The sequence below is a fragment of the Meriones unguiculatus genome, chromosome 6 (assembly GCF_030254825.1).
Source record: "Meriones unguiculatus strain TT.TT164.6M chromosome 6, Bangor_MerUng_6.1, whole genome shotgun sequence".
Lineage (NCBI taxonomy): Eukaryota > Metazoa > Chordata > Mammalia > Rodentia > Muridae > Meriones > Meriones unguiculatus.
In genome coordinates this window covers 8,096,707-8,168,795 of record NC_083354.1, presented here as the reverse complement: position 1 = coordinate 8,168,795, position 72,089 = coordinate 8,096,707, and the positions used below count along the sequence as shown (strand labels likewise).

The following is a 72,089-nucleotide window of genomic DNA, read 5'->3' as shown; positions in this document are numbered from 1 at the left end:
TATTTATTTTAATGGAACATTAAATTTAATATGTCTTCTGACAGCAGCAGAGAATTTAGTGCTTTGCGTTTAAGACAATAAGAAAAACTCATGAGTAATAAAATGTTAATTGTTTGATAAAATGAAGCAAGCAAATTAATCTGGATTTTTGGGCCAATTATATAAAGACTATCGCCTATAAATCTTTGTTTTAAGGAATTATGTTTCTAGCCTTAATATGAATGAAATCCTTTAAATGGAAATCTAAAGATGGGAACTGTTTCATTAGGAAAAGCTTGGCCCTGAGCAAAGTGAAGGAGGGGACTCTCACAATTGTCATACATTAATTATTGTTTTGCATCTTTATTTTTCAGTCTAGATGAAGATGAAATTGAAAAACATCTGCAGTTTACACTTGAGATCTATGTTTTAAAAATTATTTCATAAATGTTTACTCATTGTACAAAGTGGTATTTTTCAGAAAGGCATTGCTATACAAGCCCATCAGATACTTTTATCTCATCCACTCAACTATCCATTTCTGTTTCTACTCTTCAGTCCCACAGCTTTTCTTAATTTCACTTTTCTTCTTTTTACCTGTCAGTTGTAGACAAATTAAAAAAAACAAAACAAAAAAACAGAATAAAAACCAAGGCTTACTTTTACATCGAAATTCAAAAGTTCCTAAAAAGTAACAAAATTATATTTTATATATCAAGTAAATCTCATATTCTTGCTAAACTCAATCACTAAAATTCATACAAGAACTTATTTTAATAAAAATTAAATAGTGGAAGAATGATCTAAGCAGACAGTCATTGAATTACAAACCCCATATCTACCAAGAGAGGTGTCAAGACATTTACTTATAAAATTCATAATCTTATACAAGCTGGAAAAATACAGTTTAGGGAGCTGTGACATTTATCTCACCAAGTGCTGAATAAAAACGATGCTGTCTTGTTTTAAACAATGGCATTTTCTTTAGATAGAAACACAAAAATGCCCTCAGGAGAAATAGTGAAAGCTAATGGTAATGTCAAAATATAATGCCCTTTCACTTAAAGAACTGAGACACATCTGTTCGTTCATTTTTTAAAGAATATAGTCAGAACTTATCTTTTCCATTCTATAATTCCTTCCCTGTAAAGAAACTGCTACATATTGGCATGTCATACCTGCTACTCAAGTGGCTTAAACGGGGTAAAATTTAAGACACATGCTCCTTGGTGCCTGATAGGATAAGTGGTGATAATCAAGTTAGTAGGTGGGAAGGCAGAATTAACACCAGACATTGTTCTACATAAGAATTCCAATATTCTAGTAAAAGCAACTTTATTTGAATACATAGCTAATAGGTTGTTAGTGCTGTTGCCTGTGGCTTATCCTAAAGTTAGAGTTTGATGCCTAGAAAATAATTTAGGCTGAAAGCCTGCCAAAGCTATGGACCATTTCTTTCCTATGGCAAAAAAATAAAATAAAAATATTATTCTATGAATGCACAAGTGTATGTGTACCCATGTTGGATGTTTAATTTGTATCCATGGCTTCTGGGAAATATACTTTTTATTTCAAAGATTCTAGCCTGCATCTTGCTGCTGCATTACATGGATGTAACTGTATTTTGTTATTATTCTCCCATACAGTACATCCTGACTGTAGTTTCTGCCCTCCTTTCCATTCCTGCCAACCTCCCACAGTCCCCTCTTTCTCTGTTTTCCTTCGAAAGAAATAAAACCTCCCAGGGGTATCAACTGAACATGGTAGAACAAATTACAATAGAACTAGGCAAAATTAAAAATGTAAACAATATAAATATATACATAGCCCTGAGTCTTCATATATGAGACAATAAATATCTTAGCATTCATAATTTGACATAATTCTGAAGTTTTAAATTCCCTATTTTAACAATCTCTTTAGAGATTTTGAAAATGGGACTATTCAGAATTGAGAAAAAAATTTCTTCATTGGTTATTTTGTTTGGTTTTTCTCAGGTATGTTTACACAAAGGGATTTTACAGAAAGGGAGTAATGTTGATTGTTTGCTGGTCTCATCAGCTTCAATCATGTTAGTAGCTTCCTATTAAGGAGATCATGAAATCCAGTTGTAAAACATACTTGTAAAATCATATCACTGTGATGGAAGCTTTGGTTTCTTTGTAAACTCAGTTACGTTATGTAAATATGTTTTTGTTTTAATCCCAAGTTTGGGGTTTTAGTTGGTTTTCAGCGTGTCCACAGCTGTTAACTGTTTTGTGCAGGTCATAGCTTTTGAAACCTGGTAACGACTTTCCACTGGCTGCACAGAGAGAGACATGGTGTAGAGCTCTGAGGATATAAATCTGAGAGCCGAGAAAAAGGTGTGGCATGTGGTGTTGGTGTGTGGCATGTAGCAGTTTGGAAAGACCCGAGAGACTGACAGAATGGCAGTTTGGAGTAGACAGTCCTAGTGAAATGCTTCGGGGAGCAGCGCCTTGGAGGACACTGCTGGCTGTGTTTGCTCTTAACAGAGACTGGTATAGCTGTAAAAGAATCCACTGACCCTAAACAGCCAGGAGAAGTAAAGCAGTCTGTGCCCCCTCTCCCCACTAACCTTCCCTCTCTCCTACTTAGAGTTGGGGGTTGATGGAAGGGAGCACTACATGTCACTCATGTAGTGTGTGTGTGTGTGTGTGTGTGTGTGTGTGTGTGCGCGTGTGGTGAAAGTATTCTTACGGGACCCATCTGTAGCCATGGGATGACTCTTCAAGGCGTCATGACACTTGATGAAGCATGACTTTTTCATATGGGTTAAAATGATTGGCTGTGGCACTCTCTATAAGCTCGGGTCTTGATTTTATTCCTCTTCTCTGACATTTCTGTCACTTTTTGTTTGTTTTTCTTTCTGTGTAGCCTTGACTGTCCTGAAACTTGCTCTGTAGACCAGGCTGGCCTCAAAGTCACCGGGATCCACCTGCCTCTGCCTTGAGTGCTGGGATTACAGGTGTGTGCCACCTTGCCTTGCCCTGGCACTTTCACTAGACCATCTATTTCCTCTTCTAGTCTCAAGTCAGTCTTTTTTTTTATGCATTTGCTTTCTTTTGAATTCCACACATGTGGGAAGTAGAAACTATAATGACATGTATATAGTCTCTGTCTTTCTTGCCTACCTATAGAGACTATCTTCTAGTTTCTTCCATTCTGCTGTAAATGACAACATTTCATCTTCTTTATAGGTGGATAATACTCTTCTGATTATGCATATAAATAGCACTCCATTTCATCTGTGTGTATAGCTTGGATGATTCATTATCGTCACTGTCATTGACTGCATTGCAATAATTGTGGGCATTCAGATAGTTTCTCATTTCTTTAGGTTCAGAGGTGAGATAACTAGATAACAAAATGGCTCAAAATATTTTTTGTTTGTTTTGAGAGGAAACTCCATACTGTTTTCCATAATAACTATGCTAATTTATATTTCCAACAAATGTATATGGACTTCTTTTCTCACCATTCTTTGTAGCATTTAATGTTCATTGGTTTTGTGGTAGAAGCCATTATAAACCAGGAAAGATGCTATGTCAGTGCAATTTTTATTTGCATTTTTCTCATGATTTTTGGCATGTAGAAATTTAAAATAGTTATTGTTCATTTACATTTTTAAGAAATGTTTTTTCAGATTTTTTACGTTTTTAACTAGATTATTTGTATTTTTGTTTTTGATCATTTTGTTGTCTTCTTCTTATACACTTTCTATCTTAACAACTGTTCTGTAAAATTATTCCGCCTCATTTTATGTATCAATCAGTTAACTGCTATCATTTTTATGGTTAAACATATAAAAGGAAAACAAGTTATGTAGTGAAACATTAACAGCAGATTCTAATTGCTTTGCAAAGTCAAAGAGTAGAAAGAAAATAGCCTTGGTATTTATTATAGAAATTTCAAGCACTCATTACTGTACTTAGTATGATGAATTCTGTATTAGGTTAGACCTAGAAAGAAGTAGGATGTTCCCTTAAACTTATATTAGCTATAATGGTCAAATGATGACATATTTTTTAAAATATGAACTAAATATTTTCCTGCAATTACTTCTCATCCCATGGCTTTATTTCCTCAATGTAGTATACATTAGAATTCACAAATCTAGAGAAGATGTTCCATTTAGACTCCCCAGGCCCATTATTTTGATGTTAGGAAGGTTTTTCTTTTTGGGTGGTTTTGAATTAGCAATTATACAACCAAGGATAATGATTGCTATTTAATCTTAGGGGCCATCATTATGAAATTAACAATCTGTTCCTCTGCTTTGCTGTTGAACACTTTGCTTCACTTCCTGAGGGAAAAAATAAAATCACAGTGTGTCCAGTACTTTCTTGTCTTCCACATTCTATTTTCTTTTTTCATGACAAAGAGTAAGTGATTTGGCTTAATCTAACTCCATTTTGACTTTCTGGTAATTAAACATTTGTTACAGAACTAAGAATGTTTTTAGTGTGCTTTCATTATGTCTGATATTCTTCATGAGACTCTGGAAACCTGAACTCTATGATATGACTATTGTAGGATACACGAAAATAACATTAAGTAGATTATGTTGTTTTTGCAGATGGTGTTTCTTTTGACCTTATTTTATTAAGTAAAACTGGGCTCTAAATTTTTCTTTGCAGAAGAATGATGGAAACAGGCAAGCTAACAGTGCAGGTAAGGTAAAATAATTCAAATATTTACATTGGTAGTGTAGGTAACTATTGTTCTTAATGACACCAAAAGAGAAATACAAGGTATATCAAAGTTAGTACATCACATTTTCTGACTTGTCCTAAGAAACATAATGAAAATCTCCAAAACAATTTGCTACCCCAAAGGCCATAACTTAAAAATAACTCAAAATTGTTATCTAGAAGTGTTACTAGGACAGTACAGATACTGTGAAATAAGAATGGAAAATATTTTATTTTACTAGAGAATCATGGATCAAACTCTGTCAAAATGGAATTCTTATTTTCGACTTCAGGACAAATACATCCTAGAGACAATCTTTTCAGCTCCCAGATCACATAATCTCAGTACCAAGAAAAGTGCCTCTTTCTTGGAATAACCAACTTTGGAAAATTTTATCTCATTTAAATAAACACCAAGGATTTTTAAAGTTTTTGCTTCATTCATTTAAAACCACATATAAATGAGCTTGGTTTTTTTACATCTTATAATGTTTATACATCTATATTAAAACCTCACACTGTACTCACAAATAGATACAATTATTATTTGCCAATTAAATTTAAAAGTAATAAATCAGAGACTGTCTTTTCTCTCCTAACTAGGGAATGTATACACATGGAGACTGATGTTTCTATGGGCTACATCTGAGCAGGGGATTTAGGTTCTGTCTATGCATTGTTTTTGGTTGATGCATCAGTCTCTGCAGGCCACCCTGGACCCAGATTATTTTGGCTTTGTTAGTCTTGTGGAGCTCCTGTCATCTCTTGGTTCTTCTATATCCCCTTTCTTCCATAGGACTCCTTGAGCTCTGTCTAAATTTTGACTGTGAGTCTCTGCATCTGTCTGATCCCCTGCTGGGTGGATTTTTTTAGAGGACATCTGTGGTAGGCTTCCATTTGTTCCCTCTCTTCTACTGCTTCTGGTGTCTACCCTGTTTTTCCTTCTAAATGAGAGTGAAGCATCTTCCTTAGGGTCCTCCTTGTTGTTTAGCTTCTTTAGGTCTGTTGATTTTAGCATGTTTGTCCTATATTACATGGCTAATATCTACTTTTTTCTACTGCTTGAATGATTTTAATTTATTATTATTTTATATTAATTACAGATTATTTACTTTGTATCCCAGCTGTAGCTCCCTTCCTCATTCCCATACTATCCCACCCTCCTTCCCTCATCTCCTTCCTGCCCCTTTCTAAGTCCACTGATGAGGGAGGTCCTCCTCCCCTTCCCTCTGATCCTAGCTTATCAGGTCTCTTCACGACTGGCTACAATGCCCTCTTCGGTGGCCTAGCAAGACTGCTCCTCCCTCTGGTGTGGGAGGGAGGTCAATGAGCCAGCCATTGAGTTCATGTCTGAGACGGTCCTTGTTCCCCTAACTGGGGAACCCACTTGAATACTGAGCTGTGATGGGCTATATCTGGACAGGGGTTCTAGGTTATTTCCATTCATAGATAAAGAAGAAAGAGGACCGGGGTAAGATGATCAATCCTCACTTAGAAAGACAAATAGGATGGACATTGGGAATAGGAGAAAACAAGTAACAGGACAGGAGCCTACCACAGAGGGCCCCTGCAAGACTATACTTAGCAGTGTGTCAAAACAGATGCTGCGACTCATAACCAAACCTTGGGCAGAGCGCAGGGAATGATATGAAAGAAGGAGGAGTTAGTATGACCTGGAGAGGACAGGAGATCCACAAGGACCAATTATATCTGGGCTCAGGGGTCTTTTCTGAGACTGTTTCTCCAACCAAGCTAATATCCACTTTAAAGAGAGTGCACACCTATTGTGTCTTTCTGCTTCTGCATTACCTCTCTCAGGATGATCTTTTCTAGTTCCAAAAATTCCATTATTTGCTTGTGTTCTAGTTGAGTAGTATTCCATTGTGTAAATGTACCACATTTTCTGTATACATTCTTTAGTTTAGGGACATCTAGATTGTTTCCAGATTGTGACTATTACAAATAAAGGTGTTATGAACATAGTTGAGCAAATGTCTTTGTTGTATGGTTGAGCATCTTTGGATATATGCCCAGTCTTGAGGAAGCACTATTCCCAGTTTTCTGAGAAAGTGCCAGAATGTTTTCCAAAGTGGTTGTAAAGTTTTACATTCCCACCAGCAATAGAGGCGGTTTCCCCTTCTTCACATCTTCTCCAGCACATGTCGTCACTTAAGTTGCCTGCTCCTTGATAACTTATCCCTGGTGGGGCAACCTAGCCAGCCCACAAAGGAAGAGGATCCAGTCAGTCTTTATTGGACCTGCTAGGCTAGGATCAGACTGTAAAGAAGGAGAACTTACCCTATCAGTGGACTAGGGTATGAAAAAGGAGGGAGGATGGGATCTAGAGGAGATGAGGGAGGGGGTACAACCAGATACAAAGTAAATAAATTGTATAATAATAATAATAATAATAATAATAATAATGATAAAGAAAAATAAGTCTCTCAAAAGAGACTTTGGAGTTTAAGAAATGTAGTGTAGAAGACTATGGAAACTTGAAGTTGACTAAATGAAATTTTCACTATGATATGGTCATGAGTCTGTGGTGGCAAGGTAGTGGAATATGATCATTTGAATAAAAAATCTTGCTCACAGGTTCATGTAATTGCTCAGGGATATTGCAGAGAGGTGCATTTTTGCTAGAGGAAGTATGTCATTGGAATGGGCTTTGAGAATTCATAACCCTGTGCTTCCAGTGCATACTCTGCTGGGTGTATAGACATGGACATGATTTCTAAGCTTACTGGTCCGGATACCAGGACTGCCACTTGCTGCCATACTTCCATGCTATGACAAACTTTTCTCCCACTTGAACCATAAGCCAAACTAAACTCTTCCATACGTCTCTTTTGTTCATGGTGTTCTATCACAGCAATAGAATAGCAACCGAGAGAACCTTTTAAAAGAATAAATATTGTCGTGTGTGAAACTGGATACCATTATGCTGAGTGAAATAAGCCAGATATGGAACAGCAAACAATACGACTTTATTTACATATTTAATCTAAGAAACTCTAACTTACAGTGGCAGAAAACAAAATTATTAATGAGAGGAGCTCGAGAGAGGATAAAGTTGGGGAAATTTTTGATCAAAGGTCACAAAACTTAAATTATAGGAGAAAAAGGATTTCAAAAGATTTGTAATACAGACATATGTAACATGATGTCTGTCTTTTACCACAGTATGGTGTGTACATGGCAGTGCTAAGTAGCATAGTTAAATTATCTTGATAGAGAAAATGTCAGTTAATAGTCATTCTATTTCTGTTGATTTATCCACCCTCCTCTGATATAAGCATTAAAATATGTTGCATGCTATGAATATATATATATATATATATATATATATATATATATATATATATATATAATTAACTAAGGGTTGGTTAAAACTTATTTACTTATAAAAAGGTAAAAAGGTCAACTGTCAAAATCTTAATCCCCTCCTCTGAGAAATCAAGAAATCCTGAGATTTTAAGAGCCAGAAAGGATGGAGAACACAGGAGAACAAGGCCCTCTGAATCAACTAAGCATGGTACCTAGGAGCTCACAGAGACTGGAGCAGCAAGCACAGGTCCTGCACAGGTCTGCATGAGTTCCTCCATGTATGTATCACAGCTTTTAGCTTAGTGTGGGACTCCTAATTTTGGGAACAAGTGGGCCTCTGACTTTTGTGCCTGCTGTTAGAACTCTGCAAATGTATTGTGATCCAGAAAAAGAAAGAAAGAATTCCCAAAAGACAAAATAATATAGCAAAAACGATGTATCCAGAGAGGATGATGACAGAATTTTAAGTCCACCCAAAGGAAATCCTCTTATCCATTACTAGTTCCCTTAGCTTTGTTTGAATTGTTTTCTAAGACTGCTAGGGTCAAAAGACACAGCTTAATCCTTGCTCATCCCTAAAATTTAGATCCTGTACATAAAGTCTTATCAGTACTAGCGGCACCCTCTTTGAAAAGGTCCATGAGGAATTAGTACTCTTTGCTAAGGTATTGGGTAACAAAGTGTAACCTCCCTTGAGAAAAATATAACTAGAAACTAATCCCTGTGGGGATCTGTAATCAAACCCAAGCCCTCCTATTAAACTTTGAGGTCATCGAAACAAAGCCAAAGGATTTGAAACATTCAGAGAGGAAAGTCTAGTTAAATACAGGGAAAAAAAATACCCAACATTTAGATGCATGAAAATTTTGGATTAAAATTTTCAATGTGTGACATGAAAACAAATGTTAAAATGGAACAATATAGTTATTAAGCAGGGGATAGAGGGATTTTCAGACTACCCCAAACTGCAATGGCTTGCTACTATTCGCTTCTCACCAAAAGGTATTTAAAGGCATACTGTAGAAAGTGAGGCAACCAGCTCATGATCAAAGGAAGTTCAGTAGAATATTTGATAAAAATGAATATATTTCAGGCTAGCCATATGACTCATGGGGTAAAGGAGCTTGCCCCCAAGACCATTGTTATAAATTGAATCCTCGAGACTCTAGTGATGGAAGGAGACAACTGACTCTTGTAAATGGTCCCCTCATGTGCATGCACAGGCCATGCATACATACTCCTTGGAATAGAAAACAAGTGTAACAAAATAATCTAAGTATAACAAAAAGACTTAACCGTCGATCATTACTGAATCTCAGAAGATACTGTCTGCAAGCCAAAAAGTAAACATGACTGTAAAATAAAATAAAAAGTAAAAACCTGAGAAATATTGGGTTGCAGAGAGGTAAAATAAAAAAAAAATTCTCAATCAAATGAAATGAGTGAGTATATACCGTGCTTGTCTTTCTCCTTCTGGGATACTTCACTCATAATGATCTTTTCTAGATCCCACCATTTGTCTGCAAATTTCATGATTTCCTCCTTTTTGATTTCAGAGTAGTATTCCATTGTGTAAAAATACCACAATTTCTGTATCCATTCCTCTATTGATGGACATCTGGATTGTTTCCAGGTTCTGGCTATTACAAATAAAGCTGCTATAAACATAGTTGAGCAAGTATCCCTTTTGCATACTTGAGCAAAGTTTGGGTATATACCTAGCAGTGGTTTAGCTGGGTAAGATATGATAAACATAATGAAATCTATACACTTAAAAAAGATAATCAAGAGAGCAGACATGGGGTAAGATGATCAATCCTCGTTTAGAAAGATAGATGGGATGTGCATTGAACGTATGACAGGAGTCTATTGAAGTCATCTGAAAGACTCTAACTAGCGGTGTTTTCAAAGCAGATACAAATACTCATAACCAAACCTTCAGCAGAGTACAGGGAATCATATGAAAGAAGGGGAGTTAGTATGATGGGGAAAGGATAGAAGCTCCACAAGGACCAAATATATCTGGGCACAGGGTCTTTGCTGAGACTGACATTCAACCAAGGACCATGTATGGATATAACCTAGAACCTCTGCTCGGATGTAGCCCGTGGTAGCTCAGTAACCAATTGGTTTCCCATAGTAAGGGGAACAAGGACTATTTCTAACAGGAACTCAATGGCTGGCTCTTTGAGCCACTCAATGGGGGGTGTTCCTCCCCACCCCCCAAGGGAGGAGCAGTCCTGTTAGGCCACAGAAGAGGACTTTGTAGCCAGTCCTGAAGATACCTGATAAAACAGGATCAGATGAATGGGGAGGAGGTCCCCCCCATCAGTGGACTTGGAAAGGGGCACGGTGGAGATAAGAGAGGGAGGGTGGGATTGGGAGGAAATGAGGGAGCGGGAGCGGGATACAGAGTTTATAAAATGTAACTGATAAGAAAAAAATAATAAAAAGAATGATCAGGAGGGGACAGGAGCCCCACAAGAAGACTAATAAAGTCAAAAAAGCTGGGCCCAGTGGGGACTGCAGGGACTAATGCATCAACCAAAGACCAGGCAGATGGAAGACATAGACTCCCTGCTCAGATGTAGCCCATAGACATCTCAGTCCCTATGTGGTCTCCCTAGTAAGGGAAGAAGAGGCAGTCTCTGACATGAACTCAGTTGCCTGATTCTTGATCACTTCTCCCTGGTGGGGTGACCTAGCCAGCCCACAGAGGAAGAGGATCCAGACAGTCCTGATGGGACCTGATACGATAGGATTAGATAGTAGGGAGGAGGACTTGTCCTATCAGTGGACTAGGGGAGGTGGATAGAGGAAGAAGATGGAAGGAGGGTTGGACAAGGAGGAGATGAGGGAGGAGGCTACAGCTGGGGTACAAAGTGAATAAATAAATTGTAAAAAAAAATATATTGTGAAAGATAAAAGACACTGCAAAATACATATTTTTAAACTATCAAAAACAAAACAAAACAAAACAAAAAACAAATGTAATGAGTGTAAAACAGGAAGACAAGGTGTGTCAACCCCACACTGCAATAGCATGGCTCCTGTGGCTTCTGCTCTCATTGATAATTACGTGTCCTGTACCCTTGGGCTTGGTCTTATAACTTGCTGTGAAAATATCATGTTAGTATAGAGGTTTTCTGGTCCAGGGAAGTTCCAGGAAGCTCCCTTTCCCTTCACTGTGAGACTGGCAGAGGATGCTTCTGAGATCTGTAAGAAAGTGACATGGATACCAGTAGCATCTATAGTGAACTTAAAGGGTGGGTGAAATTGTGATAATTTTTATAATGAAGTATTTCTATAAACATAACCAAACATATCTTCATGAACACTTTTTAAATGGTCATCATAAAATATGTGGCTAACAGAAGTGAGATTGGGTAAGTCACTTCACCTCTCTGAATTTTAATTTCTGTTTTTATATTTTTTAAATGTTGTGCTATAGACAAGAACATCTTCTAAAAACTTCAGGCAAAAAGGAAATCAGGAAATGCTGAAGAATTATCACAGAAGAAAACAAACTGAATGGACTGCAGCAGTCATAGTGAAGTGGGAAGAAGATGAAGCTGGGAATATTTACTCTTTCTTTTATATATTAATTTTTCAGAGTTTTAGAAATTGTTTTTACAAGATCAGTCAGAAGTCCAGTCACAAAATTCAATGAAATAGGTGTCAGTGAAAGAGCAAAAGCACAGGAGAGGGAAGTTGCAGAGGAAGAGTATTAAGAGAGAAGAAAGGGGACATAGGGGAAAGAGAGAAAGGCTGGAAGAAACAGATGAGAGATCTAGACACTGCTTTGAAGTTGACATTGTAATGATCTGGAGTCCAAATGGGTAGTATCTACTTAAAAGAAGTTCAAATGCAGCAGGCATGGGTGGCATGCTGTCTTTGAGAGGTGTTACATGAAAGAACAAACATGGCTGTTTCACAAAAAGAGCAAGCAGCCACTGGAAACATTCTGAATGCATACGAGTATACAAGCATATCAGAGTCTGTGCTAAGATCATGACCACTTCAATATACACGGAGGGGTGCCCATTACAAAAGAGACTCTCTTTTGTCACTTTTTCCTAAGAAACCTATAGTCTTACAGGAAGAATTACGACATAACTATACCATTGTTGTAATGATACTTTCATTCATGTTCAACCTTAAAAATATGGCTGCTGCCTTGAGACAACAAAACAGAACAATGGGCATTTATAAATGGACTTATGAGTTCTAAACAGACCATAAAACATTAGAGGATGACACAGAGAATGTATCTGTTGATTAATGGGATTTTCCCTTAGTTATTTCCATGACCTGAGTCATCCAAATGCACCCCTGACTAGGTCATACCTTTCACATATACTGATCTAAATGACAAATTGAATGCCATTGTCTTCTTTCCTTTTTTATTTTATTATTACTTTTTTTATCAGTTACATTTTATTAACTCTGTATCCCAGCTCTATCCCGCTCCCTCATTCCCTCCTAGTCCCTCCCTCCCTCCCTCCCTCATCTCCACCGTGCCCCTTTCCAAGTCCACTGATAGGGAGGACCTCCTCCCCATTCATCTGATTCTGTTTTATCAGGTATCTTCAGGACTGGCTGCAAAGCCCTCCTCTGTGGCCTAACAGGACTGCTCCTCCCTTCGGGGGTGGAGAGACCAAAGAGCCAGTCATTGAGTTCCTGTTAGAAATAGTCCTTGTTCCCCTCACTTTGGTACAACCACTCTGGAAAGCTATCTGGCGCTTTCTAAGACAATTAGGAATAGTGCTTCCTCAAGACCCAGCTATACCACTGCTAGGTATATACCCAAAGTTTGTTCAAGTACACAAAAGGGATACTTGCTCAACCCTGTTTATAGCAGCTTTATTTGTAATAGCCAGAACCTGGAAACAACCCAGATGTCCATCAACGGAGGAATGGGTACAGAAATTGTGGTATTTTTATACAATGGAATACTACTCAGCAATCAAAAAGGAGGAAGTCTTCTATCCTTTATCCAATCGTATTTTAACTCAAATACAGCTTCAGAGGAATAGTCTAACTGTAGTTGCTTACTTATTAATTCTTCCTAAATCAATTCTACTTGTGTGGGTCTTTGAGAAGAATTTCTCCATGTTCAATGGACAAATACTTTCATAGGCTTACATTTGAGATAGTTCTCTAATGTGAATATTGATCAAAGCCCTTTAAAAGTCATGGGGAGTCTCCCAGGTCTTAAGTATTGATAATAAATTTCTATGATGATTGGCAGGAGGAAAAAAGAGAAAGTCAACATTGTAAAGATAGTATGGCTTAAGGGGAAGTCTTGGTGTGACAACTGAAATAGTTCTGTAACTATAACTCATATGTTTATAAGTAGAGTCATATGGCTGGGTACAATGCTGTAAAATATGAGGAACTGACAGCAAGCAAGTCCGGGGCATTCTCCTTCCTTCTGTCTTCAGATCTCACCAGTCCCCCACTACTTAAATCCAACTATATGACAGACGGAATAGATTTCAGCTGGTATTTTCAGTAGCTGGGCGTCAGGGAAAACACGAGAGGTAAATGAACATATGAAAGAGGTTTATGCATGACATCAGAAGCATGGTAGTGGTTACTTATTATGATTGGTCCCAATTTTAAGTGAGAATGTGTGGGTTAACGTCCTCTGTAAACCATGACAGATGCAGCGAACACAGACGTGATTCCCGTACATGCAACCAGCATCCATATGCTTCTCATCCAAAGTCATCAGAAGTCATTTGCAGGACCTGTCCTTCTCTTTTCCATAGGCTGTTTTGCTTCCTTTCTCCATTTTTTCTTCTTCAAAGCTCAACCATGTTCGTAGCAGCTTTATTAATAATAGCCAGAACCTGGAAACAACACAGATGATTCTCAACGGAGGAATAGATACGGAAATGTGGTACACTTACACAATGGAATACTACTCAGCAATTAATAACAAGGAAATCATGAAATTTGCAGGCAAATGGTGGGAGCTAGAAAAGATCATCCGGAGTGAGGCATCCAAAAAGCAGAAAGACACACATGGTATATACTCATTTCTAAGTGGATACTAGACCTATTATATATATGTACACCTAAAGAAGCTAAGCAAGAAGGAGGTCCCTGGATAAGATGATCAATCCTCACTCAGAAAGACATGGGATGGACATTAGGAGCAGGAGAAAACAGAAAACAGGACAGGAGTCTACCACAGAGGGCCCCTGAAAGACTCTACCCAGCAGTGTATCAAAGCAGATGCTGAGAATCTAACCAAACTTTGGGCAGAGTGCAGGGAATCCATATGAAAGAAGGGGGAAACAGTGGGACTTGGAGAGGACAGGAGCTCCACAAGGAGAGCAACAGAACCAAAATATCTGGGCACAGGACACTTTTCTGAGACTGATACTCCAACCAAGACTATTCATGTATATAACCTAGAATCCCTCTTCAGATGTAGCCCATGGCAGCTCAGTATCCAAGCAGGCTCCCTAGTAAGGGGAATAGGGAATGTCTCTGACATGAGCTCAGTGGTAGGCTCTTTGACACCCCCCCCTCACCTGAGGAGGGAGCAGCTTTGCCAGGCCACAGAGGAAGACAATTCAGCCAGTCCTGATGAGACCTGATAAGCTAGGGTTAGATGGAAGGGGAGGAGGACCTCCCCTATCAGTGAATTTGAAGAGAGGAATGGGAGGAAATGAGGGAGAGAGGGTGGGATTGGGAGGGAATGAAGGAGAGGGTTACAGCTGGAATACAAAGTGAATAAACTGTAATTAATATGAAAATAAAACTTTAATTAAAAAAAGATTTTTTAAACACATTTTCACTGGGCAAAAATATTTAATGTGAGAAGAATAAAAGTTGGCCCTATCTCATCCATGAAACAACCTTAGGTATAAATAAATAGTAAACAACCACAAAATATGTATCATTCTCTGGGAGCTATACTCACATCCTTTGCAAGAATGGTGTGCATTCCTAAACAAGGAGCAATCTCCTCAGCTCCTAGATCTCTGACCTATGGATTTGGGTGCTGCACTCACGTTACAGAATCCAGTTAAAATGTTTGAGGCTGAAGGTGCAAATTCCCCATTTAACAGTGGTTTAAACAGTTATGTCAGATAATAAATTCAAGAGCAGGTTATTCCAGGACTTGCTCAATAGCCCAGTGAAGTCATTAGAGATCCAAATGTTTTCTGTCTTCCTGCTTTGCCATTTGTGTGAATGACAGCTCCCCTGTGTTCACAGATGGCAACAGAAACTTTCAGGGAAGTAAACAATTTTCTCCTTTCTTTCTATTAAAAAAAAGTATAATATTCTATACACTCTCTGTTAATTTTTTTCCTTAGGTTTCATTGGCCAAAACTAGGGATCAGTTAATTACCCCTATTCTGCTATGGTAAGGGGACTGAGGTTTTGTGATACATTGAAATGAAACATATTGAACTAAGGGTATTTAGCTTTTAGGAGCGCAAGGCTCCAGATTTCAGAGCAAAGGAAGTGTAAGCAAGCCAGAGTGGGTCCCTGCTGAGCAGAGAGACAGAGCTGTGAGACAGGCATTCCTGTGGTTCTTGTTGCCCTGTGGCTTTTTGATTGTCATGATCCCTTTGTTGTGACTTTTTTCCCCCATTCTATTTTCTGGTCACATAGAACAAGTATCTCTCTGACTGTTGAAGTAGCCTTTGACATGACAGAGCCACCTGCTGCTCCCCATGTTTCTGAGTATAGATTCTTGGAGAAAATAGTTTGGTGTGGAAGAGGCACACAGAGGGTAGGGTTGATGAGCCTGTGCTCTTCCAGGTATCACTGCGTCCAGTGGCTAGCTGCATACACAGGGCTTCCCTCATGGAATTTCCCTCTCTTGTCTTTTGTACTACAGAGAACAGTGAATTGAATTAGAGTTCCATTTTTGTAAGGCTCTGAGTGATCATGGGACATATTTCCAGGGAGAAGATCTGAGCCCAAGAATCTGAGGATAACTTCCTGAATAGGAAGACAAAATAATCAGGCTTCTCCCATTTACCTTAATCCTTGTTCCTTGAATCTGCTCAGATGTCAATGGATGGCTGCAGGTGCAGCTGGCAGTTTGTTTCCATGCTGTCGGTGGCAGAAAAGGAAGTAGAATAGAATGAACCCTTGGGGAATTTCAGGGCTTGGGACTTCTGACAAATGATTTTAAAAGAAACAAGTGCACAGCAAACAGAACAGTCGTATTACCATGATGCAGTAGAGCATATCTGTGCAGAGTTGTTAACTGATAGCATCTAGTGCTTTCATTTCTGAGCTGGTCTTGTTTTCATGAAACACGTGGTTTTGTTTTCAAAGGCTGGCCCACTATTTCATCTTCCTGGTACCAAGTACCATTAGAGGCAGTAAGCCATTTCTGTGCCCAAAGTAATTCCAAGATAATTTAGCATCCAAGGATTCTGCCTTGTGGATCACCTGCACAAAGGCCCAGATTTGCCTCTGCTTTGCCTGATCAGTCTGTACTTTTTCTGTCGCTTTTGTCATTTTTTTCCTGCTTCTTGCACAGAACATCTTTCAATGTCTTCTATAATTGTTTCCTCTTTTCCATCTTTATGGCCCATTTCAGGTATTTGTGCATTTGTCTTCAATACACAAACCTTGTTGTGCCTACAGTATACACTGCACAGTAGGTGTCACATTTTCAAGTGTAATTACTTCCCAGAGGATAAGTAAAACTCTCCGAGGAAAGATTTAACGAACATTACAGATGCTCAGTTGATAAATGACATTATACTTGGGCTGACAGGAACTGAATGATATTACTATGCTGGGTTCTTATTTTAAGAGAAAGATTGGAATTAATTTTCAATGTGGGAATTATTAGCAGGCTGTACATGCTGAGATTAATCTCAGAACTTTTTATTTTACATAAGACCATACAATTATCCTAATTTTGTCTATTTGCGAACATCTTTAGGATTCAGGTTTTTTTTTTTTTATTCTTCTAGTTACCTCTCATCATTCTTCCAAAGTTTCTCTTCTGTACTTTAAAATACATTAATTCCAAGGTTCTTAGATAGTATTTACTTTGAGGACAATTAACCCAAGTGACAGTGATAGCTATGATGAGCTCCTAGAACTAGTGGGTTATTTATGACAAACCAACAAAGCAAAACAATATTTCTAATTAATTGACAGTCATGTGTACATAAAAACAGCACTAATTTGTTGAGTTATTAATGAAGTTGTACTAAATGATCATTGATAACTCGAATTAAAGACTGTGAATTATAATTTCAATGTTTTAAATTTTATTTCTATGCCTATGAGTATGTATATGATACCAACAAACATATTTAATGAAAACTATTTGGAATCATGTATTTGTGAATTAATATTTTGTTTTCTGGGTGGGCATGATGAAACAAATATGTGATGCTATTACTTGGGAAGTATAGTTCAAGATCAGGCTGATCTACATAGCGAGACTCTGTCTCAAGAAACTAAAACAGGGACAAGGGGCAAATAACAGCAAGGTTGTTTGATTAAATCTTAATAATTCATTTTATATTATATTTACCTAAAATTATACGTGTGTGTGTGTGTGTGTATGTGTGTGTGTAAAGGGAGTTAAGCTACTTGAGATGACAGTTTTCCCTACAAAATATAAACTAACAAATATCCCAGCACCAGTTATAATAAGCCCTCCTATTTGAATGGTTCATTAGCAGAGTCAAAGGGACTCCCAAAACATTATAGATTATCAATTCAGCACTTAGTTACCTCTCAGAAGTTGAGGGTAGGCCCTTAGTGAAGAAGAGACTATATACTTAGGACAAAGGAATTGAATGAGACGGGACTGACATGAAAACCTCTTGGCTGCAGTCCAGCTTTCATGGTTTTAGAAAATGTTATTCAAGCTGCCAATGGAGGAAAACAACTAAATAGTTTTATCCAGGTGAAATACCCATGAGCCACATCGATGGCCAGAGTGACAAGATATAAATAAAGGCACAAAAAGTGGTGTTCACATGTAGGTAGCCAAAAACAGCTGCCTAAGTAGACTTAAGGCCCACATAACAGGATGAGAATCATACCTGGTCCTGGAAACGTAGCCACCTTCCTGGCAAGGTAAAGTCATGGAACTTAGAAAAGAATATACTACCATCAGTTTGCTAAACCAGCATAATTCCATAGTACATTTCAGTTCTTGGACTTATACTCACAGATAGGTGTAGCTACTACCCTTTATCAAAGCAACCACTCATACAGAGACTGGAGATCAGGCAATAAAATCACATCTGGACATAATGCAAAGATCAACAGATTGTGGGGATTCCAGCTCCAAAATAAAAATATACAACTATACCACAGCTCTTGTATCTATGGCTCAGGGAATATCACAGAAGAGGGGATAGAAATTTGTGAGAGCCAGAATAGCTGGAAGCCTTCTGTGAAATAATTTCTTGTAGTAATGGCTGAAAAAAACAACTTGAACATTGACAAGAGCACAAATATGTTAATATGGAAGTGGTGAAATTTTATGGGCGCCCACTTTTAGACAAAGAACTATAGGCAGCTGATGACTCCTGGGAGAAAAAGATTCAGCTTTTCCCAGAGATGAGCTCTCATATTGTTTGTCTAATGAAGAACTGTGCTCTCTGAAACCATCAACATTCAACCCAAGGGACTTCAGGAAGTTACTGTATCTATATGCATATTTGTGTGAGTGTATGGAGTTGAGTGGAAGGACATGCACACATGTACTCACATACACATAACAATAATAATCAAAGAAAAAGAGGCTACCAACTGAGAGTGATGTGGACATGGATGGAAGGGATTGGAGAAAAAGTAGTAGATGAGGCTGGTTAGAGCAAAGGATAGAAAATGATGTGATTCTATTGCAATTTAAAACATATTTCATCAGCAGCAGCTGCAGCCACAGCAGTAGCAGCAGGAGGAACAAAGGAAGAAGAAGAAAAGAAGGAGGGGGAAGAAGAGGAGGAAAAGAAGAGGAAGAGGAGGAGGAGGAAGAAGAGGAAAGAAAGAAAGAAAGAAAGAAAGAAAGAAAGAAAGAAAGAAAGAAAGAAAGAAAAAAGAAAGAAACCCAAACAAAAATAAGGAAAGTAGTTATTTCTGTATCTCATGTGATGCTAAAACTTACTGTCTTGATTTTATGGTGGGTTTCTTTCATAAACCAATCAGGAGGGTGATATCATACCAAAGAGATTCTTACATGGTTTGTTAATATGAATATGTTCATAATAGATGGATGCTTTTTCATTAATACAGCATCCTGTATGTGGCAGGATGTAAGGTCTATGTTATTTATATTCAGAGGCACTGACCTAAAAGCTTAGGTTTAACAACATATACATTTCTTGTCTATTCCTTATAGTATAGCTGAATCACAACACCGGAGGATATTATTTACTTTGGTAAAAGTCAGAGTCTATTGTGAGAGCTGGTGAGGCTGTAGGGTGGGTCAATGCCTTTCCAGAGAGCTGACCCATGCTGTTCTTCAGAAACCTGACCTGTCTGTCTTTCTGGTAGCTTAGAATCCATGCTGAAGCTCTCCACCTGTTTCAGCAGTGTTTGGGAAACTACTGTAGTTCTTTTTTGGAAGAGATGCGGCAATTGAAAACCCCTCTACTGATCCAACACCTAATTGAGGCCTCTTTTTCTTTGATTATTATTATTATATGTATGTGAGTACATGTGTGCATGTCCTTCCAGCCTACTTCCTGACTCTTAGTGATCACCAGCAGCATTTTTCTCAAAGACCCATGCTTACATTCCACTCATTTTGTAAGGGGCTTAAGTGCTTTCCAGCAATCACTCCCATATTATCCATCCACTCATGATTAGAACCTTTACTTAATCCTTCCCCCTTTTTGTGATCCTCAGACACCTGCTTTGTTGTCTCGGCCTTGGTGGCTGATATTCTTGTTATCACTGGATTTCCTGCACTCTTTTTGCCTTCCACAGGTACTGAAATTTCTAAAGAGTGTTCTGGGTTTCCAGTATTTCCAATTTCCATATTATTTATGAAATGCAGACCAAACCATATGAAAAAACAGACTGTATCCAACCAGTCACGTTTATCCTTTGTTTAGGTTTTTCTTTTTCCTTCTGCTTGAAGTAACAAAATAATCAAAGGTTTTAATACCTTTATTTCCTATGAATTTATTCTAAGACCTTTCTCTGCCTGCAGCATGGTTTTAGGATGCTGGAGAGTTTAACCCCATCAGTTTTTTTTTGTCAATCATTTCAGATATATTTTATTTTTAATTATGTGTGACTGTGTGTGTGGATAAATATTCAGATGAATGCAAATGCTGGTGGAATCCAGAGAGGGTATTGGATTCTTTGGTACTGGAGTTACAGGTGATATCGGAGCTGCCCAATATGGATACTGGAGACAGACTCATGTTCTTTGCAAGATCAGCAAGTACTTTCATCCACTGAGCTATCTCCCTAGCCTCTTCTCATGGATGTCTCAGTGTTCAAGTTGCAGAAGGTAAAAAGCACCCAGTGAACTGTTACCCTTTTCCCCATTACAAACATCATCTTTTTTTCTCCATAGAATTAGTTGAAATTAATGAATAATAATAAGACCAAAAAAAAAAAAAGAAGAAAAAAGAGACTCTCATAGAACAACGTAATCATGCCCTACACATTGGGCATACCCATTTTATTAACTGAGGGATCGTTAGATAAACACTTGGATAAGAGTTTAACACTTGGATAACACTTGGATAACTATTAGGCTGTGGTTTCTTTCTCTCTCTTTTTTTTTGCATAGAATTGGATTACGGGTATAATCTAATTGTCTACAGTTTCTGGGTAAATTTGTTACCTTTGGATCTCTGTGAAACGATGATATTTGGGATCTCTTTATTCTCTATCGAAAAGCTTATTGAATGGTCTTCATGTACATCATGTGGAAGACAATAGTCATTCTCCCTACAAAGAGGTAGACTTACCATGTATTCTTTACCAGAGTTCTGGGTTTTTTCTCATTGGGATCTGGTACAAAAAATTGTCAGTGCTCCTTATCTCAAGCATTTCATTGGATATTTTTGTATGTGATAGCTAAAGGGTCTTCTGGTATGATCTAGTCAAAGCCAAGCATATGCTGGTCAATGTTACGCAGAAATAACTTGGAGAGGTCAAGAAATTACTGAAAACCATGTTGGTTTTCTCATATTACTTGTAGATGTGATATATAACTAATGTTCTTGATTATGTGGAAAAATACACCTCAGCCTGCCCCAATTTTATCTCTCTACCAACATCAGTAACTATTTTTTGTCAGTGAAGAATTAGAATTAATAGGATGCCTCTAGTTATGTCTTCTTTCCATATTCCATCTTACCCTCCATCTTTTCCTTTGTGTTTCCCTTCTCTCTCACCTTCTCTCCTTTTCCCTTTCCTTCCCTTCTTTTCCATTTTTTTTTCTTTACCCTCATCCTTCATTTTTTTTTTTCAGTTTTAAATGAGCCACATTAACACTCAGATACTACCGGAAACATTTTATATTATACTTGCCATGACAATACTTTCAACAGTGAGTCAGATTTTTCTCTATTCTAACTGTCCTGTTAGGGTTTGCGTTTTTTTTTTTTACATTGCTCTGACGAGAATTACGTTCACCAAAGGTACCTAAAAACCATGGTTCAGTTTAACTTCTGCATCATGCAAATGAAGGTTAACATTCATGAAGCCCATGATTGTTAAGCTCAGCTGTTGCTTTGATGAGATCTGGAATAACCTGGGAGATTAGTGTTGTGGGCTTAACTGTGAAGGATTACCTTGACTGGGTTATCTGACTTGAGAACATTCATCTACTGTAGGCAATACCGTTCCCTGAGCAATATACAAGGGTGACAGTGAGCAGAGCAAGCATTGATTCCTCTGCTTCTTGGTTAAAGATGCAATGTGACCAGCTATTGTAAGGTCGTGCTGTTCTGACTGCTCCACCTCGATGAACTATAATTATAACCTCAAACTGTGAGTCAAAATTAACCCTTTCTCCATACTGCTACTCTTGTTTAAACATTTTGTTGCAAAAACAGGAAAAGAACAGAGTCTATGCTTATTAAATAATGTGTTCAAGGAGAAAAAATTCAAATGTTAGTATTTTTACTTATATAAGTAATACATGTTTCACTTAGAAAGAAAAGGCAGAAGTAGACGTCAACTCAGTGGCTGGCTCTTTGATCACCTCCCCATGAGGGGGGGAGCAGCTTTACCAGGCCACAGAGGAAGACAATGCAGCCAGTCCTGATGAGATCTGATAGGCTAGGGTCAGAGGAAAGGGGAGGAGGACTTCCCCTATCAGTGGACATGGAGAAGAGGGATGGGAGGAGATGAGGGAAGGAGGGTGGAATGGGGAGGGAATGAGAGAGAGGGCTACAGCTGGGATACAAAGTGAATAAACTGTAATTAATATAAAGAAATAAAAATTTAAAAAAGTTTTCCCTATTTCCAGAACATTTCTGAGTTTTTTAACATTTCATTTCTGTAGCTAGTTCTGTCTAATTCAATTTAAGATTATGATGAATTAATCATATCACATCTTTTAGCCCAATAATTTGTAGAAGCACTTTTCTGTTTTTAAATATTTTATGGACTTCCTGGTAATTGTTTTAGTGTTTTGTCAATTGTAATTTTAGAATAATTTAGTTCAATATTACTTATTAACTTTCAAAGATGGCTATATTTTTACTAATATATTTAATGCTGTGATCGTGTAATAAAATAAAAATTTTATTTTATTGAAGTCTTGTTTTTACAAGATCTTTTCCCAATAAAAAAATCACTAAGAAAATATAAACAATGGGATGCATTTATTTATTGACTTTTCCAAGCCAAGTTTCATACCTGCTTATAAATTTTCCAGTGAGACCTTAGACCACATCCTGATTGGTCACTCAATGTCACTGGGAATTGTTGTTTATGAAATCCTGTGCCCAGTTGTAATGTCATGCCACATAGACTTATGTTATCATGGATTACACGGAATAATCACCAAATTTTGAGTTGGTTTTTGTAAACATTGGTAGTCAAATAAGCATAGCAAGGTTTTTACTTTGATTTTTATTAAATTCTTTATTAAAATTTTTATTAGAATTTAAGACTGTGCTTTCTGAACAAAAAGCTGTCAAAAGCATGTAGCGATAATGCAAAAAAGTTAAAGTCTGCTTGAGGATGGACATTTATTATTGAAAGGTTTACATATTTACTTTTATCTTGAATCCGAACCTCATAGGTCAGCTAATGCAACAGGCTGATAACCACCTACCCCCCCCTTTATGCAAGATGGAAGTTTGACCTATTTACAGTTTTTCCTATGATGTTTCTCATATACAAGCAAAGCTCTGCCGAACTAGTACTTTTAGGCTTTTTCCAATAAACTTCAGCATCAAATAGTAGCAGCTGTAAAAAGTTAACCTAAGAAAATATGTGTTATCCTGGAGTTTCTCCTTCCAAGTTCAGAGACTGACATCTCAGAGTCCAATGTCAACCACCAACCTTTGCCTTATGCAGCTGAGAACTGCCCAGCAAGGTCTCCAGTTGTCCACATTCCCCTTCCAGTCCCCAAAGACAGAGCAGATAAATAGCTGTCTGTTGACTAAAGATGAAAAAAAAAAAAGACCCTCCCAAAACAGCTTTTAATATTCAGGAGTATTTGCTTGGTATGTGATTTGTCTTAAAAAATTTCTGGAGTAGCATTTGAAAACGGAAAGAAAAGAGAGGAGAGAACCAGTTTCTGCTAAAAGAAAATATAATTAGTAAAGTTTACACTTCTGATGCCTGTTAAGACTCTTCTCCTGGTAGCTTTGTGTCTTTTGAAATTGTTTAAATATAATTTTTCTCTTTCAGATAAACCAATGTAATACAGCTATGGTTTTGACTCTCAATCCCAATTCTCACAGAAAATTTGCCACCTCTTCCACTTCCACCCTGGAATCTTTCTCCTCTGCAAGTATCTAAGCAGGTCTACACTTTCCTAGTTGTCTTATTATTACCCAGATTATTTTCTGTTTACAAAGACAGGTATATGTGTGGAAAGAGTTCCGATGCAAGGCAATATCTTTGGAGTCATATGAAGAACGCAGCCCAGAGAGGTTTCTTCTTCTTTGCTACCTCCTGCTTTCATTATTTGTTCAGCACAGAAAGAATATTAGTGTCTCTTCCCCTGTTTTTCATCAGACATATCCTCAAGTTCTCATTTTTTTGTCCTCTACACACTAAGATAGCTTGTGCAAGCTTCATTTGCTGCTAGAAGATTTTCCTCATCCCAAACAGATTTGGTGTGCTTTGTCCCTTCAATTTCCTGCTCCAACTACAGTGTAAATTCAAGCTTGGTACTCGTTTTGTGTGCCGCTCTCCTTGGTGGTAGGATGGTATGCTTAATCTTTTGTTTCACCAGTTGTTCTCACTAGAACAGCATCAGTCACCTGCCATCTTTTCACTTCTAATTGTTTTTCTCTCGAATACCTGAGCCTTTCCTCTGTTTTGTGAAGAGTATAATCTTGGATCACACATTTCAAAGAGCAGTCTTTCTCATCACATGGGGAGCCATATTGACTAACCATCTGAGATAGAGTCACTAGCTGTCTGTGAGACCCTCAGCTCCACATTCCTCTGCTGCCTACACACAGCACATTTTTCTTCTACTAAGAAATATTTTATGATTCATTGTATGTAACACTGTATGCTTAGTCACTATATTATAAATAATAACCTTTATTTAGCACACTGAATTTCCTTAAAGGAGTAGAATAGTTGTAGTTACTTGGAATTTTGTTACAACTGCTTGAGACATTTAGAGACTCTAGTTTGAACTGCATGAAAAATATATTTCTTAAGCAGGGGCAGCCAAATTGATCTTTACAATGTTTTTTCCTGTAAGGGTAGGTATGTCTTATACAGCAACCCAGTAGCTAAATTTTTTTCTCAGACATTTGTGTTAGTTTCCTTAAATGAGGAACAGTGCTTGACAGCACGGAAAAATAAAAGAAAGTAAGCTATACCAATGTCTCTCTCTTTCTCTTTCTCTCTCTCCTTACCTCCATCTCTCCCCTCTGCTTCCCTCACCTTCCTCTTTCTCATTCTCTATCTCTTTCTCTTTCTCTGGTTGTGTACACAAGTAATCCATAATAATAAATTTATATCAAAGTACAAATGCTGTAGCTTCTATTCAATAAGGAGGCTCTTAATCAATGTGTTAAGTGATAATGTGTTATGTGTGTAAAGTACTAACTGTTTGGGTCCATAATTACAAATTACTGGGTATGTTAACAAAAGTAGATAGTGTGATCCTCAGAGGTATGTCTAAGAATCTTTGTGACTGTTCCAGGAATGACCATTTCTCTCTGTACTTTTCAGGCATTGTCCACTGTGCCCACTCTTTGTTTGATAGGGCAAATGGTTGTCTGGCCATTCTTGCACATTCAGTGATTTAGGGGAAGACATCTTAAAAACTCAGTAGTTACATTATATAAAAACACCACAACAAACATGATGGTAATCTAGACTCATTCTCTGTCTTACTGATGAAGTATTCCAGAAAGGTGAAATGATTTACCTCCAATATAAAAGTTAATACCATTCTGTTTTATTTTGACATCCACATTGAGAAGCAGGAAAAAAGAAAACACTTCTTTGTTTTTGAAACATGTTGCTTGAGGTGTTCATGGCAGATGTCCAGATGTTGTCAAGACAGTGAGGAAATGTTCTGTTCCAGAGATGATTTCAGACATATTGAATTCAGATAAGCATGAAAGAGCACACCTAGGAAGAGCAACTCAGTCATAAATATGACTAAAATGAAATTATTCTGCAAATCATGTGAGTTGCACTCTGACCATCACCGTTATATCACCTCCTACAAGGTCTGTCCACTTATGTCTGCCCCACTACTGTGATCTGTGGGAGGTCTGTACCTCCCAAACTTTGATTTTGAAACCTAATCATCAATATGGTGGTATTAGAAGTAGAGGACTCCGAAGAAAATTAAATTATAAAAAAAAAATTTTAAATTAAAAAAAATTTTTTTTTTTGCCTTAATTTATTCCCATCAGAAAACATACCCCCAGAAAGGCTGATTATCCCTTTTATTATGTTAGGACTTAGACAGAAGCATCTATCAAAGAACCAGATAAATCACTCTGAACCTGGTCACTCCTTGGCTTTGGATTTCCTAACCATTGGAACCAAGAGAAAAGCATTTTGCTATAGTAGCCTGAAAGACTAAGACCAATCACCACAGCGGAGCTCGTGTCATTTGGTCACTTGCTATTTTCAAGGCATTCACTACAAGATCCTATACACGAGGGAAAAAATGATGATGAAAATGGGTAAAGTCTCTGGTTTCCAGTAATTGCTGTTAGTATAGAAGAAAAATTGAATATTTCCAAGCTATAAAACAGGTTACAAAGCAAATTCAGAATGTGTTAAATATTCTGAAACAAAGTACCAAATGAAATGAGATGATGAAGAGGACTTGTATTTGGGCCAGTGCTAAGTAGCCAGGGAAGACTTCACTTAAGGGTGACATTGGTGGTGACTATAATCCTGCGTCTATGTTGGTCACTTTGAGATGGTAGGAAGTACTGGAATCCAGGGAAGAAGAAAAAATTCAGTTCCATGGAGAGTTAGTGAAAGGGGATTGGAGAGGCAGGTGATGAATGACAGGTGCTGAGAGACAATTCTGGGATTTTAGTCTGCAAAACTTGAGTTTAGCAGTGATGAAATGAAGACAAGGAAGCCTCTGAGTAAGAATGCCAGGGCAGAGTAGCTAACAATATTTGCACATATGCTAGTGTTAGCTATAGAACATAGAGATCTCAACTGGGCAACTTCAGACCCTTGCTATGGTTTTGGTCTTAAATGTCCCCCAAAGGCAATATACTGGTGATTTTGTCATCAGTGTGTGTTACTATTACCAAGTGCTAAAACTGTTAGCAGATGGCATCTAGAAGAAAGAAGGTAGGTCATTGAGGACAAGACACTGGGACACCAACCCCTTTCCCTCTGGCTCCTTGCTTGCTAATATCCAGAATACATAAAGAACTCAAGAACTAAACACCAACCAACCAAACAATCCATAGAAAAATCTCTCACAGTTGGATGACATGTGCTATAGACCACTGCTAATCAAATTAAAAGTGGACTTTAGAATTCCCCACAATATTACTATAGAAGTCAAGTGTTGTATTGAGAAGATCAATTTCTTTCTATAAATAATAAAAAAAAATGACCTTGGGTTGGAGATATGGCTCAGAGGATAAGAGCACTGACGGCTCTTCCAGAGGACCCAGGTTCAATTCCCAACATCCACAAGGCAGTTCACAACTGTCTGTAACTCCGTGATCTGACACCTTCAAACAGATGTACATGCAGTTAACAGACCAAAGGATTAAAAATCAGTGGCTATCATGTTAAAGTTTAAAGCACAAGCCTGAAATAAGGCCAGCCAGGTGGAGACACGTCTAGCCACTTGAGGGGAAAGAACTAGCCTTACTGCATCCTTTTCCTGCCCACTAGAGATACAGTTGCTAGGAAACCAAACCATCCCCCTCAGAAAGGAAGCCAGACCATGGTTTGGGGGCCTTGCTATAGCCTTTTGTGTTTTGACCAGGCAGGGATCCCCTTGCTTTGGGCATGCTGGGAGGGACACTTGAGAGTGAGGGTATAAGAGCCCAAACTGTAGCTTGTAATAGAAAGATTCTCATGTGTTTTGCAACAGAAAAAAAAGAAAATAAAAAAGAAAAATGGGGTACAGAGCTAACAGAGAATTCTCAACAGAAGAATATTGAATGGTGGATAAACACGTAAAGAAATGCTCAACGTCCTTAGTCATCAGGGAAATACAAGTCAAAACTACTCTGAGATTCCATCTTATACCCATTAGAATGGCTAAGATCAGAAATTCAAGTGACAACATATGCTGGAGAGGATGTGGAGAAAGGGGAAACCGCCTCCATTGCTGGCGGGGTGCAAACTTGTTACAACCATTTTGGAAATCAATCTGGCGCTTTCTCAGAAAATTGGGAATAGTGCTACCTCAAGACCCAACTATGCCACTTGTGGACATATACCGAAAGATGCACAATCATACAAAAAGGACATTTCCTCAACTATGTTCATAGCAGCTTTATTCATAATAGCTAGAATCTGGAAAAAAAAAAACCTAGAATTTCCTAATTGAAGAATGGATACAGAAATTGTGGTACATTTACACAATGGAATACTACTCAGGTAGAAAACAAGGAAATCATGAAATTTGCAGGCAAATGATTGAAAGTAGAAAAGATCATCCTAAGTGATGACACTTAGAAAGACACTCAGGTTATATACTCACTTTAAGAGGCTATTAGCCATATAATATAAACATACTAAAATATAAGACCTAAAGAAGCTAAACAACAAGGAGAACCTTAGGGAAGATGCTTAATTCTCATTCAGAAGGCAAACAGCATAGACACTGGTAGCAACAGAAGAGAGGGAATAGGGAAGGAGCTTACCATAGATGTCCTCTGAAAGACTCCACCCAGCAGGGCTTTGAAGCAGATGCAGAAACTCAGTCAAACTTTAAGCACAGGGAGTCTTCTGAATGAAGGGGTCAGGGATAGACAACCCAGAGGGGACAGGAGCTCCACAAGGAGACCAACAAATCTGGACCCAGGGATGCCTGCAGACACTCATGCATCAACCAAGGACCATACATGGAGAGAACCTACACCCCCTGCTCAGATGTAGCCCATTGGCAGCTCAGTTTCTACGTGGGTTCCCTAGTAAGGGGCATAGAGGCTGTTTCCGACATGAATTTGGGTCCCTGCTCTTTGATCACTTTCCCCTGTCAGGGTGACCTTGCCAGTCCACAGATGATGAGACTTGATAGACTAGGGTCAGACAGTAGGGGAGGACTCCCCATTTTAGTAGCCAAGGGGAGGAGGATAGTGGAAGAAGAGAGAGGAAGGTAGGACCTGGTGGTGATGAAGGAGGGGGCTACAATTGGGATATAAAGTGAATAAATTAAAAAAAAAAACCTAAAACTCAAACAAATAATGGACAACACAGATCTGCGGGAACATAGGTTATTCACTAGGAGACAGGACCAGAGAGCTTGAGATTTTTTCTTTAAGGGAAAAGTACTCAGTATGTTTATAGTGTGGTTTGTTCTACAGACATCTAAGATACTAGTAGGTAGTTAATTTAATGATTACTTAGACTCTGTTATTGGCTACAAAACATCCTTCCAAAATAAATGTGCTGAAATTCTAATATCCTTGTACAAGAGTATCTGGTGATAGCCAGGGATGCAGTCTTTTGTAGGTAATTGGTTAGAGTAGCACCCTAATCTAGTAGTTGCTGTCCTCATCTAAATGGGGGCTAGGACACAGATGCATGGGCTCACAGAGAAAAGTCTGTCTGAGGAAGGAGTGAGAAGGTAGCCACCTATAAACTAGAGAGCAGGAACTCAGGAGGAAGTGAGCCTGCTGACATGAGAATCTGGGGCTACCAGTTTCTACAACTGGCAATAAATTTTGTTGTAGAAATTGCCCATGGTATTGGCTATAAAGGCTGGGAACACTATGGCATGTTGTCTGTCTTCAATTTTCTATAGCATCTGAAACCAACCATTCATTCTTAAATGTCACATTCTATTAGTGCAGTTATAATTTGAGCCAGAGTCTTAAAATGGCAAAGGTGAGGGACAGATTTATTATAGTGAAAAGTCTACATTAGGTTTGAGTACCAATTGGTTCACCCTGGTGTCAGGAGCCCAAGTGGGTGTTACCATTTCCTTCTGCTACTGTTGGGACTTTCTTTTATTTACATAGTTCTAAAGATAAACTGAAAACTGGACATTTTAATGCTCCAACATATTTTGGTCAGATCTTACTCACTTAGCCATGCCTGCCTTGAGGAAAAAAACCAATCCAACTGATGAGAGCACTTGAAAACAAAGATTCTAGTACTGGAGAGAAGAGAATTATTTGCCAGCACTCTATACCTAGTGCATAGAGAATATATGAACGTAATATGTTGCCTGGGTTTTTATCTTATTGTTATCATGTGTGTACTTCTAAAAATGTATAAGGTTTCTCTTTTCTAAGATTATTTGTCCTATTATATTTTTATGTTCATTTTCTTACTTAACCAATGATGGTGTCTTAGAAAACACAGTAAGGTGGTTTCACCATTTTTCTGCTTTTTCACTTGTAAAATTAAAATGCATGATTAGGTAATTCCCTTTTCCCCTTCATGGTAAAAATCTCTGTGCATGCAATATATGTATTTATTTCTGCATAAATAACTGAAATGAGGTCTAGATATGTAGCTGCTATGTATAGATATAAGCTTTGTGTTGATCACTTAGTCATGCAATCCCTAACACTACTCTCCTTTAAAAAGAAGAAAAAAAAAATCAAAAGTTAAAATTATGCTATGATATTTTCAAGTTCAGTCACACATATTAAACCACAAGGTGGCAGCAGGAGAGAAAATTCTCTATATTCTCATTTTTTTTAAAGAGGCTTGTTTAGACAAATGACTCAAGTAGGTGATATTTTTCATCCTTTAATTTTATACATACATTTTTCTATCCTTATAAAGGAAGAATGCCAGTTTGACAGTTGTGTTGATTTGTGTGCACTCAAATTTTAAAACAAAGAGAAAGAAAACCTCCTACCTTTGGATATTTTTTAATATCAAATGTAGAATATCTCAATACTACAGAAAAGGTATAAGCTTATGCTTATAAAGCCATAGAAAGCCTTCACTTCAAACTTTCAAATATCCTCACTTCTAATACTGATGGCAGCATAAAAAGTATATCTTTGTTCTTTCCAAATATTATATTTTTAAAACAAGTGGTGCAGTCACTTCTTATTTTTCCTGAGTTGGAATGATTTTCATAACATAAACACTGTATTTATTAAGAACTGATACTATTCGTGTTTCATAGATCATAGTAACAAAATAGGTTTTTTTTTTTCTCCAGAGAATTAAAACTGTGTTCTAGTTGAGATCAAAAGGCAATTAAATATTTTTTCTTTCATTGTGAGGATGTAAGAACAGTCTCAGGAAGTGGATGACCAAATACTGACAACTATGAGACATCTATCAACTGCAATTATTTGTGTGTGTGTTAAAGCTTGCATCATATAAATAAAGATTAAGAACTAAAGTGTGCTGTTTTTAGCAATCACAGGCAATCAGAATATGAGAACACTGACTTACTGATGGTTAAAATTGTTCTTGAATGATAATGTGGGCTCGCTCAGCACCACAGCTTCTCTTGTCCACTATCAGAGGCATGCGTTCTCATCGGGTAGGAAATGCCTTTGCGATTACCCAATAATTCTCCATGTGGGCAAACACCCTCGCTTACTACTCTGCTATGCCCTGGCCTTGGGTGCTAAACTCTGGACCACAGGTGATGCCTTTCTTCAGGCAGAGATAATCACTTAGAAAGTGAGGTCTGCTCAGGCAGCTTGGCTTTTCTTGAAGAATATGCTCCGTGATTAAGGCATCTGCCACAGTAGTGGTTGCTCTCTTGGTTTGTCAAAAGCAAGATTATAGTTGTCGTAAGCTCGTAATGCTCCCACATCTGCTACTAACACAAGGATACTGTCTTTCACCACTCCTTCAGAAGTGGTTTCTCATTTCTTGTTAAAAGACCCACTAAAACCTTTTTTTTAAAGTTTCTCTGCTTCTTAGAGTCACCAATTCTTTAAGGTCAGTGTGAGTGAAAAGTTTCTCTGCTTCTTAGAGTCACCAATTTTTAAGGTCAGTGTGAGTGAAAAATTATACATCAATTCCTGTTGTAGATACCTTTCAGGAAGAGCTAATTTTAGTAGATCCTAGACAAATTCATTTCTTCAATCTAGCTTTCCTAAGGCATATCTGTTGGAGTGAAAAACTGATACCTAACCAGACTTAGGAAGCTCCTGAATCAAAACTCTCATGTGAGTGCCAAACATTCATTTTGTCGTTTTGGTTTTGTTTTTTTTTTGTTGTTGTTTTTTTTTTTTTTTTTTTTTTTTTTTTTAATGTACTGTGGCTTATTTTTTATTTTTATTTATTTATTTATTTGATCACTTTACAGCCTGATCCCCGCGCCTCCTACCCCTCTCCTCCCAGTCCCACCCTCACACCCCTCCTCCATTCCTCCTCTCCTTCTCAGATAAGGGAAGCCCCCCACCCACTTCTCAGAGAAGAAACACACTCCCCCAAAGGAACCAACCCACCCTGGTTCTTCAAGTCATAGCAGGACTAAATGTACCCTCTCCCACTAAGGATATCTCAACTATACAAAGACTCAAAAAAGAAAGAATTTCAGATGAATTTCCCTTATGAATATTGATGCAAAAATACTTAACAAAATACTCACATTCACCATGGTCAAGTAGGCTTCATACTAAGAATGCAGGGATGGTTCAACATACAAAAATAATCCACTGTATAAACAAACTGAAAGAGAAAAGCCACTTGGCTATTTTTTTTTTTTTTTGTGGCTTGTATTCTTTAGTTTCCCTAATGACCATCATTTATTTGGTTCCCAAATAATCTGAAGGCATTTTTTTTCCATTCTGTCTGACATCTCCATCCAGTAGACTACTTTTTATTTCATATCAACTCTAGTAGAAAGTGTACTTTCTATAGTGCTTTAGTTACCCATTATTCTAAAACAAACCCCCTAAAGCAGCAATATCCTGTCAGTTTATCAGAGCTGAAACTGCATCCCTCACATTGTTCTAGCTGAATCCCTGTCATAAGTGATATTTACTTGAGACTAGAGTGGAATGAAGAATGGTAACTATGGCTGTGTTGGCAAGGTTGGTGTCAGGGCTGACTGAAGATCACTGGTTGTTTTGCACTCTTTTCCTCAGCCTCAGTCTTGCTTGCAAGGCAGAAGCTGAACAGCAAAGCTTACATATAGCTAGTTGGCAGAGGGCTTCATGATCTCTTGCATTCTACTTGCATGTAAAAAGCATGAAGAAATGAGTTACTTAAGTAGATCCCAGACTATCCTTGTAGATATCTCACTCAGATCCCCATTTGTTCTTGATCGCCTTTCTTCTTTATCTCCGCTGTGTCACAGCTGGATGTGCTTGTCTTTAAGCCCATCCGTCCCTCTCAACTGCCTGCCTATGTGTCTCGGGGGACTCTCAGACTTCTTTGGGCTTGGTGTTCACTATAAAGATAGAGGAATCAGAAGAAAGAACACACATCTGTCAGGTATCTCCTCTCAGTATATTGAGTTGTATATATATATATGACTGTAAATCTCTTGGTGATTGTGTGTGCCAACCAAGAAGCTCACAAAGCCTTGACCACAAGGGCTTTTATTAGAGTCAATAACATGCGTAGCAGTGCTGACTCTGATACTGATTCCTACTCCCAAATAGAAACAGGAATTCACCATAAATCACTTTTTTTTATTGTAAGAGAAACTATCTTGCCGAACAGTTTCTCTTAAGGATCACTGTGTCTGTAACTGCAAGGTCTTTATAAGTACATGTTCACTGACAATTTTTCTCAAATGCCTGTGAGCATTTTATTATTGGATGGGGGTGGGATTCTAGATCAACATCATTGAGATGCCAGATCAACTCTATCAGGTATAAGAAACGGAGATGTACAGTTCAACAAACTACCACTGGCTGTGGAGGAGATGTGGTTCTATTGGATAACCTAAGTTGGAGTGAGGGAGGCCTGCATTTGTCAATTCAGTTATTACATTTTGTTCGCTCTGGGAAGGACCATAGTCTGGATGAGACAGTTATTCTGCACTGGGGTTATGATGGTAAGTGACTGACAGGTAAGAACAGGCTTGCAAATGTGGCAGATACACAAGGCCCTCAAGCTCAGGAACTTGTTTTTACTGCCATTACTTGCTACATTTTAATAATATTTGAATAGAAAGGCCTCACATTTTAATTGTTATTGGAATCTATAAATTTTATGTATTCACTGCGAGTTTTCCAGTGACAGTACTGAGAGTAGCAATGGTTCTAGGACTTTGTTTCATTAAAAGATTTGATTATACAGCTCTGTCAGTATGGAACTACTGAGTACCATTTGATTTAAAAAGTAGGCAAATTAAAAGTAATCAAATAGGACAATTAAATTAATTAGAAAGAAAATTCAATTCTATTATAATAAATCAATCTCTGTTTTAATTGCCTGGCTTCTTGAAACAGAAGGTCAGATTTTTAGGTAATAATAATAAACCCATTTGAAATACTGTGTAGAACGTAGAACTTCAGCAAACAGAAACACGAAGAAGAAAAAACTCTGTACATCCTAGAGTCTCTACTGGGCAGTCTGTAGCCTTGAGCTATTCAGTAATTTGGCTGGAGGTCAGCACTTGAGAAACTATAATGTGGCAGGCTTTTAGTGTTCCTGATAGTCAACTTGCTGAGAACTACTTTCCATCCCCAAGTAAGAGAAGAATTCAGTGCACACAACAAAAGAAATCTTTATCCTTATAAGCTAAGGACACTTTTTCTTGATTCTCAGCTTTGAATTGAGTTTGACGTTTGATATTTCTATTTTCTTCAAAATGCTTTGCTGAAAAGTGCTACAGATTTAAGATATTAGCTATGTTGTTCAGCAGGAAGAAACAGGACAAAATATTCTCCTAAATCTTTTCTCAGCAAATACAAATTCTGCAACTAGATATGTAGAAATTCTACCAAAATATTCCAAAGTAGAAACTTTGAACTATCTGAATTTTTATAAAATTTCCTCTTTATCATGGGTCAAAATCAGGATAAAGATGTTTATAATATCAAAAATATCCCCCTTCACTTATATTAAAGCCTTTACTTGACATCTGTTTCACATATATGTAATTCAAGTTTGAGACAAAAGGTTTGTTTTTAATTGTATGTGGTATACATGAGTATGTAGTAAATGCTTGTGTGTGTGGGTACATGAGTGTATGCTGTTAAATTTGCACATGTATGTACCTGTATCTGGAGGCCCAGGGTTGATGCTGGGTGTCTTCCTCGGTCACTCTTCACCTTATATATGGAATTACAGAAACTAGTTTGAAAGGATTAGAAGGTGTAACTTTGTTGGAAAAGCTGGGATGGGCCTTATGGCGTCAAAAGTCTATACCATTCGGAAATAGCTCTCTGTCTCTCCTTTATGTCTGTGGATCAAAATTTAATTTCTTAGCTACTGATCTAGAACCATACCTGCTTGCCTGCTGCCATGATCCCTGCTATGATGGACACAGACTCCAACTCTGAAACTATGTCTCAGATAAACTCTTTCTTCTCTATGTTGCTTTGGTTGTGGTAGCTTATAACAGTAACAGGAAGTAACTAAGACAGTAACCTAGCCCATTTTAGTTGTTGCAGATGGATGATGATGGAGATTTACAATTAAAATAATCAAACGCACTTTGCAATTATAAACCATTTTCACCAAATAAAACTTAGGAACTTGGATGTACAGCTATACAAACATACATATTTTAGTGTAGCCTTGGTTTTTAGAAATTGGAGTCTTTTAAAACTTGGGCTTTTGTGTTTGTGAGAAGCAAAAAGGAGGATTTGGGATATTGTTACCACACTGAAATGATGACCATTTGGGGAGATGGTTGTAATCACTCTGATTTGAACATTTCATAATATGTGCATGCATGAAAACATTATATGGTATCCTGTGGTGCTTTAGTTTTTCTCCTTCAGGCATAGCATGATCATCCCACTGCAGTGGAGTAGAGATTTGTTGGCTTTGTAGCCATAACAATAATTTTAGTAGGAATATACAGTGATAACTAGGTCTATGAGAATGGTGATGGAGCTATTGACATTCTCTAATGGAAGGAGGGAGAGGAGGGTCATAGGACCCTCACCAGAACTTTTACTCCCTCCTGTCTTAACCCAGCTTCAAGTGATCTTGGGAGAGTATGTAGAAACTGCATGATGCAGTGTCCACGAAATTGGGATTTTGCAGTACTAAAGTTATTTTGTTCCTGTAAATAGACCTTCACGACCTTCACACATACTCTGTAAGCAAGAACAATAAAATTACTAGTTTGCAAAAAAAAAAAAAAAAAAAAACTTGGACTCTAGAGAATGGAGGATTCTTTGTTCAACTGACACATTTGTTTGGCAATAGGGACATAAATTCTTAAGTACATTCTCATATTTTTCCTACATATTCAGTTTAATTTCTGACACAGCAAACTGTATCTCATGTCTGTATCAGTTCTTTTACTCACAAGTCATTATGCTGAAAATTCCACTTGTATATAGTTTATTGTGTAGAAGAAGTTAAATAACATTAACATATGATAAGCATTGTATTAGAAGAGTTGTTGTGGCTATAAATATGGTTTTGTTTTGGTTCCAGATGTGGGATATGGGACTGATTCATATGGTCCACAGCAACAGACCGTTTGCCTATTGACTCTGAAGAGAGAATAAATGCCAGAGCCCAGAGAGCAAAGAAAGAACAAGACTGCCCCTGTTTCTCCCTTGCTGTTCCTAATTGCTATTGTGAAACAAGAAGTTGAAGATCTGAAAAGCGAATTGTACTGGCTCCAAGGAAATTGACGATGACCGTGACCAGTAGGTAGCAGCGAAGAAAGAACTGGGTCCCACTTCCACTAACCTTTTCTCTCTCCTACCTGGTGTTGAGATATTGGAAGGGGTTGGGGTGCAATAGGGAGAAAAAGATAAGAAATGTAAATAAAGGAGTCTTTTTTTTTAAAGAATGCCAACAGAGAGTAGATAAGTTTGGATATGCATTATCTATTCTGCTAGATGAACTTTTTTATAACAGTGAGACATTTGGTAAAGAGTAACTTCACTAATAATAAGATGAGCCAGAAAATACAAACTTTTTCTCTCACAGGGTTTCAGAGTTTCTTGGAACGCACAGGATATTTGGCAGGAGCAGGGCAACCAAGTAGAGATGATGTAGAGAGGGCTGTGGACCTGGCTCAATGGTGGGATACCTGTGAAGAATCTCCAACTCACAGGCTAGGAGTATGGGTCAGCGTTACAGCGCATGCCTAGGACTGTATCCTAGTGGGTCCAGGATGTTCTTAAACTTTTTCTGTAGCCCCCAGGCAGATATTGAACTTGCAGTTTTCCTGCCTCAGTCTCCCATGTAGCTGGGATTGCGGCTGTATGTCCAGGTCTGTATGTAAAATGTATGAGTTGTATAGATTTATCATTTGGGTGTAGCATACATAACTGTATTCAATACTAAATAGTCATTCCTGAATACATGTAATTATATAATAAACATTATATAGACTGGGTAGATTTTTCTATTTAATCTGTATTTGAAGTGTACATGAGGGATGGAAGGCAAAAGGGAAGGGGGAAAATGATGTGATTGTATTATAATCTCAAAAGTATTATTTAAACAATGGCCAATTATTATTTATTGGCCACTGGAGGAGCTGTTGACTAATATGACCGAGGCCCTGGTTTTTATCCTTTGTACACTACAAGAACAAAAGAAAAATCAAGTCACATAAGACATATGGGAGTGGTGGTGAAAGCTTCACTAAATATGAATTAATTCCAAGCCCTGTGAAAAGTAAAGTTACCTAAGATTAGTTAGATTAATTCATTGTAATTGGTTATTGAATGCTTACATTGAATTTCATCACTACATACGTTTAGAAATGTATCTTGTGAATTGTGCAAAATAATGGTTTTCTTTGTAACCTGTTCATGTCCATTTATAACGCACTTGGATGTACAATCTCTTCATTAGCTATTTGTTGAACACATGAATCGATCTTTCTGGCTTACATTTAAGGAAACACCTGGTTTGAGGCATTTTCAATGGTTTCAGAAGTCAAGAGAGAGAATTGTCTTTTCCATCTTAATACTATGGCTTAAAACCAGGGCCTCACATGCTAGGCAAGTGCCTTACCAACAACCCTTTTACTTTCATTGTTTACTTTGAAAGTATGAATGCAAAACCTTGTCACTAATGTACCCAGGATGTCTTTTTTTTTAAATTTTATTTTTCTTTTTAGTTACATTTTGTTAACTCTGTGTCCCTGTTGTATCCCGCTCTCTCATTCCCTCCCCAACCCCACACTCCCTCCCTGGTCTCCTCCTGCCCCTTTCCAAGTCCACTGATTGGGGAGGACCTCCTCCCCTTTCATTTGACCCTTTTTATCAGGTATCTTCAGGGCTGGCTGCAAAGTCCTCCTCTGTGACCTAACAGGACTGCTCCTCCCCTGGGGTGGAGGGGAGTCAAGGAGCCTGACCTTGAGATCCTGTTAGAAATAGTCCTTGTTCCCATTACTTTGGAAAACTATTTGGTTACTGAGCTACCACGAGCCACATCCAAGAAGAAGTTCTAGGTTATATCCATAGATGGTCCTTGGCTGAGTGTCAGTCTCAGAAAAGACCCTGTGCCCAGATATATTTGGTCCTTGTAGAGCTCCTATCCTTTCCATATCATACTAACTGCCCTTTTTTCATATGATTCCCTGCACTCTGCTGAGGGTTTGGTTATGAGTCTTAGTGTCTGCTTTGAAACACTGCTAGGTAGAGTCTTTCAAATGCCTTTTGCAGTAGATTCCTGTCATACCTTAAATGCACATCCCATTTGTCTTTCTAAATGAGGATTGATCATCTTCGCCTGTGTCTATTTTCTTGATTATCTTCTTTAGGTGTGTAGATTTCATTAAACTTTCTTTGTAGCCCTCAGGCAAATTCTGAATTTGCAATTCTCTTGCCTTTGTCTTCCAACTACCTGGGATTGCAGGTTTATGTCCAGCTCTTTTCAGAAGTAGAATTCCTGGGGGCCTCATCTTATTCCATTTCTCTGTAAACTTGAAAAAAAATCACTCCAAAAGTCCTTTTAACACCATGTGTAACTGATAGTAAGCATCTTAAAACCAACAGCCATAGTTTCTTAGCCTATTTCATAGTCATGAATATTTGCATATTTCTATTGCAAATGGTGATACATCAACTATGAAGAAGTCTTAGTATTTATTTCATTGCAGTGGGAAACAGTTTAATGAAATTTAGAAAACAATATATGTTACAGAGAGTATGTATGTCAGCATCAACATTAATTTCAAAAGGTATTTGGAGAGAAACATTTTTATTCATTTATGCTCCTGAAGGTGGCAGTGGAGACACTGTAACTTCCTCAGCCTTTGCAATGTACCTGAAAGGGTTAATCCACAAGTTCTGGCCATTTCCTTTGATTACAAGGGACACTATACTATTCTCTAGGTGTGATCTGCTGAAAGTGGAATTTGTAAAAACTGTCCTGGTCTGTATTATCTGCCTCTCCATCTCGACAGCTCCCAAAGTTTTAATTAAACGCGGAGTATAGTGATCTCTTGCACTTAATAAAGGAGTTATTGAATTTCTGATTTCCTCACAAACATTTATAAACTCCTACTCCAGGCAGAAACGCAGAAATGGGAATGCCGCCTTGGGAGTTTTACAAATGCAGCAAAGTCTAACAAGTCAGTTGAAAAAAGGTTAGTCAACAGAAGAAATGGCCTCTTTGAACTAAGCAATGAAGAGTTTCTTTTAAACAATAGTAGATGGCTAGCATAGTCATACTGAGAAAGGATCATAAGCCATGATCTTCCACAGAGATGCAGTAGAATAATACAGACATGCGTTGGCATCAGATGAGGTCAGTGATCTGTGGGCTGTATATTTGCAAGCACTGCCATTTTGACTTTGGGATTATGAATTTAGCACTCGTTTTTTCCAAGTTGTAAAGCAAAATTTTTAAATGACTAAACAAGTAGGCAGATATGCAGACCTTAACAAAAGGAGGATGCCTCCGATAGCTTTTAATGTACCTCCCCAAATCAGGGCAATACCTGCCAGCCTTTTCTGGAAAACTTTACTGGGAACACTACTCTTTATGTAATCAATGACATTTTCAAACTACTCAAAGCCTTAAAGACTTGAAATCTCATAAAAACTCAACATACAGGGGAATGTTTCTAAAAGTCATATCGCAACTCTTCTGCTTTTTAAAACTCAATGTAATTAAACCCAAGAGACCACAAGGTTGTCTTTCCAGGAACAGGACAATGAGTCACTAGTGAGTAGACACTATGCTTAGCATGGTTCTTGACACAAATAAGACAATCAGGAATTGCACATTGACTGCGATTTATCTTGAGAAGCAATAACTTCACATTTTGCTCTGCTCATTCACATGAAGAGACTGAGGATGAGAGAAACTAAGAAGCTGGTTCAAAATCATCTAACTTCTTGGGGCTTCAGGTGTGAGTAACACCCAGCTTTGCACTCTCTAGTTAACAGGTCATGAGTGCTGAGCACTCAGTTTCATAAACAAGAAAATACAGATGTACATTTTTATTGGATACTCTGAGTGGGTCTGGAGTGGTAACTAGAGACCATGGCTGAACTAAGGAGTAAAGTGAGGTGTAGCTCCTCTCCTGACTGCTTCCTTGTGCAGTTCCGAGACCGTATATCTGGATGATGGCAAGTAACTGGGGGTAATTAACAGCCTTTTTTTAAAAAAAAATTATTTCTATTAATTACACTTTATTCACTTTGTATCCCTTCATAAACCCCTCCATCCTCCCCTCCCGACCCCACCCTCCCATCCCCTTCTTCATGCATGCCCCTCCCCAAGTCCACTGATAGGGGAGGTCCTCCTCTCCTTCCTTCTGATCTTAGTCTATCAGATCTCATCAGGAGTGACTGCATTGTCGTCTTCTGTGGCCTGGTAAGATGGCTCAGCCGTTAAAGGCTAAGCTCACAACCATAAATCAACAGCCTTTTAAGATTTGTTTTTTTCTGTTTCTGTAAGTGGCAGCTATTTTGGACAGAAGTGGACTCACTGGTTCTCATTAAATCCTAGAGCACTAAGGTTACTGAAAGGACTAGAGTGTTAGGTGGAGCAGTTATTAAGGACACAGAGAGCCCCTGGAAGGGGGGTTTCCCACTTTTGGTGTGTCATCAAAACCAGCGAGGAGAGCTAGCACCTCCATAGACAGTAGCCTCTTCACTATTTCTGCTTGTCTTGTCTGCACGGGGCTTCATTCACTCAGTGAGCCACGGAATCTCCTTCCAGGTCTTGTCTCTCTGCCTAAACTTTACATTATTGGCTCAATAGCTTTGAAACTCAATGTCCATTTTTGTGCCTGGAGGAAAAATATGCTGACTGAAGATACATTTATAAAAAAGTTTTTTTTTCTATGAATATATGTATATATAAAATGTATGATGACGAAAAATTTAAGTGGTACCTGATGTTATCATCTAATGATTTCCAACTTGTTCCATAATTACCGGACACCTTCTTTGTGCACACTCTCATGCTCTGCCACTCTTTTTTTGCATGTATTCTAGTCGAGGATGAATTCCATTTAGGGTCAAAAGAACGTAAATTTTGTATCGTTTCCTTATTGCTTTGCTTACAATTTTCTTGGAGAATCTGAGTGATTTTGGAATTTTTAACAAGTACATAGAACATATAATGATAACTTTACATTTCTTTTCAACTAACAGTTAAGAAACTGTGTTCTTTGTGCTGAGTATATCTCACTGGTAGAGCACTTTTCTGGGTTTCTCTCAGTATTCCCAATACTGAAAGAAAAAAAAGTATTTCTCTGCTTTCTTCCAATATAAATGTTGCATATGTCTGTTCAATAATCCAGTCACTCTATTCGGTGGCTTTGAGGGAGTATCACCAAGAGAGTAAAAGCATAGACTTTATAGCCTTTGTACTGGGGGCCAATGTTTCTTTTACAGAGAATAGTAGAAGTTTTTATCAGAGCAGTGAGACATAACTGAGTTAACCCCAATGTGTCCACCTTCTAAGTGCTTGATCCCTAACATAGGCCACTGTGGGTGGTTTACTCAGCCTTGGGTCCAGAGCTTCCTTGTGATAGCAAACCACTCTTCCAAAAGAACTGCCTTCCTAGTCTCTTCTTGTAAGAATTGCATATTACTCAGTGGCAGGACAGAGCTGGAAATAGAACGTAACTACTCATGAATCAGAATTAGTTAAATGCAGGTTACAAGGGGAATGAGCTCAGCGACACTTAAGCCATTGTTTTGAGGTAGAAGTAGGTGACAAAGGATTAGTAAGCAATTAGCATGTTTTCACTGAGCACAGACATATCAATGGATGAGTCAATAGGCCAGCAGGGATCAATAAATATTTCTACTCAGATCATCAGGATGGTCAATATCTACTTGGCACTTCAGAACATCCTCTGAAAATCATCCTTTGTTGATTCTCCATCTCCAGTCCATACTTTAAAGTCAGACCTAAATAATCATGACCAACCTCACCCTTAATTACTAGACACTTTATTTGGGGGCACTCGGGTACCCTGTCACTTTCTTTGCATGTGTTCTATTCTAGGATGACTTCCACTTGGGGTCAAACAGATGTCAAGTCTGCATAGTTTCCTTATTGCTATGATTTGCTTACTATTTTTTTTTTAAAAAATAGGTGTACTCTTTTACATAACAAGTACATATAATGCTAAATTTGTTTTCAAACTGCCATTTAACAAAATGTATTCCTTGTTCTGAGTATATCTCAGTGGTAAAATACCTTTCTAGAGTGCATGAGGCTCTGGGTTTTATTTCTAATACTGAAAAAAAATTCCATTTCTTTCTTCCAATATAAAAGTCACATATGTCTATTAAATAATCTGGCTCTATATGAAAGAACAGGATACAAGCAGAATTGTGGACAAAGTCTAGGAAGCAATAGATGGCAAAGGACAAATGCACAAGAAGATTAAAATGTGACACAAAACAAAATCAAGGAATTCATGCGTAACATGCTGCCAAGACTTGAAAGAAACCACCACCTAGTACTGAGAGTGGGCTATGCACTTGAAAATCACATGTTTAAGACAACAATAAATGTTTAGACTGAGGGCAAGTGGGGTGTGAATGACAGTGAGGGACAAAAAGGACACTCGGGCCATTTCCAAGCTGAGAGGTACAAAGAGATAAAAGAAACAACTTCATTTCCACTTGAGCGAATTTCAGGGAACAATGTCTACAGGAGACAGCCAGAAATCTGTCAGTAGAAAGGTGAAAAGAATGTCTGCACAAGACACAGAAAATAGAAGGGGCCTTGGTTGGTGACTGACCTTGACTTTTGGGATGAATAAAAAAAAAAGTTTTAGGAGATTAGTTCTGAAGTATTCTGAAGCACCACACAGAATCTGGCTGAGTGAAAATATACCCAGTGTTCCTGGCATTGAATATGCAGAGGGTCATCGTGAAGAGAGAGACTAAAAGAGTAGTCCAGATCTCAGAGGGTTAGTCTATCTAGCTAGAAGTGGGCGTCTTGCTTCCTCATCTCTGCCATACGGGAGTTGAAAGAGAATTATCTGAGGTAAATATATGAATTTTTGTCACTTGCTTTTTCATATGGCACCTCCTAGGTGATCAGCTTTGTCAAGATGAAGCTGAATATCTCCTTTACTGCCATCAGCTGTCAGAAACTCACTGAAGTAGACAATGAGAGCTAGCTTTGTATGTTCCATGAGAAGCACATGGCCACAGAAGTAGCTGCTGATGCCCTGGATGAAGAGTGGAAGGGTTATGTGGTCCAGATCAGTGGCGGGAATGACAAACAAGGCTTTCCCAGGAAGCAAGGTGTTTTGGCCCACGGCAGAGTGGGCCTACTGTTGAGTAAGGGGCATTCTTGTTATAGAACAAGAAGAACTAGAGAGAGGAAGCACAAGTCTGTTCGTGGATACATTGTGGATGCCAATCTGAGTGTTGTTAACTTGGTTATTGTTGAGAGAGAGAGAGAGAAAGAGAGAGAGGGGGGAGAGAAAGAGAAAAGGATATTCCTGGACTGATAGACACTACTATGCCTCATCGGCTGGGACCTAAAAGACTAGTAGAGTCCAAAATTTCCTCTGAAGAAGATGATGTCTGCCAATATATTGTCAGAAAGCCCTAAACAAAGAAGATAAGAAGCCCAGGACAAAAACACACAAGATTCAGCATCTTGTCACTCCACGTGTCCTGTAGTACAAACACTGATGTATTTATTACTCTGAAGAAACAACATAGTAAGAAAAGGAGGAGGCTGTAGAATACCCAAAACTTTTGGCCAAGAGAATGAAGGAAGCCAAAGAAAAGTGTCAAGAATGGATTGCCAAGAGACGTAGGCTGTTCCGGTTGACAGCTTCTACTTCTGAGTCAGAGTTTAGTCAAAAGTAATTCTTTTAAGAGTAACAAATGATCATACCTTGAAAATAATTTGTCACTCAAATGTAATATGCTAAAATCATATACTTATAAATTCTTGATTGCACTGTATATGATTTTCATGCCATTAATTATTTTTTGGCTATGGCTATTAAAAGGCTGTATACGGGTATAGAATAATTTATTTAAGGAGGCTGTATTGTTGGAGAGTTGTTTCCATAAATTCATAGTCTGTAAATTTTATAGAAGCAATATGTCACTGAAAATGCATTTTAAAATGGAGTTATGAATGCTGGAGAAGGTGTCAGTATTTACTGTCAATTTAAGTAAGTATGCGAGATTTAAGACTCTTCAGAGGGAAAATGTTGCAATGAGATGTATAGAAGTCAAACTCAGAGTGGCCAGAGGTGAGTCAGTTCTCTGACTCTTTGGAGACTAATGTACCTTTGGTTCCAAGAATGATCATTATAGAGAAATGAATCCCCAGATCTGCAAAGATCAACCAAGGTCACAAGTGAGTGCAGAGGCTGAGTCAGCAGGACTGGTACCCAAAGAAGCCAGACTTTAAAAGCTTAGTGAGGGTCTGCGAAAAGTATTAAAATATCATCATGCCTTTTTGTTATCATCATGCCTTTCTGTATCTTTCTCTTTCTCTCTCTCTCACACACAACCTATGTGCATGCACTCTGGACACTGTAAGGATTTGCTATTAATTGGAAGTCATCAATGGTAGTATGTTAGTTATGTCAACTCTGGAGGGCATTGGGACACATTTTCCGTTTAGAAAGAAATGTGAACGATGTGTGGCATTATACTGTACATGTAAGTTTATCTTTTAGCCTTAATGTCTTAGTCCTTACTCTGGGTTGTTCCTGGACAGAAATTACTCTACGGTATGTGAACATTTGCTCAAATTTAGTGAACATAAATTTTATAGGTTGAGTGTGGGTTAGACTTAGCTACTGTATATATAAAGAATTAATATATTGAAATTTCACCTTCACAATTATAGGAAGGTAGTATTGTCACAATCTTCATTTTCTGTGCTATGAACAGTGTGCTGAATAACACAAGGCAGTCTTTGCAACCCCAAACTGTCCACCCCCCCCCAATGCCAGCGTCACAACATAGAAAGCAAGAAATGAGCAAAAGGACAGCTGATGATGTAATAGTTTCTAATATTTAGTTTTAACATACTTTGAAAATATCTTAAGCATTCTTTGTAAGTACTGTATAGGTGGGTGTTATAATGACGCTGCCTTTTAAAAATGTGTTTTATACATTGTTCAATCATATTTAACCCCCATTTGCAATGAATTCATTACTGTCAATCATGAAGATGTTTCCCTCTCCGAAGCATCCCACTTTCACAACACATTTTATTGTTCACCTAATCTATTCTAAAGACTAAGAAAAGAAAGTTAGAACTCTTCTATAATTTCCAGAACATAGACTTTATTTCCTTTTTTATTCTGTTGGTAGAGTTTTCTTTCCAACTCAAGGAACAACAGTTATATTGACATCTGGAAGTATGACGCTCTCCGTGGAGAAGTCTCTGCTAAGAAATTATGCCAAAACCTCTCAACGTCAAGAAATAGTCAAGGCAGAAGAAACAGCTCTCCTTTGCCTGGTAGGAAAAAAAGCTAGGCCTAAGCTAAAACTCATTTTCAGTTTTCTTTCCCCCCCTTCTTATGTATTTCTTCTCATCTTCTAGACCTCCTATCGTCCAGATTTGATAGAAATTAATGGCAAGTTTAAGCCAGAAGGTATTAGAGTAAAATCTTTAATGTATTTAATTATCTGGCCCCTTCTTGTGCTTGTCTCTTCTAGGCCCCAATCTCAATTTTAAAGCAGTCATTCCAAACTTAGGTGAGCTTTGACATGATAAAAATGTATAGGCATTAATGTAAAGACTCCATAGACCACGCCTCACATCTTCTGGCTCTAGTGTAGACTACTGGTATACATTTTTAGTGCACTCTCCAGGTAAGTATGTTTCAACTCCACTAGAATTCGTGACCTATGGTTCAAAAACGGCAGGCTTTCTTCTAAATCCTCTGCATTTCCTGAATCTAATTCTGTACTCATGTTAGTTCCTTGGTCTTTGTGAGCTCCATTGAAAGGATTCAAACAAGACATACAGAGTATGGGGGCGGGGGGGAGGATAAGTGAAGTTTATCACGGAGTGGCATGAAACACTCTCGGGTGTGAAAGTGGGCAATGGACAGGGAGGCCACTGCAAAGGAGACACTTTCACAGGGTAAGAGTGGACAGTTGCCAAAGAGAACATTGACCCATCCTAAATGTTATGTAGGTTTATGGGTTAGAGAGTATCTTCTGAGGGACACTCCCCTTTGTACCCATCAGATCCTTTTGGATGAATTCTTAAGGGCAAGGCCAGTGGTATGGCAGGATTTTTATCCCCCCCAAAAAAAAATATCCTTGTCTACATAGCAACCATAAAACATTTTGTGCAGTTTAGAATGTTGTATCTCCATCCAGGGCCAGAGAGAAGAAACAGCTCCCATTCTTTGACCGGTAATCAAAATCCAGGAGTTCCAGTTACTTCCTTTACAAGCTGCTGATTATGAGGGAGGGGCCTTCCTCACTCAGGAGCCTGCTGCTATCTGGCCGAGCACCTCCCCAGTTTACCTTGCTCTCTCTGCATCGGCAGTTCCTCTATTCTCCTTTGTGTGGCTTTTTAAAACATATTCAGGCCAGTTTGAATATTCTTTTCTGTGCCCTCCTTATTATTTCCACAACATGTGCACCTCTATTGTGAAACAAATGCTAAAGGATGTGAAACCATTCAGGTACCCATCATTTTCATGTTTAGAAATTGAGCTCCCTAGGGACAAGCATTTCTGAAAAGAATTAATTAAAAAATCAAGTCATACACCCTCCCCCAAATACAATTCATAGCAAAAATGCAATAAAATCTTCTAAGTTAATGTTTCTATCTGCAGAAAAATAAAACAATAAGCATACTAAAACATTAGTCATTTATCAGTTATTTTGACTGTTACTATTTCAGAAAAGCTAAGAAATCTTAAACATTATAAAGGAGAAAGCTAATAAATAAATCATAATCAATAATAAAAATAAAGGGACTTTAAATATTACATTTATGTCAGAGATAGCCCTTGCTCCCCTTAATAGGAAACCTGCTTCAAAACTGAGCAGCCTATGGGCTTTCTCTGAGCAGGGAGTCTAGGTCCTCTCCATGCATGGTCCTTGGTTGGAGTACTGGTCTCTGCAGAGCCTCCTGGGACAAAGTTTTTGGCTCTGTTGGTCTCCTTGTAGAGTTCTATCCCTTCCTGGTCTTTCTTCCTCTTCTTTCATAAGGTTTCCTGTACTCTACCCAAAGTTTGGCTATGAGTCTTAATATCTTCTTCAATACCCTGATAGGTAGTCTTTCAAAGACTTGTGTTCCTTTTCTTCTCCTACTTCTGATGTCAATCCTGTTTGCCCTTCCAAGTGAAGTTTCAGCCTCTTCCCTAGGGTCCTCCTTGTTTAGCTTCTTTAGGAGTATAGATTTATGTTTATTCTATATTATATGGCTAATCTCTTTTTTTTGAAACATTTTTTTAATTTTATTTTTTTTATTAATCACAGTTTATTTACTTTGTGTCCCAGCTGTAACCCCCTCCTTCATTCCCTCCTAACCCCACCCTCCCTCCCTCTTATATCTCCTCCCTGCTCCTCTCTAAGTCCACTGATAAGGAAGGTCCTCTTCCCTGTCTATCTGACTCTAGTTTATCAGGTCTCATCAGGACTGGCCACAATGTACTCCTCTGTGGCCTAGCAAGGCTGCTCCTCCCTTGTGGGGGGAGACAAAGAGCCAGCCACTGAGTTCATGTCAGATACATGTTCCCCTGAGTAGGGAAACTCCCTTGGATGCTATGCTGCCATGGGCTACATCTGAGCAGGGGTTCTAGGTTATGTCCATGCATGGTCCTTGGTTGGAGACTCACTCTCAGAAAAGACCCCTGTGTCCAAATATATTTGGTCCTTTTGGGACTTAAAGAAATGCTCAATGCCCTTAGTCTTCAGAGAGATGCAAATCAAAACAACCCTGAGATTTCACCTTACACCCATCAGAATGGGTAAGATTAAAAACTCAAGTGACAACACATGCTGGAGAGGTTGTGGAGAAAAGGGAACCCTCCTCCATTGTTGGTGAGAAAGTAAACTTGTATAACCACTTTGGAAATCAATCTGGTGTTTTCTCAGACAATTAGGAATAGTGCTTCCTCAAGATCCAGCTATACCACTCCTAGGCATATATCCAAAAGATGTTCAAGTACACAGCAAGGACATTTGTTCAACTATATTCATAGCAGCTTTATTCGTAATGGCTATACATGTCTTTCTGCTTCTGGGTTACCTCACTCAGGATGATCTTTTCTAGTTTGCACTTGCAAATTTCACAATTTCCATGGATGATTCTTTTATCCCCTCCCCCTAGGGGGTGCAGCATTGTAAGGCAATAGAGGAAGATGATGCAGCCATCCCTGATGAGACCTGATAGGCTAGGGTCAGATGGGAGTGGAGGAGGTCCTCCCCTCTCCTAAGGAAGGAGCATAGGGGAGAATAGGGAGGGTGAGTGGAACTGGGAGGAGAGGAAGGAGGGGGCTACAGCCAGGATACAAAGTGAATAGATCATAATAAATAAATAAATAAATAAATAAATAAATAAATAAAATTACACTTATATATTCATATTATCAATCACTGAGATAAATACCTTAAACATCATCATGGGATTATAGACAAATATCGCATACTACAAAGACGATCATAATTATAAAAGGCGTTTAGGAAACCCTTCCCTTACCTTTTGCTCAAAGATTTTTATCTTAGAAAACGCAAGGTTGTACTTTCCCATTTCTTGGGCATGTATATAAATCTCTTTGACCACCCGATAGTCCATTTGTCAGTTTTATAACCCATTAAGCTCTTTCTCAAGAACCTAGAGAGGCATCACTCAGAATGTAAACCGTAGGAGAGTTAGTTTCTGAGTCCCAGTTCTGCGGGAAGGTGGATGTCTAACATCCCTGGACACCTTACTCTTACTCGCAAAGCTGGCTCCTGTCATGTAGAGATGAGGGATGCATTCTCCCTCTGGATAAATCTAATTAGCCAACAGATGGTCACCCACAAATGTTACCTGGCAGGGATGAATCACTTGTAACAAATAGTAATATGGAGTCGTCCAGCTAGGTTCTCTTGATACCATGAATGGGATCTTTCCTGTTTTCTGGGATCTATGGAAAGACAGGTTTGTCTGGGTAGCAATCTCTGAGCAGCTGTATTGCAATGCACATATTTTTATTCAGAATGTATTCAGTGTTATAAGTTCTTTTTTCCACTACCTTCATGGAGAAGATCTTTGTATTGAGATATTTTGTTATTAATTATGAACTATCCAAAAATATGCCAATTTAAATCAGGCATGCTCTATCATAAACCATTTATGTGAATTTAGAAATTTCCTTAGAATTATTTTGTTTATTAGCCAATAGCAACTCTTTTCTCTTAAAACTTTGAATTAAAGGACACCAAGGTAAGAATGCATTATGAGCAAGGGAAGGATGGAAACAGGGAAAGGGTAAGATCTAAAGCAATTATTTAACGTATTTTGTTAGGTACCAAGTATGTGTATGGTAATGTAGGAAGAATGAAGACCTTGGTGCCCACTTTAATTCAGCACCACATAATATACAATTTAAAGATGCTGATTTAAATACAAAACGTGCATCTATGTATGCAATTATCTATTTTTAAAATGTATATACCACTCAAAGTGAACTTTTTGCCTATCTGTATTATTTTGTGAATTTACCTATCTTCAATTACTTCATACAAGTAAAAAAAAAGTGCTTTGTGTGCTTATTTGAACTAGTATAGTGTCTTCTAGATTTTTCTATATTATATAACCACAATTTCATTCTTTTTATGGCTGAATAAGTTTTCATGGGATGTGTGTGCCATTTTGTTTCTTTATTCATTCATTGATAGACAATCGAATTCTTGGCAGCTTTTGGCTATTCTGAATAACACTCACCAGACATTTGTGTAGTTCTGTATAAATGCCTGTGCTGAGCAATATGGAATTTAATCAATTAATTCTTATGAGTAACAACCAGACAGTTTTCCACAGCAGCTATTTATCATTAACAAAGAAAGGTCATTTTTTCCTCAGATCCATACCATCATTTCTTACACAACATCTTTTTCCTTTATTCATAGTAGGACTTCATAATGAACAGCAAGAAGCCCAGGTTAACCTTTTCTCCATTTTCCTGATTACCAGTTAAAGATGTCCAACTGACTAATTTTGTAACTTTTTTTTTTTTTTGGAGTAGTTTCTAGTCAAATAACTTGCCAATTTTTGAAATTGTATCCTTCATTTTCTGTTAGATTGCAAGATTCTTTCTTTTTTTTCTTTCCTTCTTCTTTTTTTCTTTTCTTTAAAATATGTTTTAGATGAATCAAAAACATAGCTAGTAATCTGAGTAGTGTCTTCAGGGACAGTGAGACAGGTTTGTTAGCTAGCCTCTGTCTTTTTGTTACTCTTACAATATGATATCAAGGGTTATTTTCTTACTCATTTAATATCTTCACTCCCATCAGTCTTTCAAACCATAAACTGAGCCTCTTAGCTGCTACTTTTTGGTCTTATACCACTTCTAAATTGGCAGTTCTTAAGAAGAGTTCTGAAGAGTTGTTTACTTCTGAGAGCCTTCTGCTATCTAATTTCTTGCTTCTTCAAATCCTAGATGCTTTGTTAGGTCCCTAGCATTCCAATATTTAAGGAAGTTATTTCACAAACTGTACCTTTGAAAAAGGTATCAGGTTGCCTTCCACTGAGCTGACATAATTTTTGCTTATCACAACAGGAAACAATTCACAGACTCTCCCTTGAGAGTAGTATAGTCTTGTAATTTTTAAGCATTGTCAGTCTGATTGTTAAGACACTGATATTTGTAGTAAGCTCTTTTTTTCTAATTTAAAAATAAAGTATGTCCCAAATTGCCCAGTATTTAGTACATGCTAAGCACCTTTTAAGTACTTTGTAATTTATTCTTTTAAAATTTCAAGTCTAAGATCAGAAAGAAGGCGAGGAAGACCTCACCTATCAGTGGACTTGGGGAGGGGCATGCATGCAGAAAGGGGAGGAACGGTGGGATCAGGAGGGGAGGAGGGAGGGGCTTATGGGGGGATACAAAATGAATAAAGTGTAATTAATAATAATAAAAAACAAAAAAAAAAACAAAAAAAAATTCAACCTCATCTTTAGGTAATCTTTGCTTTCTTGCTATTTTAGTGAAGAAAATAAAAGAAAATATTGAGCTTTGTATTTTCCCGTAAACCCCTCTCTCCTCCCCTCTTAATCCCACCTTTCCTCCTCCTTCTCCACATATCCGCCTCCCCAAGTCCACTGATAGGGGAGGTCTTCTTTTCCTTCCTTCTGATCCTAGTCTATCAGATCTCATCAGGAGTGGCTGCATTGTGGTCTTCTGTGGCCTGGTAATGCAATGCTGCTCCCCCCCTCAGGGGGAGGTGATCAAAGAGCAGGCCAGTCAGTTTATGTCAGAGGCAGTCCCTCTTCCCATTACTATGGAACTCACTTGGACACTGAACTGCCAGGGGCTACATCTGTGCAAGGGTTCTAAGTTATCTCATGCATGGTGCTTTGTTGGAGTATGAGTCTCTGGGAAGACCCCTGTGTTCAATTTTTTTTTTTTTTTGGTTCTGTTGCTCTCCTTGTGGAGCTCCTGTCCTTTCCAGATCTTACTATTTCCTACTTATTTCGTAAGATTCCATGCACTCTGTCCAACAGTTGCCCATAAGTCTCAGCATATGCTTTGATAGTCTGCAGGACAGAGCCTTTCAGAGGTCCTCTGTGGCAGGTTCATAACTTGTTTCCTGTTTTCTTCTTCTTCTGATGTCCATCTTCTTTGCCTTTCAGGATGGGGAGAAAGCATTTTAACCAGAGTCTTCCCTCTTGATTAGTTTCTTTAGGTATACAGATTTTAGTAGGTTTATCCAGTCTTGATGAGAACTGATAAGCTAGGGTCAGATAGAAGGGGAGGAGGATCTCCTCTATTAGTAGACTAGGGGAGAGGCATAGGAGGAGAAGTGGGAGAGAGGGAAGGTGGGATTGGGAGGAGATGAGGGAGAGGGCCACAGCCTGGATACAAATTGAATAAACTGTAATAAATGATAGTAATAATAATAAATTACATAAAATAATCAGTAAACCTTATAATAAATATTTTAAATATTTTATTTATAATAATATAATATAAAATATAATAATTTAAAATAAAATCTTTACCAGTTACATTGTCTTTCTTTATCAATTAAATGTATTATTAGATACATTTATTATTATTTACTATTATTAGGTATATTATTAGGTATACCAATACTCTTATTTTATTAATTTCTCAGGACTGTCATTATAAATGACTGCAAATAGGGTTGCTTAAAATAACAAATATATTACATGGCAATTCAGAGGCAAAAAGTCAGAGAATGGAGTATTCTTGGCAAAGCCAAATTTTTTTCCCAGCTCTAGGTTCAGGTAAGTATCTTGGCACTCCCAGATTCCAGTGCCCAACAATATAAAGAAGACACAAAGGAAAGAATGATAACTCTACCTTTGTGGCACTCAGGCTTTGACTTAAGAAATAAAATAGAGGGCCAGCTGGCAGTAATGGTCCTGTGAAGGAACAAAAGAGAAGGAGAAGAAGAGGCCCTCTGGAGAGGAGGGAAAGAAAGTTTTCACTTTTCTAAGGAGATGGTTGACAAATCACTGCCAAGAAAAATAATTTTAAAAGTTGTCATTCTCATGTAAATGTCATTTTAATTTGAAGCCTTCCCTGATGTAGTTAAGGACCTATGTAGATTCTGCATTTGTTCTAAATGGTATAGGAAGTTCTTTATTCTAGAAGTAGGGAGCTTTACACAGAGAGCAGAAGAGACAATGTGATCAAGAAGGCAAAGCCTGTTGTGATGTGCCTGGTAATCCAGCTTCAGCTAGAAAGTAGAAAAGGCAAGGAACAGAATGGGCCCCCCTTGAACCTGTAGAGGATTTTTGCCTTCCTGACACCTTGATCTGGGCTCAGTGAAACACATACATCTCCAGAACAAAGAGAGAATGAAATTTTGTTGTGTTAAGCCATCGAGTTCATGGAAGTTTGTAAACTTTACAAAAGTAAACACAATGTAAATTACAGACACAAGTAAATTACAGAAGTAAACACAATGCTAGTACCACAGAGTCCTAATGGAGGGGAGGAACGAGGCGAGTCTTCATCTGGAAACAGGAATGGCAGGCCATGGATGACTTCCGGCTTCACAGCTCTGGGGTGGAAGAAGGCCTGTCTTGACTAAGGGTGCATTAAGGAAGCCCCGAGGCAGGAAAGCTGTGGCAAGAAGATGCTAGACAATAAAATAAAGTGCTTTATAGGGCTCCAGGATTCAGTGATGATGTTTACTTTCCTTCCATGGTGTATATAATTTGTGGAAAGTTTCAGATATGGGGACGATCCGAACAGCTCATGCTCCAAGAAACTGTACATTTTTACCAAAAAGATTTGGAATTGTTTACCTGTGATGTTGAAGATAGACTTTAGGGGACTAAGGGCACTAACAGGAAATCAAATAGGGGGCTGCTGATTAGCAGCAGCTGAGAGACTCAGGAAAAACTGGAACCGTGCTGAGAAACACAGCTACAGTATATTAACCAGATTTAGTGTAGTGTCACTCAAAGGGCAGTTAGTTTTTCCACTAGAGGTCACTCCATATTCTACACACCATCAGGGGTTACGGTACATTCCATACAAACAAGGGAATATGACATTTTATCCAAAGAGGGCTAACAACTTATTTATCATTATCTCTGATCAGTTCCAGAGACCTTGTAACCACATCTTAGAAGATTTTCCGTGGTACATTTATAGACTTGCTAATGTGTGCAATGAACATATCTATAAAGTATATCTATATACTTACTTACATTTGTTGACCTATGTGTGGCTCATCTGCTGGTTGTATAATATAGTGGATTCAGAGGAAGTATTTTTTTCCCTCACTTTTCAGTATGCCATTCAGCCTGTTGCTAATGCCATTCCAATGCTAGATGCTACTGTATTCTGGCTGGTTATGTCAAGCATTAGGTTAATTCTATACAATTCTGCAACTAAAATATTGTTGGATTAGAGGTTGATTTATTACTACAAAACATAGATAACATGCAGGAAATGCTCTTTACATGCTTCTGTGATTGCTAATTATTATTAGCGACAAATATGGGGAAATTAGTCTGAGTTTTGCTTTCATTTAAAAGCTACCTGTAGGAGAGCATACATCTTAAATATTTTTTTGGTGTTAAATTCGGTTCAAGGAAGTATTTATACGAAAGCTGATGATGACAAGAACTCAGTGAACAAAACAACCACTGTGGCATAGAAGGCAGTTTTACTTCCAGTTCAAACATGAGGACTCAAAATTTCTTTTCTGCTCCTTGATGGTCAGATATTAACTAACATGTCACAGTCGATTATCAGAAGATCAGTATAGCCATTACCAGAATGAGTCTTCTAAGGGATGGATTGTGTAAAATTTCAACAAAAGATGGATTCTTGCTTAATTACAAAATCTCTTCTTATATAATACTAATAGCAATGAAATATTTTAGACCATTTTCCTCATTATATGCATGAGGGTGAGGTTATAGGAAGAAGGTATAAATCACCAAATTTAAATTTAGTGGAAAATATTTCATACCATTTACTTTTCTTGTCTTATCATAAAGTCCATAATGAATACAGAATAATAATCTAAACACCCATGAAATCATTAATATTTTCAAATTCCAAATATATGAAATCACTTTGGATAATTTTAGTTTCCAGAAAGGAAGCTAACTGCCTATTCTCCAATCTTTCCTGGGGAAAAAACCTTTAGATCTGAAATTGAAATAATGTGAACGTCCTTCCATCATTGGTTTCTCACACATATCCACTAAATGCCCCTACTCATGCTTTCATTAAGGATTCTCTTAAAATCTAGGTTCTTGTAAGCATATTTGTATTTCAATTATAATTTAAGTAGTCAACCCCAACCGTAGCCCCATTTAAATACTATCACCTTTGTAGATAAAAATTGTTTTATTCTTAAGTTTATTCTGAGACTAGGTATAAATTTTACATTCAAGAAAATTACAGTTAGAACTCTATATGAAGAGACATTGGTAAAGTCAGAACGATAAAGTTCCCTCTGACTTATGCTTCTGTATTTTATTCATGAAGTTCTACTCCTTGATTGCAATAACCTGAAGACAGATGTTAGTTGTGTTACTAATCCACACACAAATTAAGTAGCTTCTTTTATTCAAGTCCATATGAGTTAGCAGAACAGCATCACCTGGACTTCTCTGAGGTGCACTTCCTCCATTTGGATCACTCAGCACATTAGTTTGTATGTTTGTTTGTTTTTTAACCATATCAAAGCAAGCATTTTTGAAGAAGTTTCTCTTCAATTGCCGTACCAGAATGTTTATGAATAAAATGAATATTAAATATCTGATTTGATACAAATGTCTACAGTTCACTCTCCTTTTCTTTCTTTTTGTATTTTATATATATATATATATATATATATATATATATATATATATATATATCCTTGGAGCTGGGAATCTTCTTCTATTTCAATTATTCTTAGGTTTGGTCTTTACACAGTGTTCCAAATTTCTTTGATGTTTTGTGTTAGAAACTTTTCAGCTTTAGCATTTTCTTTGACCAATGTATCAGTGTCTTCTCTCATATTTTCTATGCCTGCAATTCTCTTGTATTCTTCCATCTCTTATATTCTGTTGCTGATGCTTACATCTGTAGTTCCTGTTTTGTTTTCTAGGTTTTCCACTTCCAGGATTGTCTCAGATCCTGTTTTCTGTACTGCTTCTTTTTCTCATTTCAGGTCTTGCACAGTTTTAGTCATTTCCTTCTCCTGTTTCCTTACCTTATTTTTTTCTGTATTTCTTTAAGGGATTTATTAATTTCCTTCACCTGTTTGATTGTGTTTCCCTGTATGTTTTTGGAGACTTTATTTTTCTTTTCAAGGCCTCTGCCATTTTCATAACCTCAGATTTAAGATTGTTTTCTTGTGCTTCAGGTTTGTTATGATATCCAAGTGTGTTAGAGTGTGGTAGTTGGGTTCTGGTGGTGCTGTATTGCTGCCCTCTAACCATCTGATTGTCCCTGGTGTTGGCAGACCTGGAGGTCCCTGGTAATCACTGATGGCTGTCACCTCTGGTAGTCACTGATGTCTGTCTTCTCTCTGCCTGCAGTCTCCAATGGTGGTTGTCCCTGGGATTTCAGACAGACCTGGCTGCCCAGGAGTTGGCATGTGGAAGTCATGGAACAGAACTCTCCTCTGCTGGTGGTCACCAATGGACATAGTCCCTGAGACCACCGGCAGAGCTGGAGTGTAGGAACTAGTGAGCAGAGGGCTGGGGCAAACCTCCCTTCTATTTTCAGTCTTCAATGGCCACTGTGCCTAATGTCATAGGCTGACCTGGCACTCAGGAGGAGCTAGGGCATGGAGGCTTCCAGGCAGTTCTCACCTCTGCTGGCAGTTGCCAATGGCCATTGTTCCTGAGATGACAGGCTGAGCTGGCTCATGGGTATTGGTGTGTGGAGGTCACAAAAAAGACCCCACCTCTGCTGGTTATCTCCGATGTCTGCTGTCCGTAAGACCACAGGCTGAGCTGGCTTGAGAGACCAAAGAATTAAAAATCAGTGGGTATTGTTTTAAAGTATAAAGCACAAGCCTGAATGAAGGCCACCTGGATGGAGACATGTCAAGCCACCTGCAGGAGGAACCAGCTCTACTGCATTCTTTTCCTGACCACTAGAGATACAGTTGCTAGGAAACTGGCCCCTCTCCCCTATGACAGCCAAACTAGTGGAGTCAGACCATTAATGATTTAAGGGCCTTCCTATAGCCAATCAATTAAAAATGCAACATCCCCTTTTCTGTTTCAACCAATTGATGCTTGCGAGGCAGGAATCCCCCTGCTTTGGGTACTCTGGGAGGGACTGGACTCTAAATCACTCACCTACCCAGATCATGAGGCTTTTTGCTCTCAACTACTCTGGTGGTGAAGCTATGAGCCCGAGCTACCTTGTAATAAAAAGATCCTTATGATTTCACCTTACACCCATCAGAATGGCCAAGATGAAAAACTCAAGTGACAACACATGCTGGAGACGTTGTGGAGGAAGGGGAAACCTCCTCCACTGCTAGTGGGAACGTAAACTTGTACAACCACTCTGGAAATCAGTCTGGCATTTTCTCAGACAACTAGGAATAGCGCTTCTTCAAGATCCAGCCATACTACTCCTAGGCATATATCCAAAAGAGGTTCAACTACACAATAAGGTCATTTGCTCAACCATGTTTGTAGCAGCTTTATTTGTAATAGCCAGAACCTGGAAACAACACAGATGTCCCTCACTGTAGGAATGGATACAAAAATTGTGGTATATTTACACAATGGAATACTTTCTACTCATCAGTTAAAAACAAGGAAATCATGAAATTTGCAGATAAATGGTGGGACCTGGAAAGGATCATCCTGAGTGAGCTGTCCCAGAAGCAGAAAGACACACACGGTATATACTCACTCATAAAGACATATAACATAGGATAAACCTAAAATCTGTACATCTAAAGAAACTAATCAAGAGAGAGGACCCTGACTAAAATGTTCAATCCCCATTCAGAAAGGCAAAGAGAATGGACATCAGAAGAAGAAGAAAACAGGAAACAACTTAGAAACCTGCCACAGAGGGCTTCTGAAAAGCTCTGCCCTGTAGACTATCAAAGCAGATGCTGAGACTTACGGCCAACTGTTGGGCAGAGTGCATGGAATCTTATGTAAGAAGTGGGAAATAGTAAGATCTGGAGAGGACAGGAACTCCACAAGGAGAGCAACAGAACCAGAAAATTTGAACACAGGGGTCTTCCCAGAGACTCATACTCCAACCAAGTACCAGGAATGGAGATAACCTAGAACCCCTGCACAGATGTAGTTCATGGCAGCTTAGTGTCTAAGTGGGTTCCATAATAATGGGAAGAAGGACTGTCTCTGACATAATCTGATTGGCCTGCTCTTTGATCACCTTCTGCTGAGGGGAGAGCAGCCTTACCAGGCCACAGAAGGTGACAATGCAGCCACTCCTCATCTGATCTGATAGACTAAGATTAGAAGGAAGGAGAGGGGGACCTCCCTTATCAGTGGACTTGGGGAGGGGCATGCATGAAGAAGGGGGAAGAGGGATAGGACCAGGAAGGGAGGAGGGAGGGACTTATGGGGGGATACAAAGTGAATAATGTGTAATTAATAAAATAAAATAATAAATTTTTAAAACAACAGGTCTAGGCCATTCTTGAGAGAAGTATTCTGGTTTTACAGAAATACCGTGCTATGAGAGCATCAAATGGCAAGAAGCTGACAGAGGCTCAGACCAGCAGCCAGCAATAAAGCAGAATGTTAGCCTCATGATTCCATGACTTGGAACTGAATTCTTCTAACAACTATTTACTTCAATGGGAAAATTTAAACAAACAAACAAACAAAAAGATCCTCATGTATTTTGCTACGAGCTTGACTCCAGGTGGTCTTTTGGGGTCTCATGAATTGGGCACAACAGGCTCACAGGAAGTAGCACTTGGAGGGTTGAGGTGGGGAGGTTGGTCCTTACCTCTGCTGGCAGTCTCCAGTGGCTGCTACCCCTGGAACTGCAGGTGGACCCCGTTCCCAGGAGCTAGACAGTGTCTGCTGGGGCAGACTTTCCCTTTGCTGGCCACAGTTCATTTTCTTAAGCTGTGAAATTTTGAGAAAATCCGTTAAATGAATACACTGAGTAAATTCACTTTGTGCCAGTTTCTTGAAGTGGAGATTTTTATTGGACAAAGAGAACAGGATCTATAAGCTTTTATGTCACATTATAGTATATCTTCAAAATCATCCACAACTTAAGGAAATTGTCATACACATGGATTAGCTTTCTTTATATCATGAAGAATGGTTAAAAAGTGTTCACTTCTTTTCTAGAGAGCCGTCCAATGTACAAAACGTATCCTATCCCATTCATAGCACCGAAACACAGTGTATTACTGTGTTTCCTCAAATGCCGCCTTGTAATGAGATTGAAAAATCCCAGTCTAATATCTTATAACTAGGATTGAGTTTCCTTGACTTTGAGAATTGTATGTAAAATAACTTATTTGGTGTTAGTTGATGAAAAAAATGAATCAAGACAAAGGGAGGGAAAAAGATGAGTAGAACAAAAAGAAAAATAGAAGGAAGATAAACTATATACACAAAAGTATTTATTAACACAATATGTCTGTATATGTACTCACAGAGGCATCGATACACAATTATATCTTAAATAAAGTTATCAGATATATTTTACATAGAAATAATATATATTTTGTATGTCTTGTATCTATCTATTAATGTCAACATACTTTTGTATGCCAGGTAACAAGATTATTTGGCAGGCATCTCTGTTTATAGTAAGAAAAATTCTAAAGTACTCTCTAAGCATTCTGGTCTATATTATAATCTCCTTCTCATATCTGTAAGGCTTCTGAATAGAGTAGGATGCCACTGCTGTGATTTTATTATGTTGCATGGAAATGATAAGGAGGTTTTGTGGATGTAATGAAGGTCCCAAATCATGATTTTGAGTGACTCAGAAAGGAGATCATCCTAGGTGGGCCAAATTAATCTGAAAAAAAAAAGCCTTTAAAATTGGGCTAAAAAATCTAGAGAGGCAGATTAGCAAATGGGTATCGTTGACATTTTGAAGAGGATCTGGGTTCTTTCTGCTCCCAACACCAGCAGGGCACTAGCAACCATTTGTAATGTCAATTTTAGAGAATCCAATTGTTTCTTATGGCCTCTGAGGGCACTGCATGTGCATGGAAGACAGACATACATCCAGACAAAATATCCATATAAAAATAAATAATTTTTTAAAAACCACAGGTCTAGGTCATTCTTGAGAGAAGTATTCTGGTTTTACAGAAATACCGTGCTATGAGAGCATCAAATGGCAAGGAGCTGACAGAGGCTCAGACCAGCAGCCAGCAATAAAGCAGAATGCTAGCCTCATGAGTCCATGACTTGGAATTGAATTCTTCTAACAACTATTTACTTCAATGGGAAAATCGTCTGTTCCAGAAGGCAGCAGGACCCAGCTGTTATCGCTATTATCAGAGGTCTGGAATAGGCTGTGCCCAGACCACTGACCTATGGGGGTGGGGAAAATGAATTTTTAGGCTGATATATTTTAGTAACTTGTTATATGACAATACAAAAGTAAGCAGTGATCAAAGTAATATATGTCACAGATTTTCAATCACACAGAAAACTCTTTAGAACCAAGGATGAAGTAGTAAAATCTTGGAACCTCCTTTAATTCTAAAGTTCTGTAATATTAAAAAAAATAAAAAATAAAAAAATAAAGTTCTGTATTCAGGAACTTTGAAGTCTCAAGTCTAACAAACTCAACACATCAGTTTGCATTGGGTTGGGGGAGTGAGGCAGTCCTGAAGTTAGACAACATTTTCCTCCCTCCCACTGTGGCCACTAGAAACTGTTACCAGAAATTATCTCCTCCAGGATTCACTGACAAAGGAATTTTTATATTCTATTGCTTTGAAATAACATAAGGACTGATCTTTGTTTTCTTGTCAAGAAACTAAAAATCTAACATTTAAATATTTATCAAATGTGTCCTGGGTATTGTCATTGCCATAGTTGCTGGGCTTATGATTTGAAAAGGTTCTATTCTCTAGAGACTCACAATATATCCAAGGAAGCATATTTAAAGAGATTAATATTTAACAAATTAATCATACAGTGTTCATTCAAGTGAATGAATCAAGGTTCCTTCATGTTGCATGATCTCTTTATTAGAGAGACAGGCACTTTGTGTATAAAAGAAAAGTAACTATGCACACATAACATAATATGCTTAGCCATCTCATTTAAGGCTTACATTTATATGGTCATGAATTTTGCTAAGGGACATCTAAATTTGGAGAGCTCACTAGCCATTAAAATAATGATAATTGATGTTATAAATGAAAAAAAAAAGTTGGCTAACATTTTAAACCCTCAAGTGATCAGGATTTTATAATTCTAGAGCAGATTTCAAACAGTTGGCAAAAGATGAAATGATTACCTCAGTTGGAATTGGGAAGCCAGTATGGTCTGTGGAACTCAATTAACAGTTTTTCTATCTCCTAAAATAATTTTTGTATTGTTTGGACTCAACATAAGTGAGCTGGCACCCTTGATTTCTTTAAGCAGCCAACCTGTTCAATAAATTATTCTAAAAGGGAAACAAAACACATTATGGATTTCCAGCTTATCTTTTTCTTTTACAAAATTGATTTTGAGAGAAGTTTGACATAATAGAGATGTAATGTATTAGAGTTAAATAATGATTTTCAAAATGTTTTTATCCACAGACCTTAAAAATTATTAAATAGCTACATTCATTTCCCAATACTTAATAAGTTCTAAATTAACAAGGGCATGGGCTCTGTAATGTGCATGTCAATACGTAGACTTTTCTTTTGACTTTCAAGTAATATCTTTTACATATTCATATTCATACACATCCTAGATTTATAGCTCCCTTATGTTAACTATCTTGTAACTTTTCTTAGTTGTTTTTTCCAAAGTATACTGGTTCATCATGAAAAATAGTAGGACATACCATCCCCATGCTTCTTCAATAGGAACATATGGTAAGAGTCTCCATGAAGTAAATAGATTTTCCATACAAAGTGTATACGAATATGTGGTATATGATTTTCTACCCATTGATTTATTTGTTTTATGTTAGAATGATTGAGAAGGATAAAAATAAACACACAAACAAAAAACACAATATTGTACGTGTAGATCAACAGTGTGGAAGACTTCAGGAAAAAACAATATTAAAAAGACAGAAGCCAGAATGGACAACATACCACAGGCACCCAGGATCACATTCCCCTCAGATGCTTTGAAATTGTGCTCTGGCTTCTCTGGACCCAAATGATATAAAGAAGAATTACCTTCTACCCACAGGCTGTGCAATATCTCACTGGTAATCCCAGTTTATGACTGAGCCCTTGAATAAAACCTTTCAGTTAGATTTGGGAGAGTTAAGCACAGGCAACGAAAAACAAATCAAAGCCATTTAGATGTCACAAGCATGTTGAAAGTGAACTTATACGGCCACTATTTAGGTAAGTATTGCCATAGACTGAGAGATTTCTACCACAGTGTTGTCTCCTGAGAGGGCTTCTGCCTTCATCCTATCACCTAACCCTCAGAATGTGAGTGAGTATTTAAGACTAAGACACCAAGAATTGAAGCACTGGTTGTTTATCATCCTGTGAGAACTGCTAGAGACACAGGTAATTGCGTTGAATTAAAATTGGGAGGAAGGAAGCTCCTGGGGGTGACAGGAGCGCCATAAGAAGACCAACGGACCCAACTAACCAGGCCCCAGAAGGGTTTGCTGAAACTGAAGCATCAACCAAGGACCATGCAACTGCCAGTATTTCCAACATTCTCACACTTCTCTGGCACTCTCTGTATCAAATTTACTTTTAAATTATTTTTCAGACTCATCTTACTCTTCATTTTTTTTTTTCCTGAATCCACACAACATTGTACAACTTAACTGAAACTGTTTCCGTAGGTCACCAATGATGGAGTATGCTACATCCAATGATCATACTGATCTATCAACGTTCATAACAGAGATGTCTCCTTGAAACATTTTCTTCTGGTTTCTTCTGGTATTCAAGGCCCATCCAATGCTTTTCCTCTCCTCTTATATCATCAACTCACCTTTTGATTCTCAGCATGTCTTTCCTTTGTTTTCTGTCTCTGAGTGTTGTTGTGTCCTAGGGCTCAGTACTAGGAGTTTTTCCTTTTATCCTTTATTGCCATTCCTTAGTGACCGCATCCAGCACATGGCTTTACAAGCTATTTTCATTCCGGAAACAATAAAGTTTGTATTTTTCCACACTGCCTCCTCCTTCAGTATCAACAACCAGCTGTGTAAAAGCTATTGTAGTCTGGTGTCTCCTGTCCAAACTCTTATTCTCCCTTTTGCTTATAAACATGACTGACATTTGGTACACTCTGTCTCTTTACATGACAACTTAGCTTTTCTGGTGTCCCATGTCTTAAAGAACATGTAAACAACTTGAAGTGTACCTGGACTCCTTAACTCTTTCCCCTCTTCCACACTCCACATCCACTCTGTCAACATAAAATTCCTAACATTCTGAATACATTGAAAATATGGCTTCTTAACCCATGGTCAACTGCTAAATTCCTGCAAGCCATTGTATATTCTTTTTTTCCCAGTTGATAGTTAATACTTCATTTTCTTCCATATAAAATGTCGACCCAAATTCTATATTTTATATTTACAAAATTTTAGTAGATGTTTAAGGCATCATTTCTTGCCATTGTATATTCTTGTCCCCTTAACCTCCAAGGCATTCTTCTCTATGTCTATCTTTCTACATATCTGCTCTTAGCTCAGTTAAAATGGTTCTCTTTGAAAACTTTGATTAAAACACATCTCTTCTTATCATGGCCATAAAATGAAAGCAAATATAGGATGCACAATTTGCACGGTCCTTTTCTCTGATCCTTTACATACACTCTTTACATTCCCCCATACATTCCATTGGCTCTTTGGTTTTTCATGGTGAGCCATGGCTCACCTCCACACTCTTCACTTATTCTCTCTTCTACCTGGAGTATTCTTTCATAGACATTAGTGTGTGTTCTGTCCATATTTACCATGTTACCCGGTAAAAACTGCTAATAACTAATACCCAAGAGCTTCCTTTCTATTCTCCTTTATAACAGTTCTCCTTTTCTAATTTTTTTCTAGAAATTATCATCTTCTGACTCAAGTACATCTTACGTGTTATAATTTTCAAGTGTAATAGGGTATTCATCCTAGCTTACTCATATCATATCTTCAATATATACTATATAAACAAAATGGATGAACATTTGCTGGCATTATTACACAGATTAGAGGACATTTGTTAACTGATTACAAAATTTACATAACACCATTGTCAAGTATGTAACAAAATAATCAGCATTCATTTCATAAAGTAGTGTTATTATATTTAATTGTATTCAATTATTGAGAAGGTATTTTATAATTTTTAAAAATATTTAGTTATTAATTTAATGTGTGTCTGTGTGAGCATGTGCGTATGCATGTGTGTGTGTGTCTACATGCATGTACACATGCCACAGAAGGTGTAGGGAGGTCAGAGAACAGTTTATGGAAGTTTGTCTTCTCTCTCTACCATGTGGGTCTCCAGAAACAAACTGAGGTAATGAAGCCTGGCATCAAGTGCCTTTACTCACCGATCTGCCTTGTGATTCTGAAATACAATACTTTTAAGACAATTACTCTACCTACTGGTTTTACTGGTTGCCCAGAGAGTCTTCCTATTACCTCCATGCTGTCTTTGCAGTTACACGAAAGTTTTGGGAGTTACAGGGAAATATGCCAAGTGAAGCTAAAAAAAAAAAAACAAAAAAAAAAAAACAGAGCCATATCTTTTGAAGTCCATAACTTTCATTTCTTGCTGTGGCTAATTTCAGCACCACAGCAGCTACGACTATACTTTAAGGAGTTTGCTCTTTATCTAGGGTATCGTATTGTGAGGTGTTTATTAATTATTTGAGTGTGTGTGTGAAAATATTCTCTAAAACCTTTTCTTTAAGCTGTGTACTTGAGGTCCCGCTTTTGAGACGTTTTCCACATTAACCAGTGCTGTCAGGTGAGCAGAGATGGATTTAAGAACCAAGTGGAATATTTTAGGGATGGTTTCACTACCTTGTTTCCAAAGATGCCTGCATCTTGCTGGTCCTATTTATGAAAGGTCATGGGATTCAAGAGTAGATGATCCCGCTGTGATTGGGCTGCTGGAGGCAGCAGAATGCCTAGGAGCAAGTCTATCTATGCTGATTTATCAGGTGTAAGAGAATATGTTAGGATGTTGCTGCTATCAGCATGTTCCTTGTCATTTAATGCAGGTGAGGCTGCATTTAGGTCAGAGGGAGGGTTTTGTTTGGCTTGTAGAGCAGAGGCATTTATACCTGACTCTGTAAACTTATGTCACTTATTGTGTTCAAGGGAGTTAGTATGAGATGTTGAGGTTGAAAGATAGCTTTCATTACATCTCTTCTTTCCAGTGCTCAAACCTTACTGAGAAACTGGGACTTCCTTTGAGAACTTTTAACATTTAATTTAAATCTATATGTTTTTTGCATGATTAATCTAAAGAAGTTTACTTTGGTAGTTTTTCTGAAGACTCTTTGCACATAAATGACTCAGCTGTTTACACAGATGAGAATTTGCCAGATTTACCTACCAAGGATGGGTTTGTATTGTACTGGCAGGGCATTGCATCGAAGCATGTAACTATAGCAAAGGACGTCCGATGTAAAAATCAACGACCTGTCTAGTTTTACACTGCAAGCTTTATGAAGTGGAAGAACAGAGTTGTGAAAAAATAACATTTTCAATCGCTCTCTTTCCATTTTTAAAATCTGTATTTATTCTGGTAACGCATACCATCTTTTTGGTATTTGACGATGCCTTTCAGCAGTGATGGCTCAGAGTGGTTAAGAGAGTTAACACAGAACTTGCAAAAATTGTATGCATAATTCCTTAGCACATACAATTTATAAATTATAAGAAAGGGCTAGTTTTGGGTAACTGAAACTTTGTTATAAGAGGGTGTGTTGTCTCATCTGTTGTGGCATACATAACCATGTGAACTTGCAAACCGTGAGACTTGCTCATGCTTTGAGTATTTTTTGACTTGTGGTATAGGTAAACTTCAGAAACTTTTTTAAATATGTGCCTGTGTCAAAGAATGCACATATGGAGGGTTGCTTTCAACATTTTAAGATAGGTTTGGAGAAGAGGATAGATACTATTATCAGAGAAAAAAAAGTGAAGTACACAACTTTATATGTGTCTAATAGGATACACACAACAGACTTATTAACTGCCCTATTAAAACACATTAGATTTAACAAAGGTAAAATTCAAGTTTTGCAATTTTGCTTGTTGGTAACTGCATCTGGTGAGGACACAGTCATAGAGGCTACTTGAAAATAAATAAAAAGTATAGCTCTGCCTCACGAAGCTTTTATTAAAATCCAGATGTCTTGAAGCTTGATACCCTGCCTCACAAACTCTTTCGTATAATATGAATTTAAATAATTTATTATTTTTAGAAAAACAACACACTTTGGTGCTGTTTTGAATTATATATATATATAGTATTCAGAAGAAGTTCAACAGTGTTTGATTTTAGATATGTTTCTGTTATAGTATAAAGGATGCAACTCAAATATCCTGGAGTTTACTTCAAAACTATTAAGTTAATTTTGTTCTCTTTGTTCCTCTTTCCATGGAAAAGAACTTGCTGTGATGCTGTTATTTGAGAATGTCAGAATTTAATATTTTCCAGGTAGTCAACATTTCAATAATGACAGTGAAAAGCCAATATTAAAAGTTGGTTGTACTGACAACCAACACAAGTAAACTTCATTATAGCAGATTCCTTATTTTGCTAAGACACTTTTGCTGAGCTGGTTATCCCAAGACACAACCTAGCAATCACAGAACATTCCATCTATCCCAGAAAACACATTTGTATCTCTTACACACTTAGAATCCAAAGCCAACATTCATCCATTATCTCAAGCATCTTAAACACTGATCACCTATTTTTTGTTTGCTTTGTTATATTATTTTTGAGGTTGATTCCCTCTACATTGCACAGAATGCCCCCAAACATTGGATTCTTCTTATTTCAGCTTCTTAAAGGCTGCACAAGTGCTACCAAGCCTACCTCTAATGTTTAAAGAATGTAATTTTAGTCCATGGAACAAAAAACTTCATTGAATTTCTTCTCCATTTTTAACTTACTCTTTTATCTTACTCTTTTCTCATCTAAATAAATGAATTTTTGTTCTCTTAATCTTTGCCTTCTTACATTCTTATTTGGTTTTATCATTATCATCAAAACTTCAGGGTTGCTTTGATTTCTATCGTTGAAGATCATTGTCCAGGGATATTCTCCTTCATCTATTTCTATAATTAAACTATTTTGTCTTTTTCCTTTGTCCCGCAATCCCTACATATTCTTTTTTCTGTATTTGTAAAATTTTCTCATGTTCTTTGTTTGTGTGGTATAATCCTCTACTCTATCATTGAGTCCTAAAATCTGCCTTCTATTTGAATGTGTCACCCAACCCATACAAAGACGATGGGAAATTAAAAAGTGGTGTGTCCATGTCTTAGCTGGAAATCTACTTGTAAGGTTTTCCCCTGAGTCTTTAAGTTGGATTGTTGAGTTGTTCAAGTATATTTTCATATCAGCTTGAGCTCTCTTTCTTTATTGAGTTCTATTTCTTTATTGACTTGGGTTTTCAAACTGTCTTCACCACTTCATTCATCCTTATGTTTGTGTTTTCTTTGGAATCACTCAGTCATATATTTTCTTAAAGTTCACCCTCTTTAACTTCACTGAGCTATATCTTGTATCTTCTTAAGCTCGGTGATTCATTTGATGCCATTTATGATTGTTCTTTTAAAATTTTTGTCCCTGGAGTTATTCTAGCCATTTTTTTTTTCATTAGAATCCATTTCTACAAGACTGTGAACCTTTTACGGCATGGCAATACTCTGTAGCTCTTTCATATTCTGGTGGGGATGAGACCTTAGTATGTGGACTTCTTTTGTTGGTTGTGTGTCTGTTGTGGGCCCAGTAGGCTGTGCTGTTGCATAGGATACACCGCCCAAGCCAAACATGAAGGTTGGGAAAATTGCAAATGAGGCTTACCAGTCTTAGCTGGGAACATGGTTGTAGCATGGGGATGGGGAGAGTACTGGCAGTATAGGGTCATTCGGCCATATATACAAGGCTAGGCTGAAGCACAGACTCTTTTCTCTTTTCTTAGAACAACTGAGAATACATTGATAAGACAGTAATGAAAATTCTGCTTTGCCTATGTTAAATCTGAGACTTTGGCTACCATGCAAGTACAAATAAAATATCCATGGCTTAAATCAGAGAAGTCAGTGTTGGGGAAAAAAAAGAGCTAATTATAGATGGCATTGAAGTCCTTGGGAATGGATGAAATCCCTTACTGGTGGGTGAAGGAAAGGAGAGGCTAACCACCAAGAGCTGAAGCTACTGATGCATAGATGTCTGGAATAGAAGAGACATCAATGGTGGACACAGACACCATTTTGTGAGCAAAGGAAGCTTCATGTAGGACTTGCTTTTAGACTCAGGCATAAAATAATGGCAGCATTTTCACAGTAGTGAAATAAAGTGGATTCAAGGCAGTATGAAGCTACACAAAAATCTCAATGAAGAAGGCTTGGAATGCATTTGATTGACACATAACTTAACCACCAGCCAACTTCGTCTAGGTAGGCATTACTCTCTGAAAGCAGAAACCCAATATCCTTGACTCTTCTCAAGTTTGGCATTATACTTCACCACTGATGATATATTTGATTCTCACATTTAATTGTTTTCTGCTCCTGGTGTTTTGGTGGCAGTAGATCAGAGGCTATAAACTGTTACTTATTATAGGGGACACAAACTCCTGGTTTTAACTTTTTGGAAAAAGTTCAGGATTTAGCCATGAAATATCAGAGGGCCATGATACATGGATTATACTTTAAAACAAGTCTACCTGCAGAGAACTCAATGTAAAGCCACCAAGAAGCACTGGGTGTTATCAAACAGGACCTTCCACAGTTTTCTGTGCTCTATTATTCCTAGTTTATAAACACATTTTTGTATTCAATAAACATTTGTCATTGTCCAAATCTTCAACATGTTCACTCTAATATAAAGGATATGTTGTACATTTCTGATAATTGTTATTTAAAGTTGATTATGTTTGCATTTGTTATGTAGCAATCCTTCTGTATTAAAGAGTTCTGTCTTGGAGGGAGGTCCCTTTAAAAATCATAAAGAACACAGAATCGCCAGTCTCAGGAAGTGACTCCTAACTCCCAGGAAACTTCTGAAACTTCCTGGGGAGATGAGACTTGACTAACGTATGGAATTACAGGTATCTACAGAGGTGTTGTTTCCCAGGTTTTCATCCATACTGGCTTGGGCTTTTCTATGATGAAATTATTAACTTCCCATAGTTCGTGTCCTGTAGGTGAGTCCTCATCCGTATTCCTATAAGCAAACCAATAAACAAATCAGTTTACTATGTCTGACTTTAGTGGAATTGTTACTGTGGTCTGTCATCAGTTTCCTAACTGGGATGAATAGATGTTTTCATACATATCTCAAGAGAAGACACATAATTTAATATGCCTAGCTATTGATTAATTTTCCAGTAGTTTAAAAACTTTAACTGCTGATATATTATTGGTTGAAGCATGTCGTATGAATGCAAGTGGAGGTGCAATCTTAAACTAGTGTATTTAGTCTAAAACCTAATATTGCTCTCTTTAGTACTATTGATTCACAAATTATCTTGAAGTCCTTTGCAACTCTCATTACATCTCTAGCAAGCTTACCCAGAGAGGTTTTTCTCTTTCTTTCTTGGAACCACTGGCCAGAGAGCTGCTTTTCATATTCTAATGGCCTGGAAGCATTAAACAACCACTGACATCTCTCATCATGTTGCATTGATGTCTTTTTCCTGTACACAGCCATAATTTCCTAGCTGATCCGTAGCTGAGTGTACATCTACATTGTTGTCACTATTTGATTACTGCTTGGAATAATGGATCCCTTATCTGTCAGGATCAGCAGCAATACTGGCTTGGTTTTTACTGTCTTGGCTCTCTTCCCCCTTGAGATTCCAGGATGTTTCCTCTGAAGTCCATGTAAACACTAGCAATGAGCATCATAGCACAAGTACAAAAATGCCTAAGTAAAGAACAAGTAAAGGCTAAGGAAAGTTATTAGTGAAGATGTGTCCTTGTCTTTCAAGTCCTAAAGCTCAGTAGGCATGTGAAATGAGTCTTCTCGCTATTTTTTTTGAGGCAGGGTAATGGAAGTCTTGGATCCTGGGAGATAGGGATAAAATTCCAATGTGATGGGTATCCTTGCAAACAATCACTGTGGATTCCAAGTGAGATATTTCTCTTCTTTAGCACATTGCAGAACCCCATACTTTTGCTACTATTTATGCATATGGACCTCTAGGGAACAGGCACAAGTAAGGAATGATGCCCTATGGCCTTGGTTCACCATCTGCTCACTTCTTTCAATTGAGTTTGCCAAGAAGAAAACCATGAAAACAGCTCATGTCAATCTCTTAATCTAGTTTTCTTAATTATATGCAATTTGAATTGGATATAAATATAACAACATTGAGCCTAATTTAATTCAAGCATCTAACTGCTGGAAGCTATTGTGTTTTTGTCAAATGATGTAAACTCCCCCCCCCCATCTTTCTGTTTTCAGTTGGTCGCCCTGCCATTAACCAGATCCTTTTGTTTTGCATTGTAGCTTTGGGTCGTTTCCCAAAGGTCACTCACACTGTCCCTGTCCCTGTGTTTCTACTTTGCTATGTAACTTGTGGAAGTCAATGGCATTAATACCATTTTTCCGCATGATCCGCATGTGTTTTATTCTTTTTATTTTGTTTTTAAAATTAATTGCAATTTATTGTCATCCATTTATAATACTATGATGTTCTTCTGAGAACAAAATAATGATCACAGAGAATGGAGATAAGGAAAAAGATGAGAGAAGTTATTAAATATGTATAATGCTATAATTTGATATTAGAAATAGATTTTTATATCCACTTTTTGAAAATTAAGAAGAAACTGACTGGTGGATCAATGGAATCGAATAGAAGACCCTGAAATAAATCCACACACGTATGGATACCTGATTTTTGACAAAGATGCCAAAATCATTTAATGGAAAAAAGACAGCATCTTTAACAAATGGTGCTGGTCTAACTGGATGTCTACATGTAGAAAAATGCAAATAGATCCATACTTATCACCCTGAACAAAACTAAAGTCCATGTGGATCAAAGACCTCAATATAAAACCAGATACATTAAACCTGTTAGAAGAAAAAGTGGGGAAGAGCCTTGAACTCATTGGCACAGGAGAAAACTTCCTAAACAGAACACCAACAGCACAGGCTCTAAGATCAACAGTCAATAAATGGGACTCCATGAAACTAAAAAGCTTCTGTAAAGCAAAGGACACTGTCATCAAAAGAAAGTGACTGTCTACAGATTGGGAAAAGATCTTCACCAACCCTATATCTGACAGAGGGCTAATATCCAGTATATATAAAGAATTCAAGAAGTTAAAAAGCAACAAATCAAGTAATGCAATTAAAAAATGGGGTAAGAGCTAAACAGAGAATTCTGAATAGAGAAATATAGAATGGCTGAAAAACATTTAAAGAAATGCTCAACATCTTTAGTCATCACGAAAATGCAAATCAAAACAACTCTGAGATTTCACCTTACACCCATCAGAATGGGTAAGATCAAAAGCTCAAGTGACAACACATGCTGGAGAGGTTGTGGAGAAAGGGGAACCCTCTTCCACTTCTGGTGGAAATGTAAACTTGTACAACCACTCTGGAAATAAATCTGGTGCTTTCTCAGACAATTAGGAATAGTGTTTCCTCAAGATCCAGCTATACTACTCCTAGGTATATATCCAAAAGATGCTCAAGTACACAATAAGGACATTTCCTTAACCATGTTAGTAGCAAAACATCC

At 37.8% G+C, this 72,089-nt stretch overlaps 1 pseudogene; it reads left to right on the top strand.

Annotated features, from left to right (window-relative positions):
- The first annotated feature begins 43,428 nt into the window (after positions 1 to 43,428).
- Positions 43,429 to 44,200, top strand: LOC110557525 (small ribosomal subunit protein eS6-like; annotated as a pseudogene).
- The last annotated feature ends 27,889 nt before the right edge of the window (positions 44,201 to 72,089 follow it).